Source organism: Salmo salar, chromosome ssa20 (assembly GCF_905237065.1).
Source record: "Salmo salar chromosome ssa20, Ssal_v3.1, whole genome shotgun sequence".
NCBI lineage: Eukaryota > Metazoa > Chordata > Actinopteri > Salmoniformes > Salmonidae > Salmo > Salmo salar.
The window spans coordinates 23,611,750-23,662,675 of NC_059461.1; the positions used below are offsets into that span (position 1 = coordinate 23,611,750).

Here is a 50,926-nt window from a genome sequence, read left to right on the forward strand (position 1 = left end):
GCCTAACTCAGAGTGGTCGATGTCGAAAGACGAAGTCAGGTTGGGTTCATCATGGGAAAGTCCAAACTGGCTCCACGTCCTGCTCACACAGTTCCATGTATAGAGTTTGTGCTGCTGTCTTAGCAGTTGAGATGGCAGACCTGATCATTGATGAGATGGACATTGAGATTCATGAGGTGAAGTTCTACACAAACAGCAAGATTGTGCTAGGATATATTCACAACACCTCAAGAAGATTCTATGTCTACGTGTTGAACAGAGTAATACACATAAGGAAGTCCACACAGCCAGACCAGTGGCACCACATTAGTACGGATCCAGCATATCATGGAACTAGGCCTGTGCCAGCAGCCATCCTCAAACCCACCACCTGATTCTCAGGCCCACTCTTCCTGACAAAGATAGAGAGAGAAGAGACTACTCAGTCAGAAACCTTCAAACTTGTGGGATCAGATACTGACATAGAGATCCGGCTGCAAGTCACAACCTTCGCTACTGAAGTCTAACTTGGCCCACACGGGTTTGAACGTTTCTCCAGCTGGAAGTCGTGTTACGTGAATTAAGTTATCAGAGTGTGTAAGATTCTGGTTGAATGAAGCAGACGGATAGCCAGCCTAAAAGGGTCAAACGTTTATTTATGAGAGCTCTGAAAATCCTTACAATGTACAAAGCCTTTTATATTAACACACACACACACACACACACACATCAGTAGAGAACTCCACCCAGCTTTAGGCGGCTGTATTTTTCCACAGTACCCAGACCACCTGTCTCCTTATCTTTTGCCAGCCTAGCTGTTCCCAGGCCGTTGTTTCTCTCCCTAACTTAGAGAGACATCTTCTCCTGTTCCTTTCCCAAGGTCGTCTTATCAACTCTGCCCTGCTCATTTTGAAGTGGTAACAGTGTCTTGCTCACACACAGTATTGGAATATAGTTTTTAACCCATTATTATAGCCTTTATAATTCCGAATACATTTCAACGGGTTATATGGTTTCTGAGACAAATCATTTAGCCAAACCTTTAATCATATAATTTCCATTACAAGTCGCTCATCTGAGCAATCGCAAAACTACTCCAAATAGCCAAATCCTTTGTCCAGTGACAAGGGCAACCATCTTAAACAAGCCAAAGCCACCATCATCAGATGGGTACAGCAAGAAGTCTTCAAAGAAGAAAACAAGTGCCTCACTAAAAGAGAAGAGGTCTCCACAGTCCACTAAAGAAGCTGGACCCTATCATTGATAAGGAAGGGTTGATAAGAATCGGAGGTCACACAACGGCAGCTGATATGTCATGGGAAGAGAATCACCCTCTCATCATGCCCAAGAAACACCACATCACCACTCTGTTGGTGAGGCAATACCACAAGAAAGTTTCACATCAGGGTTGTCACTTCACTGAAGGCGCAGTCCGGTCAGCTTGATTGCGGATCATTGGAAGTAGAAGACCGGTATCCAGCATAATCTATAAGTGTGTGATCTGCAGAAAACTTAGAGGAAAACTGGAAGAGCAAAAGAGGTCAGACTTACCTGCAGACAGACATGCCTCTGAACCTCTGTTCACTAATGTTGGACTGGACATATTTGGACCGTGGAGCATCACCTCTCGTCGGACAAGAGGAGGCAGCGCTGAAAGTAAACGCTAGGCCGTCCTGTTCTCCTGCATGAGTACAAGAGCGGTACACATCGAAGTGATAGAGTCTATGTTTACCCCCCAGCTTCATCAATGCTTTGAAAAGATTCTTCTCTATCCGAGGACCTGCAAAGCAACTACGCTTGGATCATGGTACAAACTTCATTGGAGCCTGCAAAGAGCTGAAGATCAGAACAGCTGAGTCTGAGATGAGTACTTACCTTCAAGACCAAGGATGCACATGGACTTTCAATCTCCCTCATGCGTCATATATGGGATGAGTTTGGGAGAGGATGATTGGAATCGCTCGTCGCATTCTGGATGCTCGTCTCACACATGAAGTCCTCACCACACTCAAGGCTGAAGTCATGGCCATCATGAACGCTCGACCCATAGTTCCAGTGTCCATGGATCCAGAGAGTCCAGCAGTTCTTACACCCGCATTGCTTCTGACACAAAATACTGAAACTACAACAGCACCTCCAGGAGACTTCGACCTCAAAGATCTCTACAGCAAGCAATGGAAACAAGTTCAGAGCCTCGCAGACACATTCTGGAAAAGATGAAGACAAGAATACCTGGTGACACTCCAGTCATGCAGAAAATGGTTGACGAGTTGACAAACCTAACCTGCAAGTTGGAGATGTCATCTTACTAAAAGACACGCAAGTCCACCGAAACAAATGGCCTGTTGGACTTGTCATAAAAACTGTACCATGCGGTGATAACAAAGTCAGGAAAGTGGAAGTGAGAGTCATGAGACATGGCACCCCTAAGGTGTTCTTTAGACCTGTCTCCGAAGTCGTCCTACTCCTCCACAAGAAAACATAGTGACATAAAAGGTCATTATGCCAAACGGGGAGTGTACAAAGTATTATATGTTGTCATCTAGTGGCGAAGTTGGGTACTGTAGAATTTAATTGGCTAACTCTATGTGCAGAGCTATTTACTGTCAGAACATTCCGAGCTGCAACAACAGACAGACAAGCTAATTTTTTCCATTTTACTAGGCCTTGGTTAAAACCTCTTGGGGCTAGGTGGGACGCTAGCGTGCCACCTGTGGTGCACTCCATCAACAGCAGGTGCATTTCAAGAGCGGCAAATTTGAATCCAAATAAATGTCAAAATTCAAATTTTTCAAAAATACAACTATGTTACACCATTTGAAAGATAAACATCTCCTTAATCTAACCACGTTTTACGATTTCAAAAAGGTTTTACGGCGAAAGCATAAATTTAGAGTATGTTAGGACAGTACATTTACAAGAGTTGTGTGTAATGTTTTGTCAAGTCAAAGACAGGGTCACCAAAACCATAAAACCAGCTAAAATGATACACTAACCTTTTACAATCTCCATCAGATGACACTCCTAGGACATTATGTTAGACAATGCATGCATTTTTAGTTCTATCAAGTTCATATTTATATACAAAAACAGCGTTTTACTATGGCATTGATGTTGAGGAAATCGTTTCCCTCCAATAACCGGCAGTCAAGTCAGCGTCAGAAATTAAATAATTAAAATTAGAAAACATTGTTAAAATATTATATTGTCATTTAAAGAATTATAGATTTACATCTTTTGAACGCAATCAACTTGCCAGATTTAAAAATAACCTTACTGGGAAATCACACTTTGCAATAATCTGAGCACTGTGCCCAGAAAAATACGCGTTGCGATACAGACTAGACGTCATGTTGGGGAGATCTAAAATCGAAAATACTATGTAAATAATCCATTACCTTTGATTCTCTTCATCAGATGTCACTTCCAGGTATCACAGGTCCATAACGAATGTAGTTTTGTTCAAAAAAGCTCATCATTTATGTCCAAAAATCTCCGTCTCGTTAGCACATGATGTAAGCCAGCCGGACTTCTCGTCATGAACGAGGGGAAAAAATATATTTCCGTTCGTTCAAACATGTCAAACGTTGTATAGCATAAATCATTAGGGCCTTTTTTAACCAGAACATGAATAATATTCAAGGTGGACGAATGCATAGCCTTTTATAACGTATTGGAACGAGGGTACCCAACATGAAGTAGCGCGCCAGGTGTCTAATGGGACATCACCGTTCCATGGCTCTTGTTCGGTCAGATCTCCCTCCAGAAGACTCAAAACACTTTGTAAAGGCTGGTGACATCTAGTGGAAGCAATAGGAAGTGCCAAAATATTCCTAAACCCCTGTGTTTTTCAATGGGATAGCTTTAAAGTCAATACAACACATCAGGTATCCACTTCCTGTCAGAAAATGTCTCAGGGTTTTGCCTGCCAAATGAGTTCTGTTATACTCACAGACACCATTCAAACAGTTTTGGAAACTTTAGAGTGTTTTCTATCCATATATAATAAGTATATGCATATTCTAGTTACTGGGTAGGATTAGTAACCAGATTAAATCGGGTACATTTTTTTTATCCAGACGTGCAAATGCTGCCCCCTAGACCCAACAGGTTAAAGATAAGTCTGTAAGTACAGTTGAAGTTGGAAGTTTACATACACTTAGGTTGGAGTCATTAAAACTCATTTTTCAATGACTCCACAAATTTGTTTTTAACAAACGATAGTTTTGGCAAGTCGGTTAGTTCACATCTACTTTGTGTATGACAAGTAATTTTTCCAACAATTGTTTACAGACAGATTATTTCACTTATAATTCAATGTTTCACAATTCCAGTGGGTCAGAAGTTGACTGTGCCTTTAAACAGTTTAGAAAATTCCAGAAAATGATGTCATGGCTTTAGAAGCTTCTGATAGGCTAATTGACATCATTTGAGTCAATTGGAGGTGTACCTGTGGATGTATTTGAAGGCCTACCTTCAAACTCAGTGCCTCTTTGCTTGATATCATGGGGAAATCAAAAGAAATCCGCCAAGACCTCCACAAGTCTGGCTCATCCTTGGGAGCAATTTCCAAATGCCTGAAGGTACCACATTCATCTGTACAAACAATAGTACACAAGTATAAACACCATGGGACCACGCAGCTGTCATACCGTTCAGGAAGGAAACGCGTTCTGTCTCCTAGAGATGAACGTCGTTTAGTGCGAAAAGTGCAAATCAATCCCAGAACAACAGCAAAGGACCTTGTGAAGATGCTGGAGGAAACAGGTACAAAAGTATCTATATCCACAGTAAAACGAGTCCTATATCGACATAACCTGTCTGGGTTAGGGGGCAGTATTTTCACGGCCGGATGAAAAACGTACCCAATTTAAACAGGTTACTACTCTGGCCCAGAAACTAGAATATGCATATTATTAGTAGATTTGGATGGAAAACACTCTGAAGTTTCTAAAACTGTTTGAATGGTGTCTGTGAGTATAACAGTACTCATATGGCAGGCAAAAACCTGAGAGAAATTCAAGCAGGAAGTGGAAAGTCTGAGAATTGTAGTTCTTCTTTTGATTCTCTATCGAAGCTACAGTGTCTGTGGGGTGACGTTGCACTTCCTAAGGCTTCCATTGGCTGTCTAAAGCCTTCAGAAAGTGGTTTGAGCATTCTCCTGTCACTGGGCAGAGTATAAGAGCTCATTCACTGAGTGGTCTGCCTGGCAACAAAGGGATTGGATATGCGCGGTCACGCGAACACGCCTTCTTTTTCTTCTTGAATGAATATGCTATTGTCCGGTTGGAATATTATCGCAATTTTACGTAAAAAATACCATAAAGATTGATTTTAAACAGCGTTTGACATGCTTCTAAGTACGGTAATGGAACATTTAGACTTTTCGTCACACGTTCCGCGCTCGCGCGTTATGCCTTTGGATAAGTGATCTGTACGCATGAACAAAACGGAGGTATTTGTACATAAATATGGATTATTTGGAACAAAAACAAAATTTATTGTGGAAGTAGCAGTCCTGGGAGTGCATTCTGACGAAGATCAGCAAAGGTAAGAGAATATTTCTAATACTAATTCTGAGTTTAGGTTGCGCCGAACTTGGCGGGTGTCTGAATAGCTCACCGTGATGGCTGAGCTATGTACTCAGAATATTGAAAAATGTGCTTTCTCCGTAAAGCTATTTTAAAATCTGACACAGCGGTTGCATCCAGGAGTAGTCCATCTATAATTCTTTAAATAATTGTAATATATTTTGTCAAAGTTTATGATGAGTATTTTTGTAAATTGATGTGCACATTCACAGGACGTTTTGGTGGGAATACATTTTCTGAACATCACGCGCCAATGTAAAATGCTGTTTTTGGATATAAATATGAACTTTATCGAACAAAACATACATGTATTGTGTAACATAATGTCCTAGGAGTGTCATCTGATGAAGATCGTCAAAGGTTAGTGCTTCATTTAGCTGTGTTTTGGGTTTTATTGACACATGTCCTTGCTTGGAAAATGGCTGTGTGATTATTTTTGTCTATGTACTCTCTTAACATAATCTAATGTTTTGCTTTCGCTGTAAAGCCTTTTTGAAATCAGACAATGTGGTTACATTAAGGACAAATGTATTTTTAAAATGGTGTAAAATAGTTGTATGTTTGAGAAAGTTGAATTATGACATTTTGTTGTTTTTGAATTTGCCGCCCTGATATTTCACTGGCTGTGTCCCGCAGGTGGGACCTAGCCCATAGAAGATAACCTGAAAGGGCGCTCAGCAAGGAAGAAGCCACTGCTCCAAAACCGCCATAAGAAAGCCAGACTACGGTTTGCAACTGCACATGGGGACAAAGATCGTACTTTTTGGAGAAATGTCCTCTGGTCTGATGAAACAAAAATAGAACTGTTTGGCCATAATGACCATCGCTATGTTTGGAGGAAAAAGGGGGATGCTTGCAAGCCGAAGAACACCATCCCAACCATGAAGCACGGGGGTGGCAGCATCTCATGTTGTGGGGGTGCTTTGCTGCAGGAGGGACTGATGCACTTCACAAAATAGATGGCATCATGAGTAGGAAAATTATGTGGATATATTGAAGCAACATCTCAAGACATCAGTCAGGAAGTTAAAGCTTGGTCGCAAATGGGTCTTCCAAATGGACATTGACCCCAAGCGTACTTCCAAAGTTGTGGCAAAATGGCTTAAGGACAACAAAGTCAAGGTATTGAAGTGGCCATCACAAAGCCCTGACCTCAATACCATCGAAAATTTGTGGGCAGAACTGAAAAAGCGTGTGCAAGCAAGGAGGCCTACAAACCTGTCTCAGTTATAGCAGCTCTGTCAGGAGGAATGGGCCAAAATTCACCCAACTTATTGTGGGAAGCTTGTGGAAGGCTTCCCGACATGTTTGACCCAAGTCTAACAATTTCAAGGCAATGCTACCAAATACTAATTGAGTGTATGTAAACTTCTGACCCACTGGGAATGTGATGAAAGAAATAAAAGCTGAAAGAAATAATTCTCTCTACTATTATTCTGACATTTCACATTCTTAAAATAAAATGGTGATCCTAACTGACCTAAGACAGGGCATTTTTACTAGGATTAAATGTCAGGAATTGTGAAAAACTGAGTTTAAATGTATTTGGCTAAGGTGTATGTAAACTTCCGACTTCAACTGTACTTTTGAGTTATGCTAATTCAAATTTTGTTTCTAGAATATTTATGTTTTCTAAGTTCTGATTATGCTAAGCTAATTGCGCTAACTATCGCCCATTCACTTAACAAATTGTCATCATTTCTGCACGGGTCATGTTGGCTAGCTAGGCTTATTTTCTTGTTTGGCAGCTCATGATAGAAATGCTGTTCTTTATTTGTATCCATTTGTGTGAATGTATATAGTGATTTTTCTAATACATTTTCTCCTTTCTGTATCTGTTACAGTTTTACAGACAAAATATATTCTACTAAAGATTCTTAACGGTACCAGTGCCTCCCTGATTCTTTATTGGAAGAGTGTAAGCTGTCTGCCAAGCTTTGTAGCTTACACAATGTGAGGGCAGAACACTAGTATTTACTGAATGTTTGTCTCTTACCAACTGAATACTGTTGTGAATAGAGATTGTCCATTTTAAATGGTGTACATTGAGAAATAAAATAAGCATGTTTTTTTCAATTATCTTGTTGATTGATGACCAACCAAGAGCATTGAGCATGACTACAACAGAAGAACCATATCTCCACCTTAAAACAATCCTTGCTGCTTAGTTCTGTGCAATCTGCAGCCTCCTAATTTAACTTGCTGATGCATTTCCCCAAACCACAGAAAAGTAGTTAACCTGACTTCCAATTAACCTTTGGGTTGTTTGTTTAAGAATCTTTCCCGGTAAATATTTATCTATCCTTCTGATCATGCATGCAGTTTGAATATTTATTTTTTTCATGAGTTATTTGAGACAACCATGATAAGCAGTTGTCTAGCTGCACCCCTAGTAGTTTGGTTTCTGCCACCTCAATTTGTACTTCCCCCATACCTAATTGTATCCCTTGCTGTGTTGGCCTTTTGCTGGTTGAACAGACCAACATAACCTTGGTTTTCTTGGTGTTCAAAATCAGTTTGTTACGACATACCCACTCCCTGATATTTCCCAGATCTACTTGTAGAGCTGTTGAACCGATTGTCTTGCTGTTTACAGTGGCAAGAAAAAGTATGTGAACCCTTTGTCAATAACTGGATTTCTGCATAAATTGGTCATAAAATTTGATCTGATCTTCATCTAGGTCAGAACAATAGACAAACACAGTCTGCTTAAACTAATAACACACAAACAATTATATGTTTTTATTGTATTTATTGAACACACCGTGTAAATATTCATAGTGCATGGTGGGAAAAGTATGTGAACCCTTGGATTTAATAACAGGTTGACCCTCCTTTGGCAGCAATAACCTCAACCAAACATTTTCTGTAGTTGCGGATCAGACCTGCACAACGGTCAGGAGGAATTTTGGACCATTCCTCTTTACAAAACTGTTTCAGTTTATTCTTGAGATGTCTGGTGTGAGCTGCTCTCGAGGTCATGCCACAGAATCTCAAATCGGGTTGAGGTCAGGACTCTGACTGGGCCACTCCAGAAGGTGTATTTTCTTCTGTTGAAGCCATTCTGTTGTTGATTTACTTCTGTGTTTTGGGTCGTTGTCCTGATGCGTCACCCAACTTCTGTTGAGGTTCAATTGGCAGACAGATAGCCTAACATTCTTCTGCAAAATGTCTTGATAAACTTGGGAATTCATTTTTTTGTTGATGATAGCAAGCTGTCCAGGCCCTGAGGCAGCAAAGCAGCCCCAAACCATGATGCTCCCTCCAACATACTTTACAGTTGGGATGAGGTTTTGATGTTGGTGTGCTGTGCCTTTTTTTCTCCACACATAGTGTTGTGTGTTCCTTTCAAACAACTAAACTGTAGTTTCATCTGTCCACAGAATATTTTGCCAGTAGCGCTGTGGAACATCCAGGTGCACTTTTGCAAACTTCAGATGTGCAGCAATATATTTTTGGGACAGCAGTGGCTTCTTCCATGGTGTCCTCCCATGAACACCATTCTTGTTTAGTGTTTTACACATCGTAGACTCGTCAACAGAGATGTTAGCATGTTCCAGAGATGTCTGTAAGTCTTTAGCTGACACTAGGATTCTTGTTAACCTCATTGAGCATTCTGCGCTGTGCTCTTGCAGTCTTCTTTGCAGGACGGCCACTCCTAGGGAGAGTAGCAACAGTGCTGAATTTCTCCATTTATAGACAATTTGTCTTACCGTGGACTGATAAACATCAAGGCTTTTAGAGATACTTTTGTAACCTTTTCCAGGTTTTATGCAAGTCAATAATTCTTAATCTTAGGTCTTCTGAGATCTATTTTGTTTAAGGCATGGTTCACATCAGGCAATGCTTCTTGTGAATAGCAAACTCAAAATTTGTGTTTTTTTTATAGGGAAATCTCGTCTCATTGATTGGACTCCAGGTTAGTTGACTCCTGACTCCAATTAGCTTTTGGAGAAGTCATTAGCCTAGGGGTTCACATACTTTTTCAAACCTACACTGTGAATGTTTAAATGATGTATTCAATATAGACAAGAAAAACACAATCATTTGTGTTATTAGTTTAAGCAGACTGTGTTTGTCTATTGTATGTGACTTAGATGAAGATCAGATCAAATTTGATGACCAATTTATGCAGAAATCCAGGTAATTCCAAAGGGTTCACATATACTTTTTCTTGCCACTGTAAATCGTAGTATCATCTGCAAATATAGTAGCTTGAGTTTCAGATAAGGCATAAGGAAGGTCGTTGGTTAAGTAAAGATGTGGCCTTAAAGGCAGCTGCCCTGCGGTATTCCACAGTTTAAAGCATGAAGGAAAGAAAACGACCCATTGATATAGGTGGACTGTTTCCTGTCAGATATGACTGTACCCAATTCAATGCTGCCTCCTTAAACCCATAATGCAATAATTTTGTCAAAATTATTTCACGATCCACTAAATCAAATGCTGCACTAAAATCTAAAAATAGTACACCCACAAACCTGCCATTATCCATAGCATTGAGCCACTGGTCAGTCATGTCAACCAATGCAGTGGTAGTGGAATGTTTTTTGCGATAAGCATGCTGATTGGCTGTAATCAGATCATTCTTTTCCATGTGCTCCCATATTTGTCTACTCACAATACCCTCCAATATCTTACTGAGTGAAGGGAGTAGACTAATTGGTTGACTATTAGCAGGAGTAATGGGTTCTTTGCTGTCTTTTGGGATTGGACACAGTTTAGCATGCTTCCATACATTTGCAAATGTCCTCTTTTCCAGTGACCAATTAAATATGTATTTCAGTTGAGCTGCAATCTGGGGAGCAGCATAGCAAAGTAAAAAAAATCCATAAGATCATAACCTGTAGATTTACCTTCATGATGGGATACCGTTTTTTCTCCTTTCATTGATCTCCATGGGGAAATGATCATTCATTCCAAAATCAGTGTTTATAAGTTCTCTGCCCCTGCTCTTCTCCATTTCCTTTTTCTTAAAATGTTAAAAACATGCAATAATAGCCCGTGGCCTATTCACAGAGGCCTTAGCCATTCTATGGACTCTGGAGAAAGAGACATTACGCACAACATCTGTGGGCAGTTTCAGTTGAGTTGACATAAAGTCTCAGACAGTGTCCTCACAGCTTCTGCTTTTGTCATTCTCCGGTATCCCTGAAAAGATTACATTGTCCCGCATTGATCGACACCATACATCAAGCAGGGTTTCTTTAAGTTGTTTGTTCTCCCTTTGCACCACGTCCACCTTGCCATGAATAAAGTCTACAGTACCTTTCAGCACCGTGTTCTCTTTCCTTAGATCATCAATCTGACATTGGCTGAATATTAGACTGACACATAATGCATTGATGTCCTCTCGTAGTATATCCAAGATACCAAGTTTGACAAGCCTTTCATTGATGGATTTCAACAAGTCAACATTCATATCCGTAAACCTCTCCCCCCTCTTGTATGGGAATGGTTTGATGTCATTGTTGATACCACTTGGCCAACTTGGATTTCGTTTGTTTTGTTGATTGGGTTTGTTGTCCTTAACAGTGCTTAAATCCTCCGAAGCTAGCGACATGTTTCTTTGAGCTCGTACGTATCTCTCGTCAATGAATCATTCAAGCTCTTCAATAGATTATGAATCATCCAGCGTGTTTGCAGGCAGAGTAAAACAAAAATAACAAAACAACGGATGTATATTTTCGGACCTGTACAGGCCGTTGGTAGATACACACAAAATAATTATAATTAAATGATTGTGTACTCAAATATTTCCTGCAAACAATTAAGAGAGAGAGGGTAACTTTAGGGTAAACTCACTAGCTCGCGGATGTGGCAGGGCTTGAAAACTATTACGGACTACATAGGGAAACCCAGACGTGAGCTTCCCAGTGACGCAAGCCTACCAGACGAGCTAAATGCCATTTATACTCGATTCGAGGCAGGCAACACTGAAGTATGCATGAGAGCACCAGCTGTTCCGGACAACTGTGTGATCATGCTCTCCATAGCCAATGTGAGCAAGACCTTTAACACGTCAACATTCACAAAGCCGCGGGGCCAGACGGATTACCAGGATGTGTACATGCGTGGACCAACTGGAAAGTGTCTTCACTGACATGTTCAACTTCTCCCTGACCGAGTCTGTAATACCTACATATTTCAAACAGACCACCATAGTCCCTGTGCCCAAGAAAGCGAAGGTAACCTGCCTAAATGATTACTGTCCCGTAGCACTCACGTCGGTAGCCATGAAGTGCTTTGAAAAGCTGGTCATGGCTCACATCAACAGCATCATGCCGGAAACTCTAGACCCACTCCAATTCGCATACCGCCCCAACAGATCCACAGATGACGCAATCTCAATCGCACTCCACACTGCCCTTTCCCACCTGGACAAAAGGAAAACCTATGTGAGAATGCTGTTCATTGACCAGCTCAGCGTTCAACACCATAGTACCCACAAAGCTCATCACTAAGCTAAGGACCCTGGGACTAAACACCTCCCTCTGCAACTGGATCCTGGACTTCCTGATGGGCCACCCCCAGGTGGTAAGAGTAGGCAACAACCCATATGCCACTCTGATCCTCAACACTGGGGCCCCTCAGGGGTGCGTGCTCAGTCCCCTCCTGTACTCCCTGTTCACCCACGACTCCAACACCATCATTAAGTTTGTTGACGACACCAGAGTGGCAGGCCTGATCCAGAACCTATATACTAGGCGGTGTCAGAGGAAGGCCCCAAAAATTGTCAAAGACTCCAGTCACCCAAATCATAGACTGTTCTCTCTGCTGCCGCACGTTAATGTTATGTCATTTTCTTGTGTTACTTTTGTTTATTTGGTAAATATTTTCTTAACTTTATTTTCTTAACTGCATTGTTGGTTAAGGGCTTGTAAGTAAGCATCTTACAGTAAGGTCTACACCTGTTGTATTCGGCGCATGTGACAAATAAAATGTGATTTGATTTGATACTAGCAAATCTCCAGATTTACTTTCCGGGTGTTTTTATTTAAACAAGAACTTAGTCAGTGGCAGGTAATCTCGCTAAATATGATTGTTCACATTTCATAGCTGTGACTGAATTTCACATTTCATTACTGTGTAAAGATCCTGAGTGGCACAGCGGTCTAAGGCACTGCAGCGCAGTGCTAGAGGTGTCACTACAGACCCAGGTTCGATCCCGGGCTGTATCACAACCGACTGTGATAGGGAGTCCCATAGGCACCCAGTGTCATCCAGGTTAGGGGAAGGTTTGGTCGGGGTAGGCCGTCATTGTAAATAAGAATTTGTTCTGAACTGACGTGCCTGGTTAAATAAAAAAGTATTGTAAATATCTATGAAGGGCTCAAAACATGTCCATTTGTCAACCATTCCCTAATGTGATATGTCAGATGATGGGTTGTTCTGTTTTAGGTTGTCAATATCTATTCTTATCATGTGAATCCTGCTAATTACTGTGTCTGTCTGGGTATCAGAGACAGTCAGAACCAGATGCACCTGTGCTCACGGTGTCTCAGGGCTGTTTAAGTAAGTTTGGGGCGGCAGGGTAGCCTAGTGGTTAGAGTGTTGGCTAGTAACCGAAAGGTTGCAAGTTTGAATCCCCGCGCTGACAAGGTACAAATCTGTCGTTCTGCCCCTGAACAAGGCAGTTAACCCACTGTTCCTAGGCCGTCATTGAAAATAAGAATTTGTTCTTAACTGACTTGCCTAGTAAAATAAAATTAAGAAAGTAGGTCCGCTCTAGAAATAGTGAGAGAAAGACATGTCAGGGCCCCCTACTCGCTCTACCATCTTTGTCTTCGCCCTCCCTCCCTGTCAGTGACAATGCAAGGTTCATGTTATCACAGAAATGGTATTAATCTCTAGCAAGATAATGAGAGCTGAACTCATTAAAGACATTTCCCCCGACACTACATTACTGACTAACAGTACCAGGCAGGGCTTGAGTGGAGCTGTATACCTGAACTACTTCCTAATAGGTTTGCTGTATTTGCTCCTTGAACTAATATAAAACGTTGCACTGGAATGTGTGTTATTTTGTCATATTGAAACACTTTTCTTCCTTCTGATAGATAGGGTTGACAACATCTCATATGTCACTGTCACTCCACCTCCACTCTACATCATGCGGTTGTCAGTGCGATTCTCATGTCATATTGTATCAACTCGAGAGGTGGAGAGGTAGCAGTAAACGACACTATGCCATTTGTATGCCAGGAGATCAGAGAGGGATTTCGTGCAAGTACTTATTCAACATGAAATCATCTCATCACTGTCGAGATGAAGGTCTCTCTATAGGTCATCAGATATTTAAGAAGATTTATAGTCAGGTTGGAAACAGCAGTGCTCTGAGTATCTAGATAAGAAATGCAGGCAGACAGAGCTTTAAAATCCAGTGTGACCTTTCAGAAAAAGTTAGCCGGTTAGAACCCATATAACATCCTGCACAAATTGGATTCTGCACTCCAGACACACTAGTGTATAATGAAAACTTTCAAGGGAAACATAAATTGATCCACGATGTAATTAAAATATCGAACTCCCTCATCCTTCCCTAGCTATGTCCTTCTGCTGCATGGGGCAACCATGGAGTTTTGACAGAGCTCAGGGACTTTTCTTTTACAAGACAGTTATGCAACACAGCCATGGGTTGACTTTCTTAACAACCTTTTATCCAGGCCAAGTCACAGCAAGAGCACTCAAGGGAGTACTTATCATTGTCGTGTGTGTAGGTGGCAGGGAAGTCAGGTGCAGGAGAAACCAACTTGGTGTAACTGGAGTAGTTTAATTTATATAAAACAAACTCCAAGAACCAACGTACATAAAAATAAACATGGGTAAACATACCCGTCGCACACCTATACGAAAATTCACGAACACATAACCACAAACAATCTCCGACAAGGACATGAGGGGAAACAGAGGGTTAAATACACAGCATGTAATTAATGGGATTGGAACCAGGTGTGTAGGAAGACAAGACAAAACCGATGGAAAATGGATCAATGATGGCTAGAAGACCGGTGACGTCGACCGCCGAGCACCACCTGAACAAGGAGGGGCATCCACTTCGGTAGAAGTCGTGACAGTACCCCCCCCCACGCGTGGTCACCGGCCTCGGGGACGAGGACAAGGTGCAGGGCGATCCGGATGGAGACGATGGAACTCTCGCAGCATGGAAGGATCCAACACATCCTCCACCGGAACCCAGCATCTCTCCTCCGGACCATACCCCTCCCAGTCCACAAGGTACTGAAGGCCCCTCGCCCAACGTCTCGAATCCAGGATGGATCGAACAGAGTACGCCGGGGCCCCCTCAATGTCCAGAGGGGGCGGAGGATCCTCCCGCACCTCTGCCTCCTGAAGTGAACCAGCCACCACCGGCCTGAGGAGAGACACATGGAACGAAGGGTTAATGCGGTAATGGGGGGGGAAGCTTTAACCTATAACATACCTCGTTCACTCTCCTCAGGACTTTAAACGGCCCCACAAACCGCGGACCCAGCTTCTGGCAGAGCAGGCGGAGGGGCAGGTTTCGGGTTGAGAGTCAGACCCTGTCACCGCCTCACTGAGGTGACGGTCTGCGCCAACTTTCTGGCGCTGTATGGCGCGCTGAAGGTGGACGTGAGCGGGGTCCCAGGTTTCCTCTGCACACCGGAACCAGTCGTCCACCGCAGGAGCCTCGGTCTGACTCTGATGCCAAGGGGCCAGAACCGGCTGATACCCCAACACACACTGAAAAGGAGAGAGGTTAGTGGAGGAGTGGGGAAGCGAGTTCTGGGCCATCTCTGCCCAGGACACAAACGCTGCCCACTCCCCCGACCGGTCCTGGCAATAAGACCTCAGAAACCTACCCACATCCTGGCTAACTCTCTCCACCTGCCCGTTACTCTCAGGGTGAAAACCCGAGGTAAGGCTGACCGAGACCCCCAGACGTTCCATGAACGCCTTCCAGACCCTTGACATAAATTGGGGGCCCCGATCAGACAGTATATCCTCAGGCACCCCGTAGTGCCGGAAGACGTGTGTAAACAGAGCCTCCGCAGTCTGTAGGGAGGAGGGAGGAGACGACAGGACTTAGAAAAACGATCCACAACGACCAGGATCGTGGTGTTACCTTGTGAAGGTGAAAGATCGGTTAGGAATTCCACCGACAAGTGCGACCACGGCCGCTGTGGAACGGGTAAGGGTTGTAACTTACCTCTGGGTAGGTGTCTAGGAGCCTTGCACTGGGCGGACACTGAGCAGGAGGAAACATAAACCCTCACATCCTTAGCTAAAGTGGGCCACCAGTATTTCCCACTAAGACAGCGCATTGTCCGACCGATCCCAGGATGACCAGAGGAGGGTAACGTGTGAGCCTAGTAGATCAATCGGTCGCGGACAGCAGACGGAACGTACAGACGCCCAGCTGGACACTGAGGGGGAAGGGGCTCTGCACGTGACACTCACTCAATGTCCACGTCCAGCTCCCACACTACTGGTGCCACCAAACAAGAGGCTGGGATTATGGGAGTAGGATCTATGGACCGCTCCTCTGTGTCATACAGCCGGGACAGTGTGTCTGCCTTAACGTTCTGGGAGCCTGGTCTGTAAGAGAAGGTAAACACAAAACGGGTGGAAAATATGGCCCACCTTGTCTGGCGAGGATTCAGTCTCCTCGCCTTTCGGATGTCCTCCAGATTGTGGTGGTCAGTCCAGATGAGAAAAGGGTGTTTAGCCCCCTCAAGCCAATGTCTCCACACCTTCAAAACCTTGACAACAGCCAACAGCTCCCGGTCCCCCACATCATAGTTTCGCTCCGCCGGGCTGAGCTTCTTAGAGAAGAAGGCACAGGGGCGGAGCTTAGGTGGCTTACCCGAGTGCTGAGAGAGCACAGCTCCTATCCCAGCCTCAGACGTGTCCACCTCCACTATGAATTACAAAGAGGGATCCGGATGAGCCAAAACAGGAACCGAGGTAAACAGAGCCTTCAGTTGCCTAAAAGCCCTGTCCGCCCCAGCCGACCACCGCAAGCGCACCGGACACCCCTTAAGCAGTGAGGTAATGGGAGCCGCTACCTGCCAATTACGCACGGCTGCAATGCGGTCACTTTCCATCTCCACTCCTGACGTGGATAGGCGATACCCTAAGAAGGAGACGGACTGTTGAAAGAACAGGCATTTCTCAGCCTTGACATACAGGTCATGCTCCAACAGGTGACCAAGCACTCTGCGCACCAGGGACACATGCTCGCCGCGTGTAGCGGAGTATATCAGAATGTCATCGATATACACCACTACACCCTGCCTGTGCAGGTCCCTGAAAATCTCGTTTACAAAAGATTGGAAGACTGATGGAGCATTCTTCAACCCGTACGGCATGACGAGGTACTCATAATGCCCTGAGGTGGTACTAAATGCTGTCTTCCACTCGTCTCCCTCTCGGATACGCACCAGGTTGTACGCACTCCTGAGATCCAGTTTGGTGAAAAAGTGCGCCCCGTGCATTAACTCAATCGCCGTGGCGATCAGAGGTAGCGGGTAACTGTACCCCACCGTGATTTTATTGAGACCTCAATAATCAATGCACGGGCGCAGACCTCCATCCTTCTTCACAAAAAAGAAACTCGAGGAGGCGGGTCAAATGAAGGACCGAATGTACCCCTGATGCAGTTATTCGGAGACATATGTCTCCATAGCCACCGTCTCTGCTTGCGACAGGGGATACACGTGACTCCTGGGAAGTGCAGCGTCTAACATGAGATTTATCGCACAATCCCCCTGTCGATGGGGTGGTAATTGAGTCGCCTTCTTTTTACAGAATGCGAGAGCCAAATCGGCATAGTCGGGGGGAATGTGCACGGTGGAGACCTGGTCTGGACTTTCCACCGTAGTAGCACCAACGGAAACCCCTAGACACCTACCTGAGCACTCTCCTGACCACCCCGTGAGATCCCCCTGTGGCCAAGAAAAAGTGGGGTTATGACACGTTAACCAAGGTAGACCCAGCGCCACGGGATACGCAGAAGTGTCAATAAGGAAAATACAAATTCTTTCCTTGAGACCCCCTGCGTCACCATACTCAAAGGAGCTGTGGCCTCCCTGATAAACCCTGACCCTAATGGTCGACTATCTAATGTGTGAACGGGGAAAGGCACATCCACGGGTACAATGGGGATCCCTAAACTATGAGCAAACGCTTGATCAATAAAATTCCCAGCCGCGCCTGAATCTACTAGCGCCTTATGCTGGGAACGAGGGGAAAAAAAATAAAATAATTAAAATCAGGAAAAGTGACAGACACAAATATATGAGCAACAGAGGGCTCTGGATGAGAATGGTGCCTACTCACCTGGGGTGGCGCCAGAGCGCCCTGCCTGCTACCTCGATTCCCAGAAGAACCTACCCGGCACCGACCAGCAGTGTGACCTCTGCGGTCACAGATAGTGCACAAGCGGGAACCCCCTCCGGTCTCCCTGTGCACCTTCCCTCCCAGCTCCATGGGTATAGGAGAGGGGGTGCGGGAGGATGGAACCACCAGACCCCGACCTGGATGTCCGCGAGCAGCCAGCAAGTTGTCCAGCCGGATAGACAGATCCATCAGCTGGTCGAAGGTGAGGGTGGTGTCTCTGCAGGCCAGCTCCCGACGGACGTCCTCACGCAGACTGCAGCGGTAATGGTCGATCAGGGCCCCGTGATTCCATCCCGCATCGGCTGCCAGGGTCCTGAACTCCAGGACAAAATCCTGGACGCTCCTCGTCTCCTGCCTCAGATGGTAGAGGCGCTCACCCGCCGCTCTTACCTCGGGTGGGTGGTCGAAGACTTCTCAAAAACGGTGGGTGAACTCCTCATAACGGTCCAACGCCGCATCTCCTCCTCCACACACAGCGCTGGCCCATTCCAGGGCTCTCCCGGTGAGGCACGAGACGAGGGCGAAACTCTTCTCACGGTCTGATGGAACTGGGTGGACTGTGGCCAGATAAAGGTCTAATTGGAGGAGGAAACCCTGGCAGCCGGCAGTATTTCCGTCGTACCCCTGAGGCATGGATATACGGATTCCACCGGGTTCAGGTGGACAAGGGGCGCGCAGTATAGACCCCGGTTGGGCTGGTGGAGGCGCTGGAAGAACTCCCTGTCTCTCCCAGCGGTCCATATTCTGGACAACGCGATCCATGGCGGCGCACAGATGGTGAAGCTTCTTCGCTTGCTCCTGGACACGCTCCTCCACCTCCATGTTCGGGGTATCCTCTCCTGCTGACTTCATAATTTTGGTCGGAGATTCTGTCATTGTCGTGTGTGTAGGTGGCAGGGAAGTCAGGTGCAGGAGAAACAAACTTGGTGTAACTGGAGTAGTTTAATTTATATAAAACAAACTCCAAGAACAAACGTACATAAAAATAAACATGGGTAAACATACCCGTCGCACACCTATACGAAAATTCACGAACACATAACCACAAACAATCTCCGACAAGGACATGAGGGGAAACAGAGGGTTAAATACACAGCATGTAATTAATGGGATTGGAACCAGGTGTGTAGGAAGACAAGACAAAACCAATGGAAAATGAAAAATGGATCAATGATGGCTAGAAGACCGGTGACGTCGACCGCCGAGCATCACCCGAACAAGGAGGGGCATCGACTTCGGCAGAAGTCGTGACAGTACTTGGATTATTAATATACAAAATAAAGCTTAAAACAAACAAGCCATGAAGCAAGTCCTCTGTCCAGAGTAAAGAGACCAAGAGGGGGAAGCAGTAATAACAATATTATCTAGATCTATTTGGCTGGATGGGGTAGATGCTGCCTTTGTCTGGTAAGACATTTCTATTGAATTTACAGGGCTTGTGTGTTTGCTTGTACTGTATATGAGCCTTGAATGAACATACTTGTTGCACTGTAATAAAAAAAGAAGCCCTACCATAATCAGCTTGGACATTTTCTGTGCATGCTGGCTGTTTTAATGAATAGGATCATTTGAAAGTGGATAGTATTTTGTAGTAATGCTGGCACCAAATCGTATTTTCTACGTCTCACCATACTTCATTTATTATCCATTTCGTATAGCTGGCATATCATGCATGAAAGTAGAAATCTTACAAGGTTACCAAACGTTTACAATATCCTCTACAGCTCTTTTTGCTGTAATATGGTTCAAGCCTGTTGCATTTATTCCTGTTAAGTTGGCTCCAACCTGTGGTATAATATTTATTGTATATCTCTTTCTCTCATAACATGTTCTCCAAGCAATAAAACATTATTTCTGTCCTTACAACAATATGATAAGAAAGAAATAATCAGAAAAGACACCAATAATTTAGGCCACTCCACTCTAGATACTGTATTTTGAAATTAGGATCTCATTTTGGTGCATTGTGCGTGTGATAAAGTTCACAGTACATACTGTAAAGGCCTTTGAGCGTTCAACTGGCTGGTCAGTCAGACTGCAACCCTGCACCACCTTGTGGTCACACTGGTAGAGCTAAACCTTATTACACCAATGTTATTGAGTCAAACCTTATGTATAGAATAGCTTATCTCTGTGTGTGTACTGTATGCAACTATGCTATCATTCCACAGAGGAAATGAGCCATTGGCCATTCACAGTTTTGCACTGGGCTTGCTGATATCGTATCTACTCAATGATAAGTTATTCTTCATCTGAATCATTCCTCATTTGAACATAACAAAGAAAATGGTTAATCAATGTTACTATTGGTCTTGAACTTTATTGAATATGTGCACATGTTGATAGCATAGTCATTTTCACATAATTATTCAGCTACATTGCAAATAACATCAACGATACGTTTCTACATGTATTTTAACACTCCACCATGATTTACAATATATTTAATATTTCCTCTTGATTGTTGTTTATTTTAGATACATATATAGATTTCTTATTTTATACATCTGGCAGGCATCAATATTGACAGTCAATTTCACAGAAATTCATAGTGCAGATAACAGATAAAACCTTTCCAAAATAAAACATCTGCATTTAGAAACAGGAAAACCACTTTACCAAAGGAAAAAGGCATAGCCTACCAATTGTAAACATACATTCAAATATATCCATTAAAAAGAATGTAAACATTTAAAAGAAACATGTACCACGTCAACAAACACGTCTATGAATATCAACAAATAGGATTCATCAAGATAACCACTTGTTGTAATTATCACCCCAATGTATAATCCACAGGAGGATTATAACTCCAAACATAGCTATGAGTTATCGGAGGGAAAGCATACCACTCTGTTACAAGCAGAGGCAGAGAGCAGAGTAAAACAGTAACAATGCATGCCAATCACGCCTTCATCTAGACAAGTCAATTTCACAGATTTGTAGGAGGTATCATTTGAGGTTTCTGTGATCCACACAAAATGGTATACCATGACAATTCTGTTTGCTGAGTTATGATTTACATTGAGTCCTATTATAAGAAGTTTAATAGACGTTCGAAAAACAAAGACATGTAATCCTGAATAGAAGAGAAACTGAAGTTAAAAAAAGCTTCTTCAAAAAGTAGAAATAATCCATGACCATAAATGCCAGTACTAAAAAAGGGCTTAATCCCCAAAAATGAATGACAGAAATGCCAAAAATCAACCAACATCCACAAGTATTCATTGAAAACACACAAAATATTAACAAGCACAGCCAGCAGCGGGGGGACGGGGGGGGACGTGACGAATCTGCATAATTTGTATGTCACTATCTGTACAACATTTCTATTTGGTTTGACAGTTTCACAGAACAACATGAACACATTTATGCACCACTTATCACAAGGGGTCACTGTGGATACACAAAGGGGCCGATGCACAGGGGTTCTGCAAGGAGATTGGGACTTTCCGAATTGGCCCCAAAACAACATATTGCCATGTTGACGTGGAACACACTCTTTTTGGAAGACATGTTTAGTGCCCTTGAAAGAGGTCTCAGCAATGGGCTCTTTTTTCTGACCAATTATCAAAGGGGTCATTGACTGATATTTTGGGGAGAAAGTGTTATGAGTAGAAAATCAAACAGAAGTATAATGCAGTGGAATATCCCACAGGGGGAATCCCAGTGCATTTATTTTACACTGCCTACATGATCCATGGGACATTCCTTGGCTGAGCATTTCATTGGACTAGGCCTCCTGCTCACAAGCTGTGACCCTGTTGGGAACCAGGGGATAGACAGCACAGGCACCCAGACACCAGAGACTGCAGCATTCCAGGCCCTTGTGGGCTGGTAAAATAGAGCACTAAGATGGCTGTGTCTCTGCAATCTGACAAACTGACATTCAAATTTAAAAAAAACATCTCTTGGTTCATGTATTCAAGTATGATTTTGTTATACTTCATGTGCAAATACATTTCAAATAACAAATACATTCTACCTCAATAAAAACACATGCTTTTGCTATCATTTGCAGTAGATCACTATCCTAATTACAGTGCAACGTATGGAAGACCTGACTCCTGACACGCGTGTGTCACAATCACCAGGACATCCCTGAGACGATACCATTTGATCTGACTGAACTCTGTGTAAGGCATGTTTTCCAAGATGAGTGCTATTGGGGTTTTGTCCTAATGTAACAGGAGAAGGGAGAGGGAGGCAGCAACGGCATTCTCACAAAAACAACACATACTTTTGCAATGCTAACTACTCTAGCTAATTACATGTGACAAGACGATTACAAGCGCCAAAGTGAGTGGTTGAAACTGCAACCATACCTCCTTTATTGACATGCATCTAAAGCAACATCACTTAGAATAAATGGGTAGCTCAAACAGCTATAGTGATGCTTTACTGTAACAATGAAGTGGCCTACTGTGATGGTTTAGTGATGGTTCATTTGAGAGCCAACCAAAAGTTGGTCAAATATGTCACTATGATTTTACAGTAACAACAGAAAACTGGCAACACTTTCATGAAGATTACCAGTGTATTGATCCCACTATTAGCATAAAAAAAAACATTCAAAATGATCAAAGGATGACCAAGCAGATATCGTTCAATACATACCATACAAACAGTCACTGTAGTAACACAGGCCACCTACTGAAATGTAATGTCCCATTATATAACAACACAATCTATAAAGGGACAAGAATCTTCACCCTTTTTTCAGAAATTTAAACACACGTGCAACAACAAGAGAAGTGTGTGTGTGTGTGTGTGTGTGTGTGTGTGTGTGTACAAATCATTTTGAATGTGAAGGTGACTGGGAATGTTTCAGACTGACACCAACAAACCTAGCTGTATTATATTCTATGTGTGGTCTTGAAATGTATAGGCAGTGGATGTTTTATAATGAATGTTCACATCAATGTACATCAATGTCCTTAATAGGGAGGTGAAGTCCTGTTGGTCCTTTGCACATTGGCGGGGAAGGGTCTGTCTTTCAGTCTGTCTGTCTTTCTGTCGGTGTGGGAGGGGGGCTTTACTCCATCTCTCAGTCTGAAAAGAGACTGGCAAAAGATTTGCGTAGGTTGCGTATGGTCTCAGCCTTCACCTCATCCTGGCTAAGGCTGGCCTGCGGGGCTGGGGTTTCTGGAATGTTGAAGGCATTGGTAAGAGACTGGGACTTGCTATAAAGAGAGGAAATGGCAATAGAGGAGAGGAAGAGGCTATTAACGTCATGCAGCAAACTCATGGAATGGTAAGACTAGGGCATGGCAGGAGAGAGAGAGAGAGAGACACGAGTTCTTTCAGTATGTAATATAATTAATTACATAACTGATTCAGTGCATTGATCAGCTCAACTTGATCAGTCATGGACAAATGGCATGCTCCTTTTTCAACTTTGATTTTGACCAGGGTTCCTAGTTCTGGAGGGCACAAAGAGAAATGAATTCAAGGAATTGTTTGCAGCTTTGACTGTTAATAGCTTGTTAAAGCCATATTCCTGATGCAGTCCTAATGTACTACATAACACGTTCTCTTACTCCTTCCACCTTTGGGCCCTCTATCACATGCACTAAGGAACACTGCTCTTTTAAATCTTTGTTCTATTGAACATGCCGTAATGATAAAGGTATTTTAATGACATGACGAGTGCCTTGGTCTTCCTTGTTTGTTTTTTTATGACCAATTAACTCCTATACCAAAGAGCACCTTCGAACGACAAACACCTACTGTTGTGTATCCTAGTAGCGATTCCTCTCTTCCTTTCTCTGCGAACACTGCTCTAGTTTTAAATGATGTATCAACTAAACTTCATTTTTCATTCATCACCAGAGAATTACTAAAAAATTCAACATGGCCATACCTGATGGTATTTAATACCAACCTCTCGTCAATGAGACCATCAAATCTAGCATGATCAAAAATAGTCCTTGTAATTTCCTGATCCTCAATGGAAAAGTAATAGTCACCATGTCTTTCATTACAATTATTCATGACTTTTTCAGTGTTTCCTGAAATTGGACACATTTAATGTTATTGTTGAGTCCTGTGAAGAATAATCTGAATCAAAACTTGATCAGCCATGCGCATAATCGCATGCTTGATTGTAAAAGCTTTTAACACACACTCCTACAGTTTCTGCAAATTATTTTGTAGAGCAATGATAAAGGGGAGCACAACATATAGGCTACAACAAATTCCCAAGGTTTGACAAACAAAAAAAAGGGTTGAAGGAGTGCAGGAAATTCTAGATGATGGCAGTCACTGGAAAAAGGCTTGTTGAATAGTGTGCAGTACACGAAGTGTGAAAAAACATTCTTTTGAGCATGATTTTACATAATACAAAAACAGTCCACAAGACTTATGCATATGAGTGATTCATGCATACCCAGTCCAAACATTTGTAATGTCGATCAAATAACGATCTTATAACATATCCCATTACAAAACATAGATTATTTGCAAATTCAATATTTATCTCAATATCTAGCCTACAGGAATAACAGGATCATGCACATCAGTCCCCATGGTGGAGATAAAAAGAAATGAAAGCTAAATCTGGAACACAGAATCCTCTCATCAGTTATATAACCATCTTTATCTAGATTGAGATATATGGAGCATCCTGTGTGGCTGACTGGTGTCATATTACATCTGACAAAAACAACAGGAGGATGTTACATCCTCTCCCTCAACGTGATCAAGACAAAGGAGATGATTGTGGACGACTGGAAAAGGAGGACCGAGCACGCCCCCATTCTCATCGACGGGGCTGTAGTGGAGCAGGTTGAGAGCTTCAAGTCCCTTGGTGTCCACATCACCAACAAACTAACATGGTCCAAGCACACCAAGACAGTCGTGAAGAGGGCACGACAAAACCTATTCCCCTTCAGGAGACTGAAAAGATTTGCCATGGGTCCTCAGATCCTCAAAAGGTTCTACAGCTGCACCATCGAGAGCATCCTGACTGGTTGCATTACTGCCTGGTATGGCAACTGCTCAGCCTCCGACCGCAAGGCACTACAGAGGGAAGTGCGTACGGCCCAGTACATCACTGGGGCCAAGCTTCCTGCCATCCAGGACCTCTATACCAAGCGGTGTCAGAGGAAGACCCTAAAAATTGTCAAAGACTCCAGCTACCCTATGGCAAGCGGTACCGGAGCACCAAGTCTATGTCCAAGAGGCTTCTAAACAGCTTCTACCCCCAAGCCATAAGACTCCTGAACATCTAATCAAATGGCTACACAGACTATTTGCATTGCCCCTCCCCCCTTTACGCTGCTGCTACTCTCTGTTATTATCTATGCATAGTCACTTTAATAACTCTACTTACATGTACATATTACATCAATTACCTTGACTAACTTGTGCCCCCACACATTGACTCTGTACCGGTACTCCCTGTATGTAGCCTCGCTATTGTTATTTTACTGCTGCTCTTTAATTATTTGTTACTTTTATGTGTTATTTTTTTTTAGGTATTGTTCTTAAAACGGCATTGTTGGTTAAGGGCTTGTAAGTAAGCATTTCACTGTAAGGTCTACACCTGTTGTATTCGGTGCATGTGACGAATACAATTTGATTTGATTTGAAATATTGAGCTATTGGGTAATACAGTTGGGATACACTTAGCAAAAAATATATTGTATTGAATGTTTTGGAATATTTTAGGAGAGCTTTACTTACTTCAGTGGGGGGGTGGCTCCCATAGCAGGGTGGTCATGGCTGGGCTTCAGAGGGGGCTGGGGTTTCTGCTGCAGAGGAGGTTTCCCTCCGGGGCCTCCCTGGCCCTGGGCACTAGGGCGGGGCTGCTGAGTGGTAGGGGCCCCGGGGCGACCTTGCTGGGCTGGAGCCCTCTGCTGCTGTGGGACCTGGGGACCTCCTCCCTGGGACTGCTGCCTGGCGGGCTGACCTGGCTTCTGCTGGGGCCTCTGCTGGGGCTGGCCCCCTGTGGACTTCTGGCCCGGGCCTGCAGGGGGGGGTCTCTGCTGCTGCTGGGGACCTGACTGCTGTGGCCTCTGGCTCTGAGGGGAGCCCCCCTGGCTCATGGATCGCTGGGGAGAGCCCGGACCAGAGGAGGGTTTCTGCCCCTGCCCTGGGGGACGCTGCTGGGCCCCAGCTCCTGGGTTGGCCTGTCTGGCCTGCTGTGTTGCCTGGGCAGAGGGGCTCTGGGTGTTGGAGCTTTGGACAGGGGGCTGGCCTTGGGGTGAGGGGCGCTGCTGGGAGGGGGAGCCTTGGCGAGGGGCAGTAGTGCTGGTGGGGGCTTGTTGTGGGCCACCTGGAGGAGACAGAGCACTGTTTATCTAGAGTCCCTATCAAGCAGTCATTTAAAAACAACTACGTAGCTATCTTATTACCAGCTAATGAACAAAAGCAAACAGTGTCAATTGGGATTTGGGGCCTTAATATAGAGCCATTTCCTTACCTTGGGGAGGAGGGCGTTGCTGAGCCTGTGGCACTTTGGGTTGTGAGATGGGCTGAGGGGATGCAGCTTTCTGAATGGCCAACATATCACAATGAGACACAGAGTTAATGGGTTACAAATACACTTTTAGTTGATCAATTGACCAAATATACTGGCCAATTAACAAAAGAGACCACTCATCTAAACACATGCCTTTTGACAATTGTTGACTCATTTAAGTGTAATAAACTGAGTTGTGGTTAGCAACAGTGTGTCACCTGTGCGGGCTGTGCAGCTGTGGGGCGGACAGGAGAGGGACTTGCAGTGTGTGGGACTGTCTGGTTCATTTTGGAGACGACCAATTCTGCAATTTGTGCACGGTCTTCATCCTGCTGGTCTCCAATCAGGGGCATGGAGCAGCCCACCACCTGAGGGAACGAGAGGGGGAAATGACATGTTAATACAATGTTGTTGCCAATGTAAATACAGTGTTACTGCACAGGTATAAGAGCAACATAATGTAAATAGTTAAAAATACTTCTAATCCTTTACCTCTATGATGTAATCCTTGCCATCTTTCCCATGCAGAGCCTCCACAGCACACATATCCAAACCACCAAACACCTCAGAGCAGGAGTCCACCCACATTCGATACCTACAATGTTGGAGAACACTGTTACTAACTAGGAAACACACGGCTGTCTGTCTGATGCACAAAGGCCCAGTCTGTGATAGCACTCACCTGTCTGACATGGCTATCTGCTCCAGCATGGCTGAACCAGTGTTGGTTTTCCAGTTCCCTGAAATCGATGTCCGCCTGTTAAAAAGACAAGATCTACCATTTAGCATGTTCTCTCTTGATCATCTAATTCACATCAATGTTGGGATATGCAGTCTAAATGGACATTGTTGGTCTTTGATCTGTAGCCTGTGCTAAATAGCTTGGAAATCTGTAGAATGGATTGACCTCAGTCACACCAAACAAAGGAGCTCATTTATTTCACTCACATGTAGGCCTTGTAATTGTCTCCAATTTTCTGGATGCGGACATCGTACTTTGCATCAATGAAAGGTTCAGATGTGGCATAGGTCTTGGTCAGGGCAACAACACTGGCAATATCTTGGAAGTCATATTGATTGTCCACTTTCACCTACAGGGTAAAGATACGATTGAAATAGATTATGTTCATAGTAATGACTTGTGAAGCATAAACACTGATCCAGGCCTACTTTATCTCATTTAAAACAGTAACAAGAGCAGTCCAATCCTACCTTCCCCATCCCTGAGTGGGCGTGGCCCATTTTCACCACCACAGGGAAACCAGGAGTGGTGATCTGGAGCAAAAGACAACACAACATCCTCCATTGGCAAACATCATACTACACAGTCTCCAGATATGTAGGTTTGTTTGACTGAAGGGAATGTGCAGCACAGAGATTCTTAGTAAATTGCTAATTGAGTAAACTATAAACTCAAAGTTGCTGTTCTTTGCTAAAAGAGTCAGGATACAGCTAAATAAGAAAGCCACATCAAGTTAATGGGCTAGATAGATAAGATGATACAGTGAAATCAACTGAGTGAGAACCCTTGTAATGAAAACATTTACTGTACACTACCGTTCAAAAGATAGGGTTCACTTAGAAATATCCTTCTTTTTGACAGAAAAGCACATTTTCTGTCCATTAAAATAACATCAAATTGATCAGAAATACTGTGTAGACATTGCTAATGTTGTAAATGACTATTGTAGCTGGGAACAGCAGATTTTTAGGTGTACAGAGGCCCATTATCAGCAATCATCTCTCCAACGTTCCAATGGCACGTTAGCTAAAAGTTTATCATTTTTAAAGGCTAATTGATCATTCAGAAAACCATCTTGCAATTATGTTAGCACAGTTGAAAACTGTTGTCCTTATTAAAGAAGCAATAAAACTGTCCTTCCTTAGACTAGTTGAGTATCTGGAGCATCAGCATTTGTGTGTTCGATTACAGGCTCAAAATGGCCAGAAACAAAGAACTTTCTTCTGAAACTCGTCAGTCTATTCTTGTTCTGAGAAATGGCAGCTTCATTAAATAGTACCCTCAAAACACCGGTCTCAATGTCAACAGTGAAGAGGTGACTCCGGGATGCTGGCCTTCTAGGCAGAGCTCCTCTGTCCAGCGTCTGTGTTCTTTTTCCCATCTTAATCTTTTCTTTTTATTGGCCAGTCTGAGACATGGCTTTTTCTTTGCAACTCTGCCTAGAAGGCCAGCATCCCGGAGTTGCCTCTTCACTGTTGACGTTGAGACTGGTGTTTTGCGGGTACTATTTAATGAAGCTGCCAGTTGAGGACTTGTGAGGCATCTGTTTCTCAAACTAGACACTAATGTACTTGTCCTCTTGTTCAGTTGTGCACTGGGGCCTCCCATTCCTCTTTCTATTCGGGTTAGAGCCAGATTGCACTGTTCTGTGAAGGGAGTAGTACACAGCGTTGTACGAGATCTTCAGTTTCTTGGCAATTTCTCGCATGGAATAGCCTTCATTTCTTACAACAAGAATAGACTGACGAGTTTCAGAAGAAAGTTCTTTGTTTCTGACCATTTTGAGCCTGTAATCGAACCCAGATACTCAACCAGTCTAAAGACCAGTTTTATTGCTTCTTTAAATCAGAACAACAGTTTTCAGCTGAGGTAACACAATTGCAAAAGGGTTTTCTTATGATCAAGTAGCCTTTTAAAATGATAAACTTGGATTAGCTAACACAACATGCCATTGGAACGTTGGAGTGATGGTTGCTGATAATGGGCCTCTGTACGCCTATGTAGATATTCCATGAAAAATCTGCCGTTTCCAGCTACAATAGTCATTTACAGAATTAACAATGTCTACACTGTATTTCTGATCAATTTTATGTTATTTTAATGGACAAAAAATGTGCTTTTCTTTAAAAAAAAGATGGACATTTCTAAGTGACCCCAAACATTTGAAAGGTAGTGTATATCTACTTCATGAGGCCAGCATGAGCCCAAAAAGGAAAAGGAAAACTGGAGTGATTATGGAGTGATTCATGTTGATCGTAGAGGCGAGCTGAGCCGAGAGCAGGCCTGTGACTGTAGTCATGGAGGGGGACAGCACTGCGGCAACGCAGACACTGATCTCAGTGCAGTGCTACTGAGGGGATCCGTAGGGCACAGGAATAATCAGATCCACTCTGGCTCAACTAGGACCTGTACACATGCACTCTGAGTCTAATCAGAGCCAGTATTAAGATTGAATGCTGTAATTAGATCTGAGAAAATTGATGTGAACTAGCTATTCCGTTGTCCTTGTCTTACTGGCCACAGAAGCATGTGTGTCATCCAAACAGAGGGGCAACCTAATAGTCTGTGCTTAGGTCTGTTTAGTGTGAGGACATGGCCATGCCGTGGTGGGGGAGGAGTAGAGAGAAGCAGATGGCAGAACACCCACCATTTCCCTGTGGTTGGGATAGTAAACCTGCTCGATCAGTGGGAATTCCTCTGGTCCCAGTTGTTTGTACAATCTCACCATATTAGCAAACTGAAACAAGACATGATAATACAGAAAATACGTTACCTTTACAGTAAAATTAATAGTCATGATCTGTCTAGCTCAAGAAAAAAACGTTTTAATCTGCTTTATATTGCCATACTTACCACTAGTGTTGTCAGAATTTTGACTTCGATACTGATACCAGGTTTAGTATCACAATACATCACGATACTCGATACCAAAACAATATTAAAAAGGATACCAAAACGATACCATGGCAGAAAAAGAAGGCGTATTAGCCTAAGTCACATAATGGCACTTGATCCAGACAGATCTTTTGAGTTCAAATATCATTACATTTTAAATGTTTGATGTCAATTTTTCAAAGACAGCCATGTATGTATTAATGAATCAATTATACAAGTGTACAAACAATTTGACTTTGTTTTTACCAATCTAACTACATAATGTTAATCTAAATATTAAATCAAGATGTAGACTAGGCCTATTCACAATACAGGTGAATGCATATTCAATAGGAATGTGTGCATGCATTGAGTTATTGAGCTTATTTTTGCTGATTTCATGGGGCTACAGATGAAAAATGTTCTGTTTCCTTTCTATTTGGGACCTATTTTATTGTACTGATCAAAAATATTTGTATAGAAGAAGCAATCTCTTCTTTTATCAAAGTGTGCACTGTCTCTTTAAGATCAAATGACGTCATTCACACACAGGGAGAAACAGGAGAGATGTGACTGAGGTGTGGGAGACGAAGTGAACGAATAACGTTTTTGCAATGACTGAATGGTTTTTGGTGACAATCCGCTTTGAAATCAGCCAGTGGCGACCCGTCGTTCAGGGCAGGTGGGGCTAGCCGTTGCCTGTTTTGCATGTTATTTTAGCATTAATACATGTCACATATCAGTTTGCAAACAATGTAAAAAATCTATAATTTAGTTAATAAAGCTGCATACAAACATGGTCTCTTTTTTTCTTTCTTGAGTAAGGCAGCTCCAAAATGCAGGTGTTTCAGCCTAGCTCAGTGTTTTCTGAGGTGGTGGGGCAGCCAGCAGAAAATACAGAGTGTAGGGGTTGGTAATGTTCTGTAGTTGCACCCTGATTGGCTCGGTGCTCATCAGCCATTGGACATAAACATTCCACAACAAGTTGGAAATCGCAAATTCAACAATGAGTGGTTTGTAAGGAATCAGTGGCTAACTGCAAGCGTTGCAAAGCAATCGGTAGCCTGCTATTCAGTGAAGAGGGTGTGTGGTCCAAGTCTGGGTAAAAGGGTCCCTTTTCCAAGCTTAAAAGGATAAACATTCACATGCAACACCATGACTTCTGCTGCGTTCAAAACAACTGGAAACTCGCGTAACCGATGTGAAATGGCTAGTTAGTTAGCTGTGGTGCGTGCTAATAGCGTTTCAATCGGTGACGTCACTCGCTCTGAGACCTGAAGTGGTTGTTCCCCTTGGGTTTTGTGGCGCGATGGGTAACGATGCTTCGTGGGTGTCAGTTGTTGATGTGTGCAAGGGTCCCTGGTTCGAACCCAGGTTGGGGCGAAGAGAGGGACGGAACCTACACTGTTACACTCGGAACTGGGAAATCTCAGACTTCAGTGAGTTCAAGCCAACTGGGAACTCTGAAAAAAATAGCTCCGACTGGGAAAATACGTTTTGAATGGTCATTCCAAGTCGGGAACTCTGGCCTCTTTCTGAAGATCACTGACGTCATGATTCAACCTAGTTTTTTTTCCAGAGTTCCCAGTTGTCTTGAAAGCACCATAAATCCAGAGAATGCCAGACTTTGATGACAAAATTTGCCCACATGTCCGCGCCACCTTCCTGTTCAAATGAGCAAGGCACAACAAGGTGAGTCCAAAAATGTATTGTGTGCTGCTGCATAAATGATGTAATATGCCAGGAAGATATGTATACTGTAGCTAAGAAAGTAATACAAAGTCTATGTTGTGTAGTTAGCTGTTAGTAGCCCATGTGCCTCACTCTAATAATTTGGTCCCTTTCCCCCTCATAACTTAGTCTACTGTTCTGACTTGGTGGTGCACATGTAGCCTATAGCCTGTTTTAGAGAAATGTCATAATCTAATATTTTAAAGAGCTTAAATTGTCTGCTTATATTCCTCCTGTATTTATCCTATGGTTCTGACTTGGTGTACAGGGAAAATACTGTAAGAGCGGCCCATGTTCGGAATACTGTCACTGTACATTTCAAAAGCGCTTAACAAATAATTATATTGACTAGGTCCGTCTTAGCTCGCTCATTAATGTCTTAATCGAAATTACAAATTGCCTCTTTCCCTTATGCCATAGTTTGTACATCTCAATTGTCAGTAGAAACAACATTTGTTTAAGCAAGTCAGCCATATCAGCTATATATTTTTTTAAGTCAGTAAATGAGGTTGAATGAACTGTTTTGCTGCCAGACAATGCTCAGCTGATAGTGAGGTGTAGCGGTGGTAAGAATTCACTCCATGGTGCTGAAAATAAAGCTCTGCTGTTGGGACAGCTTTATGTAGGCCCTAACAGTTTGTGGCACTGTTTGTCACCATTATAGTGCAATTCATGTATTGTTTACTGTTGTGTTGTTTATTGGCTTTGCTGGAATGCGTCTACATAATATATACAATTTTTTGCCCCACGGAAAAATGTACATGCTAAAATCCCCACTGAAATCAGCTTGTAGTAGTAGGGTAGTGAATTGATATTAGCTTCAACTGTAAGCTAGAATGGAAAGTTAGCCTACAAAGCTGGAAGCTACCGGTATCTTGCATTGAAAGTGTTCTTAGCATGTAAACAAGAGACATTGTTTTGGGAACAGTAATTAACAGTTGCAACATTTTGCAGTGTTCCATTATTCAAGTGTGTTAACTTTTGTGCAGCACAATGGAGTGGGGAGCTAACATGATGCAGCCCAGACTGTGCAGTGGTTCCTCGGGACAGGCTAGAACTAGCAATGAGTTAAGCTTACCGCATGCTTCCCAGACGAAACAGTTTGCGCATATATTATGATGACATTTTCTGACGTTTTGGTTTTTGGCAGGGTTTGTTTTCTTGACTCAAGTTGAGGTTCGGTAGCCAAAGTCTACGCCCCTTCATCGGTGATTGGTCAACAGTAATACTCCTAGTAGGGGTGGGAGCTATGGACGGGATTATTCAATTAAGTGCTCGTTGTCATTCAACTAGAGAAGACTAGTTTTCATGCAAATTTTTCCACTTGAGAAATACTGCACCAAACATCTTAGATAGATGTAAAAGGACCTCCTCGGCAAAATCGTCTAAATTACTTATAGATTTTGGATTTATTTTAGATTAATTCTACCTATTTTGAGAAAGTGTTACTGGGTATGTTATTGCTATGGTGGCTCAAGAGGGACAAACAACAGTAATATTGCCACTTTTTTCTTCTCTTCAAGCGAAGGTCTTTAGGGAGTACATGAGCACAGACGTTCATTTCGCATAGCCGAGTTCTGCCAGAATGTATAAGGACTCCTTAAGTGGAGCAGGCACGGTGCGCTTGCTCTAAAAGGGGACATCGGCTGCGCTGATAGACAGACTTGATCCTCTCTCAATTACTAGACAACGTTAGACACATTTGATAGAAGTACCGAAAGTAACAAAAATTCTAGTACCAAACCATTTTTTATGTTCTAGCATCAAAAAATAAGTTTCAGTATACCGGGCAACACTACTTACCACCCATGGCTTGTCACAGAAGTTGTAGACAGAGTGCAGAGAGTTTACACCTGGGAGACCAGCGTACTGCAACCCAATCACTATGTGTCGGTGGTCTCCATTCTTGGCCATACTGAAGGCATGCTGTCTAACCAGCACAAAGTCAGGCCTGAAACATCTTGCAAAATAGAAAATACAAAACAATTCCACAAATTACCAATACATTATATTCAGACAGACATATGAACATTTTATTCTGGTATTGTACTTGAAACTTGCAAGAAATCCTGCATGTCTTGTAACATCAGCAATCATGACACACTGATGATCTTTGTTTTTTAAATAACTATCTTAAAGATCCATTGCAGCAGTTTTTTTCTCAATATCAAATAATTTCTGGGTAACAATTAAGTACCTTGCTGTGACAGTTTTCAATTAAAATGGTCAAAAAGAAACAAAAATAGCTTCTTCACAAAGAGCTAGGACTGTCACCAGGCAGACCAAAACTCCATCCCACCAAAACAGGCAGAAATGTCAGGTGGTCTTTTCAAGCAGCTCTTACACTAAAAAGGCATTGTCATAATTTTCACAATTTCACAGTATTATTCCAACCTCATAGTGTGGAAATATAAAACACATGAAAATCATGTTTTTGAATGCACTCAGCCTTTAAACAGCATGTAGAACACTGTATTCAAAGGATGTACAGTAGACTTACTTGGTGACCTTGGTTTCATTCCGGATTGCTTCTATATCAACACTATAGGCCCCCATAGCATGAGCTATCAAGTTGATTTCAGAGAAGTCAGCCTGAATGGAAAACATCAGTGTCAATCCCCAACCTGGTCTCCGATTATTTTGTATTATTCTGTATGGAAATCTGAGATACTCCACATTTAGTATGATATGTTACATTTCATATAGTTACATAAGACAGATGGTTACTTAAGGCAAAAACTAAAGTAAGGTGGTTGGTAGGGCTGGATGAGTGTACGTATAACGCAAACATCTAGCAACCCAAAGGTTGTGAGTTTGAGTCTCATCCCAGACAATTTAAGGTATTTAGCTAATTTGCAACTACTTAGCATGTTGGCTAATTCTTCCCCTAACCTTAACCATTTTAGCGAACCCTTCACCTAACCATAACCTTAACCCTTTTAGCTAACCCTTCCCTTAACCCTAACCTTAACCCTTTAACCTAACTCCTAAACTTAACCTTAACCCTAACTCTTAGCATATTGTATGTTTTGCAAATTCGTAACATAATGTACGGAATAATACGAAATGCTCTGAGACCAGGTTGCAATCCCAGTCAAACAGCATTGTGATTCTAATAACAGGGACATTCTAAGGTTATAGTTCACTCCAGAAATCGACGTTTGTCAGACGTGATTAAATTAGATGATAGAGTTAAGACAGCTGGATCTAGAAGACAGATGGTGTGGAATATCCTACTGTATTAATTCAATGGCTTTGTCCCCAAATACTATGAAGATTGTACAAGGTAACGACTATCACCTCTGCAGATAATGAGACATTCATTGCACAGGGCTATTCCTGCTGAGAGACTCATGGCGCACATAGCGGAAACACTCTAATGCAACATAAAAGGAGAAGACAGAAATAGGAGACATGGAAAATGACCCAAGGCAGAAAAAAGAATCCCAAAACATTTTCAAGTCCTCATTTACAAAGCACAGATGGTAGCATTAACTCCACCACCGGGTATAAATGTTTTGTGGTCCATAATATCATCTTATTTTCCATAGATATTGTTATGAGATTCAGAGTGACAACATATTATCACACTTAATGAGTATCCAACTCTCAGTCCACTTAACATAGTTCAATATGTGAATCATGTCTTGTGTTTTCTTTGATTCATTGTTTATTGCATATAGTAAGTGCAGGTCTGCAGCACCAATGTACAGTCTGATAATGTCACTAGATGCAAGGGTTGTCTATCTGTGTGCTTCAATCCCTACACTCACTAATGCCCATCATGAGGTTACCTGTGAGTCTCATTGGGTGTTGTATTACCTCAAATCACCTCTCCAACTTCTGTGTGGCTCAGTTGGTAGCGCATGGCACATAAAACGCCAGGGTTGTGGGTTCAATTCCCATGGGTTACCAGTACAAATGAAAATGTATGCACTCACTACAATATGGTTCTCTGGATAACATCATCTATTAAATGACTCAAATATAAAATCAACTCTAGTCTAAATTGTCCTTCTTTATTTCACGCAAACACCCCTTTATTCTACAAAAATGTCAAGCTAAAAAGCACGTCTTTAATGCCTTGTATGGGAAAACCAGTCACCAAAATAATTATACAGGGAAAAGAGACAATGAAAAAAACAATGGTGCAAGAGCAACCCACCTGTTCCACCTTAATGTCGAATTCACCATGAACCTTTTTACCCTTGAAGACCTTTGCCCTATAGAGAAGAGGGGGTCAAGAGGGGTAGAAAAATATTTGACTTGCATAGCAACGTGGCCTACTTTGGACAGCAGTTTTTAATGCTTTCCTATCACACAAGCATACTCAAACGATGGTGACATGTACGTACATCAAATAAAACAGAAAAACATTAACTATTTTGGAACAATAAATCATCATTGTATCTTACACAAGTATCTCAAATTGAGTGTGAAGCTCAACAAAGTCACTTATAGATGATTTGAACATGATGTGCAAATTCTAGCTGCCCATATGCCCCTAACTGAGAGCTTGTTTATTGCTCGATTCATTGAGTAATGTGATTGGCTCACTGTTTTTCTCTGCCCCTTTATAAACTGTTGGCGGTGGGCAGTCCAGCGGAAGGCGCAGCCTTGGTTTTGTGAAGAGAAGTATTACGTGGATGAGATGATTTAAATTAAGGTCATCATGGAAATGCTTTCCCTCCACTGAAACCTGTTTTTGTTGGATTAAATTTGATTGTGTTTTATGTATCCCTCCATTTTGTTGCGACGCTAAAATAGTTGATAAAATACAAAATTGGGAAAGAAATAAATGAGCTTCCTAACAAACAATAACGCTTCATAATAAATATAAAAATCTAGAGCAAGACCACATCTTTCACATTGAGGATTGGAGTTTTGGGCTTGAAGAATCATTATTTTTGTTAGGTTCAGTTTGGTAATGTGCAACTGCTCATTAGTTGGCTGGCATATTAATGGGTAAGTGAAGCACAATGCACACAACACTAAATGCTTTACCAAGCTAGCTATCTTAAGATGAATAAATCATTTAATTCACTCTCCATTATCCCATACTGCCAGTTTGCTTGCTAGCTAAAGTTAGCATCACTATTTAGCACAACATAACTAGCTAGCTACTCCACTGACTCTCAACAGCTAGCAGGCAGCTGCTTCATTCCAAAAATGAATCCATTGTTATTTACGTTGCTAGCTACACTAGTTATCCAGTTAATGCCAAGTGTCAACAAAGGCTTACTACAAATTCTAGCTAGCAACAACAGCGTAGCTTGCCAGTTAGCTTACTTTAGTTACAGCAGGCACAAGCCCAAAAAGATGTGCCTGCTGTATTTCAACTGTGTAAATTGGAGGTAAAACTGTTCTATATGCACAACAAAATATTAAAGGTTCAATATGTAGAAATCGCTTTCCTGGTTGCTAAAATTCTAATAGTTCGTTTAACTTCAGTTAATGGGACAAAACAAGCAAGTATAGTGTAGAGAATCATTGTACCATCTACACCCCTTTGAAAAACACTGCTCAAAAAAATAAAGGGAACACTTTAACAACACAATGTAACTCCAAGTCAATCACACTTCTGTGAAATCAAACTGTCCACTTAGGAAGCAACACTGATTGACAATAAATTTCACATGCTGTTGTGCAAATGGAATAGACAACAGGTGGAAATTATAGGCAATTAGCAAGACACCCCCAATAAAGGAGTGGTTCTGCAGGTGGTAACCACAGACCACTTCTCAGTTCCTATGCTTCCTGGCTGATGTTTTGGTCACTTTTGAATGCTGGCGGTGCTTTCACTCTAGTGGTAGCATGAGACGGAGTCTACAACCCACACAAGTGGCTCAGGTAGTGCAGCTCATCCAGGATGGCACATCAATGCGAGCTGTGGCAAGAAGGTTTGCTGTGTCTGTCAGTGTAGTGTCCAGAGCATGGAGGCGCTACCAGGAGACAGGCCAGTACATCAGGAGAAGTGGAGGAGGCCATAGGAGGGCAACAACCCAGCAGCAGGACCTCTACCTCCGCCTTTGTGCAAGGAGGAGCAGGAGAAGCACTGCCAGAGCCCTGCAAAATGACCTCCAGCAGGCCACAAATGTGCATGTGTCTGCTCAAACGGTCAGAAACAGACTCCATGAGGGTGGTATGAGGGCCCGACGTCCACAGGTGGGGGTTGTGCTTACAGCCCAACACCGTGCAGGACGTTTGGCATTTGCCAGAGAACACCAAGATTGGCAAATTCGCCCCTGGCGCCCTGTGCTCTTCACAGATGAAAGCAGGTTCACACTGAGCACGTGACAGACGTGACAGAGTCTGGAGACGCCGTGGAGAACGTTCTGCTGCCTGCAACATCCTCCAGCATGACCGGTTTGGCGGTGGGTCAGTCATGGTGTGGGGTGGCATTTCTTTGAGGGGCCGCACAGCCATTTCTTTGGGGGGCCGCACAGCCATCCATGTGCTCGCCAGAGGTAGCCTGACTGCCATTAGGTACCGAGATGAGATCCTTAGACCCCTTGTGAGACCATATGCTGGTGCCGTTGGCCCTGGGTTCCTCCTAATGCAAGACAATGCTAGACCTCATGTGGCTGGAGTGTGTCAGCAGATCCTGCAAGAGGAAGGCATTGATGCTATGGACTGGCCCGCCCATTCCCCAGACCTGAATCCAATTGAGCACATCTGGGACATCATGTCTCGCTCCATCCACCAACGCCACGTTGCACCACAGACTGTCCAGGAGTTGACGGATACTTTAGTCCAGGTCTGGGAGGAGATCCCTCAGGAGACCATCCGCCACCTCATCAGGAGCATGCCCAGGCGTTGTAGGGAAGTCATACAGGCACGTGGAGGCCACACACACTACTGAGCCTCATTTTGACTTGTTTTAAGGACATTACATCAAAGTTGGATCAGCCTGTAGTGTGGTTTTCCACTTTCATTTTGAGTGTGACTCCAAATCCAAACCTCCATGGGTTGATAAATTGGATTTCCATTGATTATTTTTGTGTGATTTTGTTGTCAGCACATTCAACTATGTAAAGAAAAAAGTATTTAATAAGATTATTTCTTTCATTCAGATCTAGGATGTGTTGTTTAAGTGTTCCCTTTATTTTTTTGAGCAGTATATATTTTCCATAACCAAAAATATATTTTCAGCTGTTTGAAGCTGGTGTACAAAACCGAAATGAAAAGACGCCAAAACAAAACTTAATAGAGGGAAGCATAGAAATAGCAAACATAGAACAGATCTACCACTTAGACTTTCAATGAGAATGACACTCAAGAACGTATCTTTCTATGTGAACTTGGTCGGGTTACCCAAAAAGTTACATATAGCAGCTTTAACTGCCAAAGCTAGGCAGAGGTGCTAAGTAGACAGTCATATTTCTCAGTGTGTCTGACATATTACCTGCCATATTATTACCTTTCATGTATTTCCACTCAAGCCCATTGTCAAATAACCTGATCGCTATGCTCTTGGTGTAAACCTAGGGTCTTGTAGTCAGTTCTATGGTACTGAAATGAGTTAAGTCAAAGCTCTCGGCCAGGGTGTGACACGGTCATACCTTGTCCATGGGCTGCTTACAGGGAAAGGAAACCGATGTGTAATTTGAGTGAACCATCCCTTTAAGCATACCAAAAAAACAACAAAAATGACATTATGCACGACAGAACCATCTGAATATGTAGCATAGTCTCGTTTGCCATGCCTGGCACACGCGAGACCACCTGGAATGCGCTGGTGGTGCAAACGAGCAATTTCTGTGTCCTGTTTAGGTAATGACTGGAAACCATGTCTTTGACATATACACTGTATTAGTCTCACTTTGTCTCGCTCTATATGCATGCGTGTGTGTGTTATGACTATAGTAAAGATGAAGTATATCCTAATTATGACCTGTTTATTGGAAGCATAGGCTACTGGCCCACATTTGAGTATAATAGCGTCTAACCTTACACATCACTCTCCTTACCAGTCTGTCTGTTGGTCATCAATAACCAGGAGTATCTTGGCACCAGAGGCAACGCCTGCTTTGTCTGCTACCTCGTTGACTTTCTCAGCGACAGCGGCAGTGGTTTGTTTGACAGCTTTAGTAAAGGAGGATAAAAAGCCAGCTCCGCTTCCAGTGCCCTCAGAATGCTGGCTGGTAGACATACGCCTCTCTGGTGGTCCAGGCGACACTACTGCAGGGTCTTGCTGAGGCGGGTCAGGGCGTTGTAGGTCAGTCATGTACCCATTGGGCAAATTGGACATAAAATTGCTGTCCGACAGCCGACGACGCAGGTAATTCATGTTGAAGATCAAAAAAGTATACGAAAATGTATATGGCGAATCCTCCCCTCTGATGCAAATTAACAATGGATGAATTAACCTACCAATAGCCTATAACCAAACCTATTTTTCCATTTGAATAGAAGGATCAGTTGGAAATGAATCAATCCTGAGTCGCAGAAGAAAAAACGGTTAGGTTGTCAAAATGGGTATCTCAATTAAATTCGTTTTTTATAATTCTACCGATGGAGTGGCCTGTACCTGCTTCAAGGTTTAGACCTGTTCAATTGACTCGAGGAAGGATATGTCTACTGGTCACGGTGAGAAAACAGTCAACACGAATATCTAACCTTCGCCTACCTCAAATAATTGTCCACATTCGATTCGCATCCATCAAAAGATTCGTGGGTGGCTGCGTAAAATAGATACCAGGTGAGTCTGGCTTCCACGTCCTCTGACCAGACAGGACGTGCTTCGGTCTCAGTTCTAAGGAAAGGAGGATCCGGGACTTACAATTGGATGTACATAATTTGTCTTATTGCAGCACCCCCTACCCAATCCTTCTTTCGAGGTTCGGCGCAGTTTTTCCTTCTATCCTCCTGCGTCACTCCCCTGTATCCTTTGAGACGAGCGGGGCAGGTTGGGATGAAGGGTGGTGCTGAAGAGAGACTATTGATAGGCGCGTAGCTTTCGTGTCGGGGGAATGACTGCGGGCATTCTGAGAAATAAAACAGACACTTCATCTCCTACAATGTAATCATTGCTTTAGACAGTGTAGGAAATGAATAATTGTGATGTGGTAAAGCAATTTATGCAGGAAATGCGCCATCTGTTTATGCTCGTGATGAAGGAAAAAAGTGAAAAAAGCGGTAACAATAGCGATATGTTGAGGCATCTGGTTACATTTTGATATTAAAAGAAAGTAATTGATTTTAGAGAGTTTTGTGATGCATTATCATAGGCTGCAAATGTATAGACAAAGCAACGAGTGATTGTTAGAGAGTATGACTTCTTTGAGTTAAATTGTGTCCAGTTTAGAACCCTGGACGGCACCATCACTGATTCCATTACTGAGTTCAGTCACTGGTTGAATTTTTTACTGGTGGGTTCATGTTATATAAATACAGGTCCAGCAAAGCTCTCCTGTTCTGTTACTCTCAGTTAGCCTACTCACCCAAAACACTAATAGAAACCAGTTGGTCTACTAACTACCCATAGAACCCAGTAAATGTTTGCTGAGTGGGAACTGCTCACAATGTTGTTTCTATTATCCACACTACATGAAGTTACACCTCTTATGCATGTTGATTGGTTGACATTATGGCAGGAAATATTCCCATAAAACAAAGCAATGAGACAATGACTGCAGGAAAGAAAACATCAGTAAAAAGTCTGAAAATGCAGGATCATTCTATGTTCTATTAAAATGAATCCTATTAAATCATCCCATTCTATTGAATGTTGATCAAATCAAATGTAATGGAATTCATGTATAACATTGGTGATCATGAAGGAATGTCAGTTTTACTTTGCACACTCAGTATTGTTGAAGTATATATACATTATAATTAACAAAATCCTATGAATAAAATGTTACAAATCCCAGTGTGTTCCCCATGGGGTCACTGTTGAGCTTGACTTGCTTTAAAGCAGAACCAATCATATTCTGACAAGAGTAGTCTCCATATTTGTTGAGTGCTTTCACAGACCTTCATCAGCACAATTTTTTTGGACATAATATACCAATAACTCTAGAATGCATTCTTACAACACATAAACCCAATAAGATATTTCAATTAGTTATTAATCCTTTAATCAAGGTACAAAAGGAATATAAAATGTAGCCTTAGTAATCAACTAAATGAGTCCCCCCATTCAAAGGCATATCAATCAATAGAAATTCTAAATGTGCTCATTTTCAAAGAGAGAATTAAAAGATTTATTTATTTTTAAGTGACTTTATATGTGTCAGGTCATGAGTGTTGAGTGTGCTCATTTGTGTCCAGACTCTTCAGCATGCTCAGGCAAGATTGTTTCTCAGGGCAGTAGCATTTCCAGGACTTAGGAGCCTTTGTCTGGCCATCAACAAAAGCCTTTGGATTAATGGTGAGGCTGGCTCACAGTACAGCTGTGTGCGTGTATGGGCAGGTCAGTGGAATGATTGGAGCACCAGTGGGCTAAGCACTCGAAAAAATGCAGTTTGGTGAGATTGTAGATTAGGAGCGAGGGAGGGGCTGGGGACAGGTGCTAACTTCCAGAGAGGGGAGAGTCTCTGTTAAATTAACTTGTGTGTTGAGTAATCTATACTACAATCCTGTTTATTCCTGAAATAGCTAGTCTTCTGGATAAGTGAAGTAGATGCTTGGATGGGTGGTGCAGGGACAGTCATAGAACAGTTTACCATAATTTTCCTTCTCTGAGGTGCCTACCTGTGATCACACACTTCCTGCAACAATAACAAAAACATCTAAAATGGGGGAGGTTGTGATCGGAACAACCAATGACAATGCAGGAATACATTTTCCTGAAAGACACTGCAGCTCTGTACAGCTTCCTGATACGTTACCTGGGCAAGCTCTAGCCAAGCATCTCATTGCCTTTCCATTACCAACAGGAACTTAGGCTCATTGTGTCCTCTAAGCTCGAACAGACAAGGTGGTCCTCTGTAGTTGGCTTTATTCACAGACAAAGACAATTAAGGAGCCATGGCTGTTGCAAATTTCCAATACATAACTCGGATGAGCAGTGGTTTCAAAGTCTACATCTTGGAAGGTAATATTTCTTATTTATTTTCTTATACTATTGTTTCACAAAATATAATTGTGCTGCGGTGATCTGTGTTGCTTTAAATAGCAGTCTTCACTGCTGCATATTGCATTGTTATCATGTATGATGACACAGTTGTTATATTGTAATTAGTTCACAATGTTTTTAGAAATGCAAATGTTTATGGACATTATAAAATAGCTTTTACTAAGTCGCCGTGAATGTCAATGAGGGCATTTTAGCTGATGGTTTGAATTGTATAAACACACAAACATATGTAATCCATTATAAAAACAATTTTAGCACATTCAAGAAACCAAGACAAATGTTCACTTTTACAGTCTGAGTTATAGATAATGTAGACGAGTGTGATAATGATACCTCACTGTATAAACTTTGGTGCAGTTTCAACTTCCTAAAATGTGTCATGGCACTCAAGCATTATTTCAGAGGGGTTTAGGTCAGATGCTGAGAATAACTGTGGCAGATGGAGATGCTCTGAAGATACTGCCCTCTTGTACCTCTACTCCTCCATGGGAAACAAATAACCATGCCTCAGGCATCAGAAAGTCAGTCAGACAAGGTGTGGTTTTCCCCCAGTCCCCCTCCACAGGCCTCCACTGTGACACTCTGCTGTCCAAAGCACAGAAGGGGAGGTCATAGGGGAGAAGTTGCGATTGAGGGACAGTACTGTTTGGGATGTGGATTGGATTGAGGATTGTGGATTGGGGGAGTATTTGAGGTTAGGGGGACCAATCATGTAATAACATGACCTAATCATTCAGCATTGCATGCTAATGTGGTGGATTTCTTTTGGCATATTGATAACACTAATTTGAATTTAGCTTGAAAGAAACAACATGACGCGAGGTATGAAGAGGGCTGGTGTTAGCTTTACAAAATACAAATACCAGTGTAATGTATTGGTAAGCTTCACATCGATCTCTCTGTCAGTAACAAAAAGGATGTTAGCAGCTGCTGATGTGTTTCAGTTAGTTTCTCACAATAAGGAGAATGCTTCTGTGTGACGTGTGTATTGTAATGACAGTTGTGAGACATTTAGTTCTCTTTTCGTAAGAAGTGATACTTCAATCAAGGCATTAGCGACTGAAGTGTTAAGTTTGTCCAGTTCAAATCACGTTTTGAGTAGAAACTAATCTTTCTCTCATAGATATGTAAATGAGATGGGTGTCATCATCACTGTATGTAGAAAAACAACATTTACCGTTCACATTGAATCAGCTGGAACGAGTTGTAATACTCACCAATCTGGTTGGTCTAGTTCAACAGCTTAACGGAGTTTACAATTAACGGTGGCATGAAAGCTTTCCCACGAACCACTCATACAGGTGATGAACCATATGTCACAGTGCCACAGACCAAAACAACCAGTCACCTATTTACTCATTGCCACACCTAACGTCTTTTCAGTCAGCTACAGTTAGGTGTAAGTCATAATTATCTGTGCCAATATATCAACCAATATTTATACTGTATATTATTTCAAATAGTAACCATGAGCTTTACTTGTGCTTGATCTTTCCTCTTGTAGGTCAGCCCAACCTAAGAAGTGAAGATAGATTCAGGCATATGGCCAATGAGAGAGTTCGAGTGCCCCCAGTGCATCCGGTCAAACGCAAGCACAGCTTTGAGTGTGGTCTAACATTGGAAGAAAGGTTTGTAAAACCTCCCCATAACTGTATAACATAGTCACTGACAACCACTGGTTTCGTAACTCCATGTCCAGTGTGTAATTCCATGTTTCAATGTGTGGTTTTGTGTTTCAGGCGAGAAAGGGCACAAAGCAGGAGCAACATGAGAAGGCCATCTGTGTTTAGTGTTCCCCAGAGTCCCACATCCTCCTGGAGCCCAACCCCTAGCCCCACAGGTCATCTGCCCTGCCATGTGTATCCCACACCACCTATCGATGAGCCACTGGACCTAATTAAGAAACCAAGGAAAGAGCCTGAGAGGACAGAGGAGAAAACCAAAAGCACTACAGCCATCAATCAGGTAATTTCAAGAGGAACAATTATAATAGTGCTAACAACTTGAAAGACGGGATTTCTTGTTTGTGTCAGTCATATTGTATGTGCCTTTGTAATCTCCCAGTGTAGCCCTAGGCAGTCAGAGCCTACATATCTCTGAGATCTCTGTAGGGAGTCTAAACTCTCAGGCACATTATATTCCCAAGATACTTTATGGGACTCTGCTTGTCCATGATATCCAATTCAGCCTGATTTGGGAAGAAAATGTGTGCAATGGTGGGAGGAAGGTCATCAGTAAGAGCAAACAGACAGCTCTCTCTTTGGCCTGTTTGTGCCACCCTGATGAGGGTGAACAGTTTTCAGTTCCCATCCCATAACCAAATGTATTTTGTTTCCAAAAACAAACTAAACCCTCTACAAAGAGTTAGTGATGGCGAAATGTTTCATGTTTATATTGACATGTTAATCCTATTGTTTTGGGGGAATGAGAATTTCAGCTACATTGTTCTGTACAGAGTCATATACTGTTGTGAAATGTACCAATGATTTTGCCTCTTTCAGATGCGTCCTTCTGTGATCACCTGTGTGTCCTCCACAAGAAAGCCCACCTGCAGATCTGAGGTCGGCAGCAGTAGCCACTCCTCCACAGGTCAGTCTCATACTCCTTTTATCTCATCAAAACTAGTGCTACAATGCTGCTGTTATATTGCAGACTTGTTAAGAATTATGCCTGACCTTTGTTGTATTCTTTCCACTGTAGTGTTATCTAAGCACAGCTATGACCATGTGGTGGAGGAACATTTCAAGAGAAGCCTGGGGATGGACTACCAAATGGCCAGCTCCCGCCAGCTCTCCATCAGCGTCTCTGTGGATGACCATTTTGCCAAGGCCTTGGGAGAAAAGTGGTTTCAGATCAAATCGAAATCCTCCTCATGCTCCTCGTCTACATCCTCTCCACCCAGCAGCCCAAGTGTCACTCACTCCCCCAGCTACGGCCACAGCCCAAACCAAGCTCCCAAAGAGTCTCCAAGTACCACCACTCCCACCTCCAACTTCTGGCCAGTCAAATAAAACTACAGAGAGCTTTCCTGGAGAAAGAGTGAACTTTGAGACATAGCATTTAATGCGATACAGCGGCAGATCCATGCTTTTCAAGGAATAAGAGCACCAAGGAGACAACGTTGGTGAAAGTGTAGACTCGAGAACAGGAATGCAGGAATACTAAGTTACTCTATATGGTTGAACCATTGAGTGCATCTCCATGAGTCTATTCCCTGCCAGTGGAAAGGGGAGTTATTTCAATTTCAGGGGACAAGCAAATGTTGCAGTGATGTCTTTATTCCTCAATTTCTGTCCCAGCCTGTCCCAGCCTTTTCAATAGCATATCTATCTCTGAATAGATGGTGATGTGGGAGGATAGTTGGAGAAAAGAAATGTGCCATTATATTTCATTAAATGTGCCATATTTCATTTCATTCGGTGAAGATGCCACTACTTTCGTGATACTGTATTTATACTATATGTTTTTTAACGAACCTGGATCCTATTTTCAGTCTAATAAATTATCTACTGTATATAGTGATAACAAATTCACCAAATCTGTTCAATACAGTAACTTCATGTTTTTGTATAAACTATGGACAACTCAAAAAGAAAAACCTATTTGTGTTGGGATATTGCAAGTTATTCCATTAGCTTGATGAATTAAAACTTAAGCTAACCTTATTCTTGTATAAAAAATAAACCTGGAGATTTCAGAAAAAAATGTGTGTGCAATTTATACATTGTGTACTTGTTCAAAAAAAATTTAATGCTTAGAAAATGGTTGAAATGCGTGTACAAAACATTAGGAACACCTTCCTAATATTGAATTGCACCCACAGTCTCTCTTTGTCGGGGCGCTTGGGACCTACTACCATACCCCGTTCAAAGGCACTTAAATCTTTTCATCCTCTTTTCATCCTCTGAATGGCACACATACACCATCCATGTCTCAACTGTCTCAAGTCTTAAAAATCATTCTTTAACCTGTCTTGTCCCCTTCATCAACACTGATTTGAAGTGGCTTTAACAGGTGACATCAATAAGGGATCAAAGCTTTCACCTTGATTCACCTGGTCAGTCTATATGGAAAGAGCCTAATGTTTTGTACACTCATTCAGTTCATTATCATTACCTCCCTTGAGTCTATGATTGTAATTGTTGTACATACGTTTTTAATAAAATACCACTGACTTACACCAGACTGATTTGGTAGAAGAAAATACAAACGCAAAAACAGATATCCTTCATGACCTTACTTCTAAAGAAGACACGGTCAGAGAGGTTGGTTGTGTGTCACTTCCACATCTGAGTAAAGAAGTCAGAGTCTCATGTGAACACGAGTCCTGCAGCCATTCAAGGTTGCGTTCCAGACGGCTTCATTTCAGTGGTGAGTCACTGTATGTCTGGGCTGTGCGTCTGGGCTGATATACTATGCACGTACACCAGGTTACAAGATGGTGGCCTTATGGCATTCAGCACTTGATTCTTTAGGGAAAGGGGAATGTTTATTTAGCTTTTGTTGATTTAGTCATGGCAGCGTTCAGGGGGGTTTGAATCCCTATCCCTCCTGGGTTTAAAACTAAAGGAAAGGTGAATACATCATCCTCAGTACATCATCCTTTTTTTGGGGAGTTTTAGGGAATGTCAGGAGCATGTTCCAGCAGGCAACAGGGCTTGTACTCAAACATTCCTGTCTCCTGAGAAAATTATTCTGAAAGATTCTACAGATCCTGTTTGGCAAGGGAAGGGAGGGAGGGATAGGGGTAGGATGGGCAGGTCTAATGTAGGCCCTGGCTTCAGAACTGATCATGCTTTTCAGTTGCTTATTTGCATGTTCTATCTTGTCAAACAAGTGTAATGATATGATACTCTGAAACATTTTCCAGAAATGAAGACTTTGAACTCTATAGCAACATGTCTTTGCAGTTTTATACCTACACGTACAGAGGTGGAAAAACTGAATTTGTAAGTTAACCACTATTGAAAGAATAGACTATAGATCCTGCAGGTTTGGTTTCAGTAAAAATGTGTCACTAAAGAAATACACTATAGATTGATTGATTTTATTTCTGTTGTACACCAATTGGTGCCCAGCCCATATGTGCTTATAAGACACGATATCAAGTCTGTGTACACAAAACACTAAACACATTTTTTACATTGAACAAAGTAAATGCATTTAACAATTAAATGAATAATTAGCACTCATAAAAAAGTACAGTTTTCACCTTGTCACATTACATGAACAATACACTTCTCCTTCTCCCACATGTTTTGAAAATAAATTGTGCAATGTCAAAAACTCCCTTTCTGAAAAGAAAACAAACTCCACTTTCGATTTTGCAGAAGATCACACAATACACAAACATTTTCCTCGTCAGGGATTCTGTTGAATCGACCTGTCTGTTGTGTCACAGGGAGGGGGCCAGATCTTAGCTGGACACAAACTAACTTTTGGGCTTTTGTTACATTCAGATTTACGTTTAGTTCAGGGCTTTAGTTCTCTTTGAGAAGAGTATACATTCTAAGTTTAGGTTTAAACCAAATATCAGCTGCCCATTTTTCCTTGTGGATCAGAAAAAGCTTGTACCTGATTTGGTTAACACCACATGGTAATTTGTGGCGCAGCAGACTTAGGCACTGCATCTCAGTGCTAGAGGCGTCACTACAGACACCCTGGTTCAAATCCAGGCTCTATCATAACCGGCTGGGATTGGGAGTCCCATAGGGCGGCGCACAATTGGCCCAGCGTTGTCTGGGTTTGGCTGGTGTAGACCGTCATTGTAAATAATAATTTTTTCTTAACTGACTTGACTAGTTAAATAAAGGTTTAAAAAATAATAATATGCTGCAAATCAGTTTCACAAAAACAGATTCTCTAGCCCACGGATAGTTATGAGTAAGGTCCCAGTCAAGCAGTTTTTTGTGATTCTGTGTTCTGTATGTTTATCAGTCTATTCCATAGATGCACCATGTGGCACTTTTGCCCAACCACACACGGTTCCCAACCCATATCTCTACAGATGGCTAGGTTCGGAGTCAGTTTATGCACACCAAGAAAGCAGCGGATTGCTGTGATTTGAACATTGTTACAATTAGTACGTACTTTGGATCCCCATACCCCAGCAGCATAGTCCATCACTGGACACACACCGGATTTATACAGCTGAGAATAAGCACACTAACCAAGGTCCTTACATACTTTCATTTTGTTTAACACTGACCTCAAGGCTCTACCTCCAGAATCTTCTAGTGATCTAATGCCACCTTCAAAAGTCATGTGTTCATCCAGAGTGAAGCCAAAGTATTTATAAAGCCCAGTGTAGAGTAATAGGGTTGTACCAAAATAAAAGTTGTGTGTACTTCTCTACACACTCTTCTTTCTGAAATGAACAACCTGGGTTTTATCTTGATTTATCACTAATCTCCATTTAGTACACCATAAATTAACAATATTTAAATGAACATACACTGAGTGTACAAAACAACTTTCCATGACATAGACTGACCAGGTGAATCAAGGTGAAAGCTTTGATCCCTTATTGATTTTACCTGTTAAATCCACTTCAGTCTATGTAGATGAAAGGGAGGAGACAGGTTAAAGATGGATTTTTAAGCCTTGAGACAATTGAGACATGGATTGTGTCATTCTGAAGGTGAACGGCAAGACAAATGTTTTAAGTAAGCTTGAACAGGGTATGGTAGTAGGTGCCAGACGCACCAGTTTGAGCGTGTTAAGAACTGCAACACTGCTGGGGTTTTCATGCTCAACAGTTTTCCGTGTGTATCAAGAATGGTCCACCACCCAAAGGACATCCAGCCGACTTGACACAACTGTGGGAAGAATTGGAGTAAACATGAGCCAGAATCCCTGTAGAATGCTTTTGAAACCTTGTAGTCCATGCCCCGACGAATTGAGTCTGTTCTGAGGGCTAAAGGGGATGCAATTCAATATTAGGATGGTGTTTTGTTCACTCAGTGTGTTTTGGAGGTCATCTTATGTCTCAGCAAGGATAGCTATGTCATCAGATGCCCAGATGCCCAGATGCCCAACAAAATGCCAAGGAATATATCCTCAACTTCAACACCAAGTTTAGCATGTTTGATTTGTAGGGCTATATCATTAACATATAGTGTAAATAAAGTGGGTGAGAGTACGTCTCTCTGCTTTACATAGTAAAGGGTTGGAAACCAGCCAGTCCTGAGGTTATTGACCTGAACACAGGCAACTGGAGCCCGATAAAGAGCTTGATAGCATCATAGAATCTACCATCAATTCCAATTTTAATTAGTCTGAAAGCAAGGAGGTCTGTATTCACCCAATCGAAAGCCTTCTGAAAATCAATAAAACGGGAAAAAGTTGATTTTCCCTCTTGAATTCTAGGCCGGACCACTGTAAAGACAGTATAGATGTGATACACGCTATGGCTTTGCCGAATCTATCTGTACTATAAACAAATAATTTATTAATGAAAAAGAGAATCACTCTTAAATGACCATATTTTCTGCAGTTCAGAATGGGTTGCAATGTGAGGGCATCTACAAAACGCTATTTGTGACAATACCATATAATAAGTGGCTTCTAAACAGCTTCTACCCCCAAGCAATAAGACTCCTGAACAGCTAATCAAATGGCTACCCAGACTATTTGCAACCCCCCATATCTGCTTTGACTCTGAAGAAATTGATGGAGTGCATATTCTGAGAACTGATGGCAGCAAGTTTCTTAACTGACTCTCGAACTGGAAATTGCTGAAATTGAAACTAACTCACTCAACCCTGTTCCAACGAAATGCTGCCTTTCCAGGACTTAATAAACATGTACAGAGATATTATTGCCATCTAGAGGACTTGAAGGTAAATTGTGTAGCTATATCTGAAACAAGGCCAATAGAAAGGGGTTACGTGTTGACTATATAATCAAGGTGATTGTATAAATGTGATCTTGGTTACTAAATTCCCCCCCCCACACACACACACGCAGGCACGCACACACACATACACTTTCTGTTATCATTGGGCCTGACCTACAGCCTCTGGTGTGCTTTAACATACCACCAAGGGGCGTCTCTTCAATGGGCTATTTTAGCCATACCA

At 42.4% G+C, this 50,926-nt stretch overlaps 2 protein-coding genes across 3 annotated transcripts; one reads left to right on the forward strand and one right to left on the reverse strand.

Moving 5' to 3' along the window:
• Window positions 1-20,251: 20,251 nt before the first annotated feature.
• LOC106579888 (synapsin-1) lies at window positions 20,252-40,831 on the reverse strand. Of its 2 annotated transcripts, none has more exons than XM_014160221.2 (13): window positions 39,733-40,831; window positions 35,928-35,985; window positions 34,263-34,354; window positions 33,566-33,722; window positions 29,805-29,894; window positions 27,628-27,690; window positions 27,364-27,506; window positions 27,098-27,172; window positions 26,908-27,010; window positions 26,634-26,783; window positions 26,377-26,446; window positions 25,638-26,229; window positions 20,252-23,134 (listed from the first exon to the last, which is right to left on the reverse strand). In XM_014160221.2, the coding sequence occupies exons 1-13, from the start codon at window positions 40,050-40,052 to the stop codon at window positions 22,999-23,001; spliced, it is 2,049 nt and encodes a 682-aa protein (XP_014015696.1). In that variant the 5' UTR covers window positions 40,053-40,831; the 3' UTR covers window positions 20,252-22,998. The 2 variants fall into 2 exon arrangements, with proteins under 2 accessions (XP_014015696.1, XP_014015697.1); XM_014160222.2 differs by having other exon boundaries at window positions 20,252-23,096; window positions 39,733-40,827.
• A 1,877-nt stretch (window positions 40,832-42,708) lies between these two features.
• vgll4 (vestigial like 4 (Drosophila)) lies at window positions 42,709-46,543 on the forward strand. Its single transcript, NM_001141357.1, has 5 exons — window positions 42,709-42,803; window positions 44,350-44,473; window positions 44,585-44,810; window positions 45,347-45,434; window positions 45,546-46,543. Exons 1-5 carry the CDS (start codon window positions 42,737-42,739, stop codon window positions 45,854-45,856), a joined length of 816 nt encoding a protein of 271 aa, NP_001134829.1. The 5' UTR covers window positions 42,709-42,736; the 3' UTR covers window positions 45,857-46,543.
• Window positions 46,544-50,926: the final 4,383 nt, after the last annotated feature.

Bases quoted from the DNA above. Each gene is read 5' to 3' on its own strand.
- LOC106579888 (XM_014160221.2), bottom strand. From the start codon at position 40,052: ATGAATTACCTGCGTCGTCGGCTGTCGGACAGCAATTTTATGTCCAAT. The intron at 34,355-35,927 runs GTGGGTTGCTCT...TTTTCCATTCAG, and splicing joins TCGACATTAAGGTGGAACAG to GCTGACTTCTCTGAAATCAA. The intron at 27,507-27,627 runs GTAGGATTGGAC...TTTACCCTGTAG, and splicing joins CCCACTCAGGGATGGGGAAG to GTGAAAGTGGACAATCAATA.
- vgll4 (NM_001141357.1), top strand. From the start codon at position 42,737: ATGGCTGTTGCAAATTTCCAATACATAACTCGGATGAGCAGTGGTTTC. The intron at 44,474-44,584 runs GTTTGTAAAACC...TTTGTGTTTCAG, and splicing joins GGTCTAACATTGGAAGAAAG to GCGAGAAAGGGCACAAAGCA. The intron at 45,435-45,545 runs GTCAGTCTCATA...TTTCCACTGTAG, and splicing joins CAGTAGCCACTCCTCCACAG to TGTTATCTAAGCACAGCTAT.